General features: G+C 50.7%; 4 protein-coding genes and 4 long non-coding RNA genes across 10 annotated transcripts in view; 3 read left to right on the top strand and 5 right to left on the bottom strand.

Moving 5' to 3' along the window:
• Positions 1-2,744, bottom strand: part of LOC127556930 (uncharacterized) — a 9,224-nt gene extending 6,480 nt beyond the window's left edge. For both annotated transcript variants that reach the window (XR_007952566.1, XR_007952567.1), the window contains exon 1: positions 2,667-2,744. This is a non-coding gene — a long non-coding RNA (uncharacterized LOC127556930). The remainder of the gene's footprint in view (positions 1-2,666) is intronic.
• A 16,951-nt stretch (positions 2,745-19,695) lies between these two features.
• On the bottom strand, positions 19,696-26,344 carry ZBTB45 (zinc finger and BTB domain containing 45). The gene is made up of 3 exons (XM_051990403.1): positions 24,011-26,344; positions 21,676-23,225; positions 19,696-21,039 (listed from the first exon to the last, which is right to left on the bottom strand). The coding sequence occupies exons 2-3, from the start codon at positions 23,213-23,215 to the stop codon at positions 20,783-20,785; spliced, it is 1,797 nt and encodes a 598-aa protein (XP_051846363.1). The 5' UTR covers positions 23,216-23,225; positions 24,011-26,344; the 3' UTR covers positions 19,696-20,782.
• An 11,648-nt stretch (positions 26,345-37,992) lies between these two features.
• On the bottom strand, positions 37,993-42,707 carry LOC127556932 (uncharacterized). Its single transcript, XR_007952568.1, has 2 exons — positions 42,216-42,707; positions 37,993-38,426 (listed from the first exon to the last, which is right to left on the bottom strand). It is a non-coding gene; the product is annotated as an uncharacterized LOC127556932 (long non-coding RNA).
• An 89-nt stretch (positions 42,708-42,796) lies between these two features.
• On the top strand, positions 42,797-47,649 carry TRIM28 (tripartite motif containing 28). Its single transcript, XM_051990377.1, has 15 exons — positions 42,797-43,292; positions 43,428-43,540; positions 44,038-44,170; positions 44,273-44,408; positions 44,527-44,643; positions 44,722-44,983; positions 45,061-45,175; positions 45,261-45,337; positions 45,424-45,463; positions 45,543-45,585; positions 45,669-45,888; positions 45,975-46,303; positions 46,404-46,539; positions 46,630-46,851; positions 46,932-47,649. Exons 1-15 carry the CDS (start codon positions 42,812-42,814, stop codon positions 47,106-47,108), a joined length of 2,601 nt encoding a protein of 866 aa, XP_051846337.1. The 5' UTR covers positions 42,797-42,811; the 3' UTR covers positions 47,109-47,649.
• A 139-nt stretch (positions 47,650-47,788) lies between these two features.
• On the bottom strand, positions 47,789-49,854 carry CHMP2A (charged multivesicular body protein 2A). 2 transcript variants are annotated; one of them, XM_051990436.1, is made up of 6 exons: positions 49,756-49,854; positions 48,759-48,938; positions 48,467-48,646; positions 48,203-48,333; positions 48,049-48,110; positions 47,789-47,966 (listed from the first exon to the last, which is right to left on the bottom strand). In XM_051990436.1, exons 2-6 carry the CDS (start codon positions 48,924-48,926, stop codon positions 47,842-47,844), a joined length of 666 nt encoding a protein of 221 aa, XP_051846396.1. In that variant the 5' UTR covers positions 48,927-48,938; positions 49,756-49,854; the 3' UTR covers positions 47,789-47,841. The 2 variants fall into 2 exon arrangements, with proteins under 2 accessions (XP_051846396.1, XP_051846397.1); XM_051990437.1 differs by having other exon boundaries at positions 48,759-48,933; positions 49,756-49,848.
• Positions 49,855-50,152: 298 nt separating this feature from the next.
• UBE2M (ubiquitin conjugating enzyme E2 M) lies at positions 50,153-52,675 on the bottom strand. Its single transcript, XM_051990439.1, has 6 exons — positions 52,496-52,675; positions 51,866-51,960; positions 51,646-51,684; positions 51,423-51,526; positions 51,037-51,100; positions 50,153-50,666 (listed from the first exon to the last, which is right to left on the bottom strand). Exons 1-6 carry the CDS (start codon positions 52,602-52,604, stop codon positions 50,526-50,528), a joined length of 552 nt encoding a protein of 183 aa, XP_051846399.1. The 5' UTR covers positions 52,605-52,675; the 3' UTR covers positions 50,153-50,525.
• A 94-nt stretch (positions 52,676-52,769) lies between these two features.
• On the top strand, positions 52,770-62,424 carry LOC127556929 (uncharacterized). The gene is made up of 2 exons (XR_007952565.1): positions 52,770-53,680; positions 59,186-62,424. It is a non-coding gene; the product is annotated as an uncharacterized LOC127556929 (long non-coding RNA).
• On the top strand, positions 53,687-55,543 carry LOC127556935 (uncharacterized). Its single transcript, XR_007952571.1, has 2 exons — positions 53,687-53,994; positions 55,233-55,543. It is a non-coding gene; the product is annotated as an uncharacterized LOC127556935 (long non-coding RNA).
• Positions 62,425-67,806: the final 5,382 nt, after the last annotated feature.

The following is a 67,806-nucleotide window of genomic DNA, read 5'->3' as shown; positions in this document are numbered from 1 at the left end:
CTCCTTCATACCTACACACATGATAGTGAATGAAGGTGGGGAAAATCACAGGGCCCATGACAAGTTTATTTAAGCTCCCTCATCAACTCACTCACCAGAAGTTCTTCTAAACTTTTCCCTCACCTCACTCCTTCAGCTGAGACTGCCTATTTTATTTTTTCTTTTATGAAGCTTTTTATTTTCCAAACATTGAAGAGAGTTTTCAACATCCACCTTTGCAAAACCTTGTGTTCCAAATTTTTTTCTCCCTCCCTTCCCCCATCGCTTCCCCTAGATAACAAGTAATCGAATATATGTTAAACATATGCAATTCTTCCATATTTCCACAATTATCTTGCTGCACAAGAAAAGATCCCAAAAGGGAGAAAGAAAAGGAAAAGCAGGCAAACAAGAACAAAAAAAAGTGAAAATACTATGTAGGGCTCCACAATCAGTCCCAACAGACCTCTGAGTGCAGATGGCTCTCTCCATCACAAGACCATTGGAACTGGCCTGAATCACCTCAGTGTTGGAAAGATCCATGTCCATCAGAAGTGATCATCATACATTGTTGGTGGAGTTGTGAACGAATCCAGCCATTCTGGAGAGCAATCTGGAATTATGCCCAAAAAGTTATCAAACTGTGCATACCCTTTGATCCAGCAGTGTTTCTATTGGGCTTATACCCCAAAGAGATACTAAAAAAGGGAAGGGGACCTGTATGTGCCAAAATGTTTGTAGCAGCCCTGTTTGTAGTGGCTAGAAACTGGAAAATGAATGGATGCCCATCAATTGGAGAATGGCTGGGTAAATTGTGGTATATGAATGTTATGGAATATTATTGCTCTGTAAGGAATGACCAGCAGGATGAATACAGAGAGGCTTGGAGAGACCTACATGGACTGATGCTAAGTGAGATGAGCAGAACCAGGAGATCATTATACACTTCGACAATGATATTGTATGAGGATGTATTCTGATGGAAGTGGATTTCTCTGACAAAGAGACTTAACTGAGTTTCATTGGAGAAATGATGGACAGAAACAGCTACACCCAAAGAAGGAATACTGGGAAATGAATGTGAACTATTTGCATTTTTGATTTTCTTCCCGAGTTATTTTTACCTTCTGAATCCAATTCTCCCTGTGCAACAAGAGAACTGTTCGGTTCTGCAAATATGTATTGTATCTAGGATATACTGCAACATATTTAACATATATAGGACTGCTTGCCATCCTGGGGGGGGGGGGGGGGAGGGAGGGGAGGAGGGAGGGAGGGGAAAAAACGAAACATAAGTGATTGCAAGGGATAATGTCGTGTAAAAATTATCCTGGCATGGATTCTGTCAATACAAAGTTATTATTAAATAAAATAAAATTTAAAAAAAAAAAAAAAAAAAAAGAAGTGATCATCATATAATCTTCCTGTTGCCATGTACAATGTTCTCTTTCTTATTAAAAAAAAAAATTGAGGCCATTTGCCATGAGCTTCCTCTTCTCCCCTCTTCCTCCCTTCCCATCACTGAGGAGCTAACCCTAACTGTGACCAAAGTTGACCCCTACCTGCTGCCCAACAGCGGCTAATCTGCTAATTACCTAGATGGACAACCAGTGCCTCCACTTCTTTCTCGATTCTTAACACTTTATAATCCAGCTTCTGACCTCACCACTCCATCAAAACTGTCCTCTCCAAAGCGACCACTGGTCACCTAGGGACCAGATCCAAAGGTCTTTTCTCAGTTCCTGGACCTCTCGGCAACCTTGAAGAGGCTGCCCGTCACTCTCCTCCCCCGGACACTCTCTTCTCTCTTGGTTCTGAGAAAACCCCTCTCCTGATTCTCCTCCTAGCTCTCTGCCCCCTTTTATTCTGATTTTTCTTTCCCAACATGACTCATATGGAAATGTTAGAAAATGATTGTACATTCAATGCCCAATTAGGAAGAAAGGAAGGGAGGAACAATCCTGGCTCTGCAGGATCCTTTCCATCGGGAAGCAGACTGGGTGAGAGCACAGATGGTTCATGGGAGACGGAAACGCCCCCCTCTCACTCACCTGCAGAGAACTGGCTGAGGGAAGCACCGGAGCCATCCCTGCTCCCCACAGGGTCACTGCGTCCGGACACTGGGAAGTCAGCCCCGGGCAGCGAAAGCAGAGCATGAGGGAGACCTCGGGCTCCGTAGTGCCCTCCCCCTCCTGAACCTAGGCAGGCTCCCCACGAATGCTTCGCCACCACTCACTTAGGTGCCCCCAAGTGCACGCACACAGGTGAACATACACGCCACGCTTCCTCACACATGCACACGCAGGTGGACACGCCCGCTCACGTGCACAGGAAGCTTGTTCTCCATCTCACACACAAAACCAGACTGGAAAATAGGAGGGTGGAGACAAGGGAAACTTGCCCCCAGGGGCCAGGCCTCCCCCCTTTTCCCCTTCCCTCCCCCTTTCTCCCCTTTCCTCCCCCTTTCTCCCCCTTCCCCCCCCCCCCCCCCGTGCTCCTCAACCCACTCCTGCGCATCCCTGAGGACACAGTAGCGCGGTCTTGGAGTTGAAAAAAAGAGGACTGGATGGATGGAGCACAAAGAGGAGAGGAAGAATGGGAGGAAGGAAAGAAGAGAGGGAGGAAGGAGAGGGAGAGGAGCCAGCGGCACAATGCCCGCTCGCCCCCTCTCCCCATCCCTGACTGACCTAGCTCAAGCAGGAGAGAGCCCAGGAAGTGACAGCCTTCAAAAGCCTTGGTGGAAGCAGCAAGGAAGCGAAAATGACATCACACGGCCCCACCCCCTCTCCAACCTTTGGCTGATCTGGGAAATGTAGTTCAGGAACCTGGCCACAAGGATGCGCATACCCAGAGAGCAAGGAGCAAGGTAGAGGCCCGCAGGGGGCGTGATGGTCTTCCCTCACCTCCCCACCTCCCCACCTCCCCTCCATCCCCTCCTGTCCAAAGACAAGGGTTTAGGAAGGAATGAGCATTTATGCCGTGCCTACAGGGTGCCAGCTATGAAGCCTTTCTCATCTAGGGCCGCATTGATTAAAAGCCAGCTGTTTACACAGGTCTTACACTGGCACAAAGTGCAGCATTAGGGTTAGCAGAAATGATGGGCCCCAGGGAGAACCTGCCAGGCCAGCGGGCATTTATTCAGTATCGTGGAGTGGTCTGGAATCAGGAGGCTGGCACTAAGGATAGCCGGGGAGCCCCTGCCAGTTTTCTCACCCAACCATGGTAGGAAACGGGAAGGAGAGAGAAGAGGGCAGCACCAGGAGGAAGTCCAAGCAGGGAAGGGAGGAGTGGGAGGAAATGGTCTGGCTCCTAGGAGCCATGGAGCCCAAGAGGGAACAGAGGCAGCCGAGAGAAGTTGAGTGCAGCAGAGTAGGAAGAAGACCCTTGCTCTGAGTCCCTGCCTTTCCTGCTGTGGCCAACATCCTTGCATGACATTCAACAGGCTCTCCCTTCAATATGAGTCACCTGATGTCAAGGGGAGAAAAGAGTCTCCCCAACATTCAAACAGCTCCTGTCTAGTGTGAACCCTGAGTCGGAAATAAGGGAGCAGCTGGGAGTAGGAATCCTGAGCTGGGAAATAAGGGAGGAGATGGGAGTGTGAACCCTGAGCCAGGAAAATAAGGGAGGAGCTGGGAGTATGAATCCTAAGCTGGGAAATAGGGGAGGAGCTGGGAGTATGAACCCTGAGCCAAGGAAATAAGGGAGGAGCTGGGAGTATGAACCCTGAGCCAAGGAAATAAGGGAGGAGCTGGGAGTGTGAACCCTGAGCTGGGAAATAAGGGAGGAGCTGGGAGTATGAACCCTGAGCCAAGGAAATAAGGGAGGAGCTGGGCCTTCCCACATTCAAATGGTTTCTCTCCAAGGTGAATGCTCCAGGTTCGAGTGAGCTCACCCTCAGGCCAAAGCTTGTCCCCATTCAAGACATGCATACGGGGTCTCTCTCTGAGGTGAATTCTGGATGATACATTAGTTCTCCAGCTAAACGCTCCGCCATATTCATTACATTCATAAGGTCTCTCTCCAGTATGGATCCTATGATGGGAATAGGATCCAGGGAATAAGGGAAGAGTTGCAAGTAAAAGCCTTTCTACATTCACTACATACATAAGGTTTCTCTCCAGAATGAATTGTCTGGTGTCCAGTAAGCTGTTTTCTCAAGCAGAAATCCTTTCCGCATGACACTCAAGGTTTCTCTCTCCTCTCTCTGACTTGTCTGATGGGAAAGAAGAGATGAACTTCGGTGAAGGCCTTACCCCATTCATTACACGTATATGGTTTTTCTCTAGCATGAATACTCCCATGTTGAGTAAGTTCTGTAGTCTGGAGAAAGGTCTTCCCATTCATAAGGCTTCTTCTCCCCAGTAGGAATAGTCTGATGTCTAACAAACTGTTTGTTAAGGCAAAATGCCTTCCCAGAGTCACCACATCCAAATGGTTTCTCTTCAGAATGAATCCAAAGATGGAAAGTAAGGGATGAACTTCGAGTGAAAGCTTTCCCACGATCATTGTGTAATGCCAGAGAAACTGAGGCAGGAGAGAGATTAGAGTTTTTAATATTTTATTAATGGGAGAGTAAGATTGACTGGACAGGACTCTCGTCTCAGATTATCCAGTCAGACAGAGATAAGTATACTGGGACCAAGGAATCCATATTGGTCCCAGGGCTGGAGGACCCAAAGAATCCAGCGTCCAGCATACAGCTGCCAGACGCCATTCTCCAGCAATGAATGGAGGAACCCCAACTTCTTAAATACCTTTTTGGAGACAAAGAGAAAGGGAGGGAAAGTTTTTATCAGGGAGGGGAAACCATAAAACCCTAAAAAATCCGGAGACAATGAAGTAAAGATATGGGGGGGGGGGGTTATCTTGGAATATTTTAAGGGATATTGTAAATCCCTAAAAGAGTCAGGAGATCTACTCTTTTATCTTGCTAATTCATAACCCGGGAGCGAATAATCCTTAGTTTTACTAGGTCAGAGATAGAACAGTTAAGGAAACTGAGACAGGGAAACTGAGTCAGGACAGTTAAAGAGAACTGTGGCATAACATTCCACACTCTTTCTCCTAAATATTCAAATCTTTGAATCTTAGCACCTTCCTCTTAGTATCCAGGAGGTCTTTGACCCACCCTATGTAAAGCAAAGGAGCAAAAATAAAACTAGAAAAAATGTAAAGACTCATTGGCAAGAGCAAGTCTCTCCCTGATAACCCCAGAGTTAACAGCTGTACAAAGGCTCCCTTGTTGCAAGCATGTCAGGCCCTCTCCAGTTCTGGAGCACCACCTCAGCCAGAGAATCCAGTTTGAGATGGACAGTTAGGTCTGTGGTCATTTGTGCACTTAACTCAGTCTCTGCTTACAAAGCAGCAGGGTCCAAGGCCCAGTCAGAGAGGCAGCCCTCTCCATGGGGGAAGGATGAGGCTTGTAGTAGCTCCACCCGTCCCCACCCAGAGAAACAGGGCTGCTATTAGAATACAGATTTCTGAGCAGATTATGCAGTTAGACCATCAAGGCAGGCAAACTCCAAACTTTTTAGGTGCCTCAAGCCAAACTTCAAGGTCCTTTGAAATGCTGAAATACTTAATGAACTGGGGTTACAGGAATGGAAAAACAGATCAGAGAGACTGCCAGTGTCACAACAGGTGTCTGATTTCTAAAACTTTTCTAAAAAAAATAATCCCCCAAAACTTGAGTCTGCCAGGGAAATTTTAACAAAATAAGGGATTCCAAAGCTAAAACATCCAAATTCAATCTGAACTAGTGAGACAGGGGGTGGGGCAAAAGTGCTTAAGGCAAAGTGAATTAGGAGCTAAGGGTTCCCATTCTTTCAGGTATTTTGAAAAAAATATACCAGTTTCCCCTATGTTCTACCAGGTTCCCCAATGTTCTATCTCTACCTCCCCCCCTTTTTTTTTCTCACAGAAAGGAATTATCAAATGACCATTCCCCATATAAATCCCAAGAGCAAATCAAAATCCCTATACATAACAGACTAATACAGTAGCATTTCCTAAAAAGGCCTAAAAAGCCCTCAAACATAACAGCAATAATTACACAGTTTTAACAAATCCCATCCCAAATTTTAAAACACACAGTAATAGATGATCCAGGTAAGGTTTAACAGCCAGTCATCAACCATTCCCAAAGTCCCTCATATCAGTCCAAAGTACACTCGATGCAGGGTCCAGTCCATGGTCTCATTTTTAAAACTGCTGCTTCAGGCTATGAAGTAATAGGAGGCTCTCATTCCTTGCAGAGTGGGTGCGTCATGCTGGCAATCAAAGCTGATCAAAGCTGATCCAGGTTCCAGAGGCAAGTCAATATCTGTAATTTGACCAAAATCTAGAACAAAAACACAAATCTAACACATAAAGATTAGATCAGTCTCAGATAGAAAGACTCAGTTCAGACTGTTGCAAAACATGAAGAGGCCAAAATAAATTGGCCAGCAGTTTCCTATGTGATGAGACGAGTTTGTTTTACAGGCCAAGCAAATGGCTGCAGTCTTACAGATCCCTGTTAAATGTCCACTTATCATATAGAAACCTTAAAGAAACAAAACACAAATATCCAGTAACAGACAGATGACCAGGCGAAATAGTTGCCCAAGCATTTAGGATACAATGATTACATATAACCAGACTGAAAATAGCAAGGCATGACATAATTGAATTGCATTAACAGTTCTATTGACCATTGCTCTGATCAGAGAGAGATCAGTTACAGAAGGAAAAATTCAAGAACATAACTATAACATAACATAAGCAGTTGAGTTTTAACAGCTTATCAATCAATTGTCCCAGTAACTGTCACAGGGTGGAGCTTTAAAACTCCCAAATAGCATTAGCTAATTAACTCTAAGCCCAAACACTTTTACCTCCAATAACAAATGTCATTAATCAATTTTCTGATAAATCTTAAACAAAGAGTTACCATAACCTTACAGTAATAACAAAGAAATTTCGTCTCAGTAAGTTCACAACTTAGAACAATTATCATATCTAGGTAGATGTTACATGAGTGAACATTATACATACAAATCAGTTTGCTTTTAAAATACCCAATATATAGAAAAACATCCCAAATTGCATATTGTCCATAACAGAAACATTTTCAAAAGGACAAAGAAAAAAAAACTATTATGTTCAGAGGCCCTTTAAATAACCTCAGCATGACACAATACAATCAATTTAAATGTATACAAAAAACCCAATTCCACATAAAAGAATTCAAGAAGGTTTTTTTTTTTTTTTTAACATAGCAATTAAACTAGAAATACTCGGACCAAAGTATGGATCACATTTATGACCATATTCCTCAACCAAGAAAATTTTTATCTATCAAAAAAAAACAAGTATTCAATCAATTTAACCTAAAAGTAAGCATGTCCTTAAAAATCAACAGTTTGCTGCACTGCCGCAATCAGATAAGAGAAAAAAACAGCAGGAACATACTTAGGGGGGTGAGGGAAGGAGAGGATTCCACGTGGCCACCCTTCCTCCAATCCTGACCCCCTAGAAAAAAACTTCCCTCAGGTTCCCCACTCAATTTCCTACATGGGGATCCTTTTCAAGATTTAACCCATCAGTTTCCCAATATCAGGTTTCTTCCCAAATCCACCCATTTCCAACTTTCTCTTTCCCCCTGACTACATACTTAAACAATCTCCTTAAAGAACTTTCCTTCCCAGATGCTCCTTTGGTAAAGTAGCAGAAGGCAGTGGGGGTGGGTGGCTCCCTCCCCCATCTCTTTACCTACTCCCAAAAGTCTTTCTTTCACCTTCCTAAAACCATGCAAACCTCTAATTTCCCTACAAATCAGTCCTTCCTAAATCACCTGCATTCCTCTTTCCTTTTCCCTTCAAAAACCTGTAAGATTCACACTATAGTCAATAACCCAAACCTCCACAAAACCCACACTGTCCAGCAGAACTGGAATTTAAAGTATAACTTATGTTAACAAATAACTCAATATATTTCAGAAGGTAACAAACTGAATCAAACTAATACAGCTGTTTTTAAAAGTTTTTTTTTTTCTTTTCCACCACATTTCTTCTAACAGCTATTAGCATCTTATCTCCAGAGCTTTTTATTGCCCAGGCCAGGCTAAGCTTGAATTTTATTGCTCTTTACTCTGGTAGGCTTTTCCTTAAAAAAAAAAAAAAAAAAATTTAAAATCACAAGCAAATTTTCCTTAATCATTGTTCTTAAAACTTAACAAAGCTCTTAAATCAGCAAACAGACTAGGGGCTGTTTCCAGGACCTCCACCCCCAGAGAGAGGTATGTTTCACCTTGAATTCCCTTTTCCCATTCTAGAATCCAAAGGGGCTTCTGTGAACTTCCAAGCCCATTTAGTGCTTTACTCTGCCTTCACAGAGAATGCCTAGATATTCCATTCAAACGTCTTTCCTTTAAATGTTAGTACCTGCTCTTCTATATATATATTTTAACTTTCCGAACTTTCAAATCCCTTTCAATCTATTTTTTTTCTTTTCCTTTTTTTCTTCCTTTCTCTCCCTTTTCTCCCTTTTTCTCACAGGCTGCTGCAGTCAGCCAGAGACATAGAGAGAAAGATTTTTCAAACTTCTTGATATTTTCTAAGCCTGCAACACAGAGGCTGAATCCTTATCTCTTACAAGCTTACTAACTTTTAACACAGACACACACAGATAAACATGGAGCTCCAATTTACTATGCACAGTTGCAATGTTGTTTTCCAACCAACAACATAACAGACAAACCACACAGAACATAGAACATATATCACACAGACTACACAGTTACAACATTAAGCAAACATATAACATATACCCAGAGGATATTTTCCAGCGTCCCAGAAAATACCCGCCTCAGAATTTTTAAACCCGTCGGTATTTATTCTGAGACCACAGGTTGCTAGCAACAGAACAGACCAGAACCAGAACCAGATGGTACCCCAAAAGGTACCCAGACAGACTTACTCTCCCGAATGCCGAATCAAATGCCGAATCGATTTAGTTGTCCGCTGTAGGCCGGACTGAGGCTGAAGAACTGCTTCCTTTTCCTAGGAAGCTCTGGGGTAGCCAGAGTGCTGGTCTTTTCTCAAGGAACAGATCCAGGTCCTGAGCCCCCCTCAGGCCTAGGTGGAGAAAGAGAGGTCTCTAATCTCTAATCCAGTTCTCAGTTTCTATTATCTCGGTGGAACCTCCAAATTGTAATGCCAGAGAAACTGAGGCAGGAGAGAGATTAGAGAGTTTTTAATATTTTATTAATGGGAGAGTAAGATTGACTGGACAGGACTCTCGTCTCAGATTATCCAGTCAGACAGAGATAAGTATACTGGGACCAAGGAATCCATATTGGTCCCAGGGCTGGAGGACCCAAAGAATCCAGCGTCCAGCATACAGCTGCCAGACGCCATTCTCCAGCAATGAATGGAGGAACCCCAACTTCTTAAATACCTTTTTGGAGACAAAGAAGAGAAAGGGAGGGAAAGTTTTTATCAGGGAGGGGAAGCCATAAAACCCTAAAAAATCCAGAGACAATGAAGTATTTTAAGGGATATTGTAAATCCCTAAAAGAGTCAGGAGATCTACTCTTTTATCTTGCTAATTCATAACCCAAGAGCGAATAATCCTTAGTTTTACTGGGTCAGAGATAGAACAGTTAAGGAAACTGAGACAGGGAAACTGAGTCAGGACAGTTAAAGAGAACTGTGGCATAACAATTGCATTCATATAGCTTTGTGCTAGTGTGAATCCTGTAATAAGGATAAGAGATGAGCCATAGTTGCAGACCTTCCCGTGCTTATGTTCACATAATTTCTCTCCTGCATGGCTTCCCAGACGTTCAGTAAGTAGCATGATCTGGGAAATAGATTTAGCTCCAGTGTGTCCTGGCTGAGGGTTACTAATGGTTAATTATGGATAAGAGCTTTCCCACATTCATTAAACTGAGAAAGGATCTTCTTGAAACAGCTTCTATTCCAGAGACCGGGTTTAGAATACAGACTGAAGCTCTTTCTCTGTGCATTACATGCACTCTGCTATGGAAAAAGGAAAGGCCCTAGACTAGCCCTTCTCTCATTTTTTCCTACATTCATACCCATCCACTTGATCAGAATTTCTGAGAATGTTTGTCCTCCTTGATATGCAGCTTCTCTAAGTCAACACCACATATTCCCAGGCTTCTCTTAGGTTAGAGACAAATCACTCCATGAGTGGATCTCCAGGCGTGACTGCTCCATAGAAGTGTCCTGCTTGGGAAATGGCTCCTTGCTTTCAGGGCTAGTAACCCAATCTGAAAAAAAAAAAAAAAAAAAAAAAAAAACTTTTTAAAAATATGAAGAGTTCCTGTAGCTTCCCGCTATAGACTTTAAAGGATGGGGAGAGGGGAAGAAAGGACAGAGGGTAAGCGAGACGGAGCAAACATTAGAAATACAAAATGGAACAAGCACTCAGTATCTGTATCACCCTCCCACATTGGAGATACACATTCAAGCAAACTTTCCTTGACTACAAACACAACCACATCAGCACCACCCACCCAAAAATCTGGTTTTATGCATGCAGCCCACCAGTTATTTTCCTGTATCTCTCCTCCCTTTTACAGCTAAGCTCCTGGAGAATGCTTTCTTTCCTGTTGCTAGATAGATTCCTAGATATTCCTCCTATTTCTCTCCTAACTTTTGTGACTCAAGCTCCAGAAGGCTATCTACAATGCAGATTAGTTACTGATGACTTTTTCTCAAGTTCTTCATTCTTCTGGACCTCTCTGCAGCCTCAGACATGTGATCACCCTTTCCTCCTTAATGTTCTCTTCTCTCCAGGTTGTTGGGACATTCCTCTTGAAGTGGGAGTGAAACTGTTTCCTTTACTGAAGTTGTGTTCCCTTTAAGAAACTGTATTTCCTTTGGATCTGTGATCCCTTTAGGAGTTTGAGCCCCTCCTGGGAAAGGCATATCCCCCCAGATAAGTTATCTTTCTGGGATGCCAGAGCAATGATTCAATTAGAAATCCTGGTCAAAAAGCATTCTGAAGTGTTAATTCCAATAGGAGATCTGGGCTGAAAACTGATAAGCACCTAAGCCTTTGAACCTTGATTCCTGAAGCCCCAAGACACCTTTAAAAGGGCAGTATCTGGACTCATTTTTTGCAGAAGGCCCAAGCACTTTGCTGGGACCCTTTTTGCCCACTGAGAAAGCATTCCCTTCTCAGCACAAAATTCCTTTTCCCAATAGGGCTCTGCCACTATAAAAGTCAGTCTCTTAGCAAACTGGTTTCTATCCAACAATAAACTTTCATTTTGCAATTAATAATTTGGGAATAAGTGAATTCTTTCACTTTAAATCTGTAGCCAATTAGAAGGGGATTTTTAACAATGTCTCATTGCCACTAACCTCATCACCACCAGGAATTGGGGGATTCAAACCTCATCACTCTCTTGGTTCTTCTACTTGTCTAACTGTTCCTGAGTCTTCAATGCAAGATCTTCATCCAGATGATACTCTGTAACTATGAGTATCTCCCAAGCTACTCTCTAGAGTTCTTTGTTCCTCTCTTTCATTTAACCTGGGGATTCGATTCTCAAGATGATGGTCAGATGTTTGTCCAACTCTAACGGTCTCTCGCCTATCTCAGACATCTTAAATATCATCTTTCCCCCAGACCTACACTTCTTCCTAACTTCCCTCTTACTATAGAGGATGCCCCCATACTTCCAGCCATCTAGGCTCTAATTGTAGGGTCATCATCAACTCCTCACTTTCTCTCATCTTGCATACTCAATTAATTGACAAGTTCTATTGTTTCTACTTGATAGCAATTCAGGTATATGTTCCAGTCTCTTCTCTGGCACTGCTGCCACTTCGATGCAAGCCTTCATCTCCTCATATCTGGACTATTGCAAATAAACTCCAGTGTCTCCTTATCACCTCCAGTATTAAATATAAAATCCTCTCCTGACTCTGGGCATTGTCTCTGGCTGTCCACCATGCCTGGGAAGCTTTCACTCCTCCACTTTGAACATTGACCTCCCTGGTTTCCTTCAAGTCCCTGCTAAAATTCCATTTCTACAGGAAGTGTTCCCTAACCCCTCTTAGTTCTAGTTCCTTTCCTCTGTTGATAATCTGGTTAATTTTATCTATAGTTTGTTCATACAAGCGATCTTCATGTTATTTCCTCCATTAGGCTGTCAGATACTTAAATGCAAGGACTGTCTTTTGGCTTTGCATCCCCAGCACTTAACACAGTGTCTGACACATGGCAAGTACTTAATAAAAGTTTGGTGACTTAAACTTCAAGGAGCTGGAATTTAAATGAGGGAGAGTGAAGCTAGAAGGGAGTTGAGGAAACAAATAAAAATTGCATCCCACCTGATATTGTAGAGTAACTTACACTTCATGAAAAAACTTTCACAATAATTTCACAAAGTTGATTATTCCACTTCCCAAATGAGGAACTAAGGCTCACACTTGTCCAAGGATACATATCCAAAAGATAAAAGCAGAACTTGAACTTGGCCTTCTTAAATACTAGCTAAATGACCTTTTGGTCACAGTATGTGACTTCCCTTTCTTTGTGACCATCTTGTGGATCTAGATGAGACGATACCTACACTGAATGAGCATTTCGTCTGATCTGCTCCTAAGAGAACAAAGACATGATAATGGGCTAAGGTGCCCTGTCTTTTCCATATACATTCATGTCTGCTCTCTTCTGTCTGCTCTCAAGATTCTAAGGAAATGTCATAGTAAATGGAGTGCTAGATGTGGAGTCAAAAAGACCTCTGTTAAGAATAGAAAAAAATGTTCTCAAGGAGATGACCTATTTTGAGGCAGGGAAAGGGAGGTGTAACATACTCAAATATAAGCATACACAAGGTTATTGGGGGGCACTAGAGCCTGGGGAACAATCAGGGATGATTTGTATAAGAGGAGATAGTGCTTGAGCTAAATTCTGAAGGGGAAAAAAAAAAAAAAAACTAAGCAGCAGAGTCGAGAAGGAAATACATTTTAAGCATGGGAGAAATGCAGGGCCCTGTAGTCAGAAGGTTAATCTGACTGGGCTTAAAATCCATGAATATACAAGAAGGCTGTGAAACATAGGATGGAGACAAGTTGTGAAAGGTTTAAAATGTCAGACAGAAGTATTGCTAATCAATCCTAGAGGTAAGTAACAGGTGCCAACAATAATATAGAGTAGAAAGGAGTCTGCCCCAGGGAAGTGTTTAGTGTCAGAGAAGAGAATTAAAAAAGTCATCATGAAGATAAACTCTATAAGAGAAGATGTCAGAGTAAAACTGCTGAGAGATGTGGAAGTGAAATCTATGAGAGAAGATGTCAGGCTGAAATCAACAAGAGATGTTAGAGGTGAAATCTATGAGAAATGATGTAATAATGAAATTAATGAGAGATGTTGTAGAGGTGAACTGTGTGAGAGAAGATAAAAAGGGAAAGTGAGGCGATATTGTGGAGATGACACAAAAGGGAAAGGTCTTGGCACACTATTGAGTCTGGGAAAGGGGAAAGACAGTGAGGAAGAAATCCAGTTTGACTTCTAGACTGTAAGCTTGAGAGACAGAGGAAGGTAGGGCCCAAAAAATAGAAATGTGGTCATGAGATGGGGAGAGCTTTAGGAGGTAAAATGATGAGCTCATAGCCTAAAATAATAATATCGATCATGAAATCAATGAGGGACAGAAGAACGAGGGCCCTTGGTGGGGGTGGGGTGGGGGGGTCCCATCACAAAGAAAGACTATTCAGAAGAAGAGAAAGAAGAGACTATTCAGGACATGAGGGTGGCAGACAATGTTTAAGGCTGCAGAAAGACCATGAAGGTTGAGAAAATGTGAATAAACTAGAGAAGAGACCACTAGTCACTTTGAAGAGGCTAATGAATGTGGCTATAGGCACAAAAGCTCAGGCAGCCCCTGCCTCTCAGAAGCTTCCACTCTTAACAGGGGGAGACAATCTACATGGGCAGTAGTGACCAAGGAAGGGTCAGGATAGAGGAAATGGCGGAGAAGGTAAGTGGAAGAAGAGGCTGAAGCAATATAAGTTATGATTTGATTAGGGTTCCAAAATTTGAAATTGGGGGGGGGGGAGGAAGGAAAGGGGGAGAGAGAACAAGAAGAGAGGGAATAGTTAAGAAATATAGCTGAGAAAAGTAGGAAAGATCCAATCTAGCCAAGATTGGTAGGGTCTTATTTCTTGAGGCTGAAGAGATGTGGGGGCCATGTTGGAAGGAAACTAAGGAATGGTATGGAATAAGCATTAAGTACCTTATGTGCCCAACAGGCTTAGCACTTTACAAATATCTCAAATGGTCCAAATAACAATGCCGGGAATGAAGTGCTGCAATGGGCCAGAACTCTGGAGAAATAAACTTGAGGCAAGGATTCTTACAACAAGTTGTTAACTCAGTGGAACTGATAAGACAATGGTTATCTAGTTCAATATGATTGATTCAATCTTAGAACAGATAATGACTGTGATATAATGATTGGCTTATACGCAGTATGATGAATTGATTTAATTGTAATAGAGTACCTAAACTGGGCACAAACTCAGCCAGAGAAGATGTGACTAGCTTCATGGTGGCTCTCCTGCCTCTATCACTTCTCCACTAAGACCAAGGACTCAGGCTGGTCCAGAGATCCTCCCGAGAGCTAGTCTGGACATTTTATTTTAATTCACCCGGGTGTGGGGGCTCTAGAAAGCAGGACATTACATTTGGATGTGCAGACTGCTGTCTGGCTTACTAGATAAGAGCAGAGACTGACTGAGACTGCTGGCGAAGACTGGGAGACTGAAGGAGACAATAAAGACTTTGGACTTTATCCCTGATTATTCTCATGGTGATTATTCTGCTGAGACCAAGGCTGGTCCGAAGGCCCTCCAGAAAGCTAGCCCGGACATTACAGGGTATCCTTATGATCCCCATTTCACAACTGAAGAAACTTAGGCACACAGAAATTAAATGACTTGTCCAGCCTTATATAGTTGGTGGACATACTAACAGCGCCCTGCCCTACTGCCATCTCACACAGGGAAGGACCCAGTTGACAAGGAGACTGTAGACTGGGATTGGGGGAGGGGAGATATCTGAAGGTACAATCTCCTGGACAAGATGAGAGGGGATGAGACAGAGAGAGGGGGCTGACTTTGGCAAGAAAAGTCTCCATTAAAGAGCCCAAGGGGTGGGGTTTGTCATGAAAACAGCCTCCCTCAGCAGGCTCCTGCACTTCCTATTTGGTGGAACCCCCCAACCCTCCCACCTAGGGGAGAGGCCCACTAACTCAGCCACAGGGGCACCAGCCCAGCTTCTTCCCAGGTGGGGACCCAAATCCAGGATAACCCATCATGTGGAGAAGGGCCCTTTGGGCCTTCCTGAAGGCCCCTTTGGAGCTGCACTGCTGGAGAACTTGGCAGGCCTTGATGCAACTTGACCCTTGCAATCACCCCGAGAGGGAGATGCTATGATTATCTCCATTTAAAAAAGAAGGAAACTGAGTCCTGGATGCGACAGCTCCAAGTGTCTGAAGCATAATTCCATCTCAAGCCTTCCTGACTGGACCCACTGGGCCCCAAGCTGGATCTACCCTCGAGGGCCAAGCAGAACGAGGCTGACCCTGCTAGCCCAGGAACCTATGTCCCCTGACCCTAGTCTTCTGAACCAACCTAGTTCTTTGCATGTAGTAGGTGCCAAGTAGAGGTATTTGCAAGAAAATGAAGCAGGAAGCAAGATCAGTAAATCCTCAGGTCAAGGCCTTGAAAAACTAGTGAAGATTCTGTTCCCTCCATGACGCCTCAGTGCCTCAGCTGCCTTTCTGTGGTCACTCTGCAGCTGACCCATGGTCTTCTGGGTCTTCCCTCCAGTGCTGAGCCGCATTACTTTTTGGGCCCCTGAATCCCCAAACAAGAACAGTGGTTGTCTGCCTCCCACATCTATATGTCTTTATTCACGTACCATGGAATTGGTCAACAGGGCTGAGCCCAGCTCTCCCCTGTTGGAATCTTTACAAACTGCTAACTAATTAGAGTTGATCTGATCTTACAAGAAGATATTTTGGGCCAGAACCTGAAACAAGGTATATAAGGCCAGTGAAGAGAGATCTATTCCAGAATATATTTTCCATTTGGTGGCAGAAAACCCATAATCCCATTCTCTCAGAAGAGTCAGATATAAAGCCAGTGAAGAGAGAGATCTATTCAAGAATATTTTCCACTTGGCTGGCTGGTCGCAGAAGAGAGTTCAGCTGGATTGGAGAGGAGCACTCTGGTGCAGACACAGAGCACTTTGGGAGATTTCAGCGGAATTACGCCAGAAGCCCTCTCTCCGAGGCAAGGCAGATTCAACTTGGTGCTGGCTCTGGAGGCTGAAGAAAGCAGAGGCAGAAGCAAAGGACAAAGCGGCAAGAGCTCTTGGAACCAAGCAGAGAGAGTTAGGCCTCTAAGCTAATTGGGCTATATTAGAGACAATAAAAGATCTGAACTTTTATCACTTGGCTGCGTTTTGAGAAGAACAAGATCATCACATTTTTGGTGCCCAAAAACTCTCCCCAACTCCTCAGCCATCCATCTCTTCCCTCATCTCCTGGCTTAATCTGCCCACCTGTTCCGTTCAGGAGGCTTGCCCAGAACCAGTGAGAAATAACTCCCCAAATATTAAACGGCACACATTTATAATGCACTCTGCAAAGTGTCCCAAGGACATGTCTTTCCAGATCCTCACAGCCCCTCTGGGAGGCAGGGGCTGCTTTGATGCCCATTTTACAGGTTAGAGAACTGAGACAGATGAGACAGGTCAATAGCTACTAAAGCTAAGGCTAGATAGGAGTTCGCATGACAAAATAAAAAGGAAAGGAGGAAGGAACAGAGCCACCACTATTTCTACCAACAACTGAGCTGTCCCTGCTGATTCGAAGGTGCCATCCAAAGAACAGACCCAAGTTTTTCTAGCCTAAGGACTGACTCCAGGACCACTAAACATCCTTTCTCCAGGGAACAAAAGGTTGGGGAGGGGGAAAAAGGAAGGGGGACACACACAGCAGGACATCCCCATCCTTTGGCAAGGGAACCAACTTTCCCTCTGCCTCACCAAGGAGGGGGGGGAAGACTGTTGTCGTGACCTTCAATTGCAGGGGGACAGCTTAGGCTACACACTCACTCACTTTGGCCACAGGCCAGGAAGCTGCCCACCTAGCTGAGGGGCTGACTCCTTGTCCATCATAGGGATGCCGGGTCTCCCTCATCTGCCCACGGCACCTTCGCTCACACTCACCCCCCCCCCCCAGCTGACCCGGGGGAACCTTCTCCCCCTGGAATCCAAGGGGTTTCCCCTCATTCCAACTGATCGTCACGTTGGGTTGTAATACCACAAAACCTGGGGATGGAAAATGGGGGAATACTGGGGATGGGGAGTCCCCTCCAGTCCAGTACCCACCAGGTTGAGGGGGGATGGGAAACCCAAAGGAATAGAGCAAGGGAGTCCTCCCTCCAAAGAGCAGGGTTTGGGTTATGTTCCTATAATTCTCCAGCATCATCTCCCTGTAGAAAGCCTTCTGGGAAGGGTCCAGCTGGCCCTACGCCCCCATGATGAAGGTCATAGCCACATCCTTGAAGGTCACTGCCCCCCCGAACACCAAATGCTTTTGTCTGAACTGCCTGACCGGCTAGTCCAAGGTACAGAGAGGGGAAGGGGTCCTTGCGGATGACCAGTCCAGTCTTATTTGAAAGAACTAAGTGCCCCATTCAGTCTAAAACACACGAGAAATGAGCAGAGACCCCAAGACAGGAGCTTCTCCTACCCCCAGTCCTGATTCCTGATCTGGGTCCCCACCCCAATTCCCTTCTGGGCCAATAAGGCAGGGCCCTTTATTAGGGGGCAGAGCCCAGACTCCCCTCACTCTTCAAGAACATCTGCAAGGGGCGCTGACCAAGGCTCATCTAGAGTTAGGGAACAGACAAGCACGGGAAAGTAAGGGAAAACCTCTGGGGGATGGGGGATTAGGGGAGACACTCAGGTACCCGGAAAATCCCACTCACCTGAAAGGGCCTAGGAGTCAAGCTCCAAGGGGGCACAGAGGTTGCAGAGAGGGTCCAGCAGGAGGGGGGAGAGGAGGAGAAGGAAGGAGAGGAGGGGGAGGAAGCAGAGGGGCTAGAGAAGCCAAAACTGGGGGGGGGTGAACACGGGCTGAGATTGGGGGTGCCGGGAAGGGAAGAAAGATTGGGTCCAGAAATCCCTGGGTTTTGCGGGGAAGACCTAGGACGAAGACAGCAGGTGTGGACATCCTACTATATACTAGGTGGGACCCCGGACACTGGGAGACAGACACGGCAGAGAATTCACCGGGGAAAGTGAGGAAGGGGCCACAGGTCAAAAGCCACAGCAGCTCTTCCAGCTCCGGGACCTCTCACCTTCCGAGAGGCAGCTCCTGTGAGAGCTGGAAGCGAAGTCTGTCCATGGAGAAAGTGACATCTGCCCTCCCCCAAAACCCGCCCTTCGGTCTCGCTCCGCCCAGGACTTGCCCCTCAGATTTCCGTCACCTATGGCCTGCTCTCTTTGCCATGGAAACGAGGGAGGGGTAATGCCCATGCTGGATATCGGGTTGGGAAGACTAGAGGAAGTGGGTCCGCATTTATTAAGCATCTAATGTGTGCCAGCCACGATCTAAGGGCTTTACAATCATCTCATTTGATCTTTACAACCCTGGGCGGGAGGTAGTGCTCTGACCCCCATTATTCAGATGAGTAAACTGAGGCGCATGGGAAGTGACTTGCCTCGGGTCACACCGGCTGGATTGAACTCAGGTCTTGCAGACCGCAGGTCCTGCTCTCCTCCTAGTGCTGGCCCGGAGGATGCTTGGCCCTTGACTTCCTCCTCTCTTCCCCAGGGGCTCATGACATCACCGGCGGTGGTTCCCCTCCCTCTTGGCAGATCCCTGGGTCCACCTCACTCCTCTTCCCCTCTGCCTGGGCTTGCCCGCCACCCACCATCAGTATTCAGGGTTCCCTCCCTATGTCTGCTCCTCCCTTTCCTCCCCCCACCTCCAAAGGCTCAGGACAAACCCCATCGTCACCCCCTTTCCGCCTCTTGCCCTCCCGGGCTACCTGTGAGAACAGAATGGGAGCCAAGGTATAGATGGCCTTTTCTCCCTGACAAGGGGCCTCCATCTTGAGCTTAAAGGCCTCCAGAGAGAGCTGTGAATGGGCAGCTTAGCTGGGTGCCGAATCTTCCCCCTCCCCTCGCCCCACTCCTCTCCTAGTCAGGCAGGATGCTGAACGAGCAGTGCTGGGGAGGTGGAGAGGAGGGCAGACTGGCATCTGAACTTCCCCCAATGAGGGCCAGATTTGGGTCTGCCTTTGGGGGGTTGCTGTGCTGGGGTCCTGGCTTTTCCAGGACCCCCAAATCTGCTTTCTTCTGGTTCAAGCACTGCTCCTCGGGAATCACTTTGGCCAGATGTACCTTCCACACCCCGGTGGCCCTCCCCTGGGCTCCCTAGCTTCCCAGTGTCCTTCCTGAATGCAGTGCCTGAACTGAAAGCGGCTGCGGAGAACCCACGATCTCCCTGAGGCCTGGGAGTTTGGCGGCTCCTAAGGGTGAGTGGCTTGGGGGTTCACGCTCCCGGGGAGTTTGCGGTGCACTAACACCCTCCTCTCCCCCACCTTTCCAGAGAGCTCCCTTTTCTTGGAAGTCTTCAAGCAGAGGCCGTTCCACCATTTGTCGGTCAGTCAGTCAGTCAGTCAACAAGCATTTATTAAATTGCCTCCTAGGTTCCAGGCACTACTACGCACTGGGTTTACAAATACAAGCAAAAAGACAATTTCTGCCCTCGAGCTCACATTCTAGCGGAAGGAGAACCAAAAGCAGGGAGGGATGAGAGAGGGGTGGATGGGAGAAAGGGCCATGGCTGCGTGGCTCCCTGCCCAGAGCAGAGCTTCAGCAGGGCCCTTCCTTAGGGTTGGGGCGATGCTGCTCTTCCTCCTTGCAAATCCTTGACCCCTCCAGAACGTCATCCTATTCCATTCAGCCCAACCTGGGAAGATCCTTTCGGATACTTCCTCCAAGTTGGATAAGGGTAAATCCCCAGATCGAAAAAGACCAAAACCCTCTCCACCACTGCCCATCATTCACCAAGGAAAAATCCAAATCCTCGAGCCAGGCCTTCCAAGCCCACCGAAGCCCCTCCCCCACCCTTGTCTCCCTATAGTCCCATCACCCCCACCCTCCAGCGCCACCCTCTTGTGGCCCGAAGGTCTCGCGGGAGTGGGGGGAGAGGAGGGGAGAGAAGGCAGCATTGCCTACCCCCACAGGAACACCCCGCAGCCACCACTTGGGTCCTTTGACTTTGGAAGTCCACAGGTGAGGAAGGGGCTAGAGATGCATTGCTATCCAGCCGGGACTTTTCAATATAACTTTATGAATGCACCACTTTGTTTTCTTTCACCAAAAAAAATAAAAATAAAAATCCGGAATCACAGGGAAGGCTCCAAACGCCAAAAAAAAAAAAAAAAAAAGGGCTCATACAGCGGCACAGACAAGGCCAGTCTGGGTGGCTCCCCCCAACCAATAGGCCGCCCCACCCCCACACTTCCCCTGGCAGCGAGTCCAAGGCTCAGCAAGAAGAGTGATGGAGGGAGCTGAGGTCGAAGGCAGGCTAGAGCCTCCCCGGAGCTTTAGATCGCCAGAGGCCAGCCGGCCACTTCACCCCTTCCACTAGAAGAGTCCAAGGTTCCAGGGCTTGAGGGGAAGGGAGAGCACAAGAGTCCCTTGGGGCCAGCTTGGGAACAGGGTGGCTGGAGGAGAGCTGGGGGCTGGGCAGGGGTCAGGGGGCAGGGTGGGAACTGAGGTGCCGTTCCAGGAGCGTACGGTGGGAGAAGACCTTGGCACATAGAGGGCAGGGGACGCGCTCGGGCCGGTGCGTGCGCATGTGCACGTTGAGCGAACTCTTCTGAGTGAAGCGCTTGCAGCAGACGGAACACTGGAAGGCCCGGACCCCCGTGTGGGTGACCATGTGCTTGAGGAGGTAATCTCGGAGCGAGAAGGAGCGCCAGCACACCGAGCACTGGTGGGGCTTCTCCCCTGGGGACACGAGAGACGCGGGATCAGAGGCGCTCCAGGCCCTCCCCAACTCTCCCCACGCCATCGCCCCCCAGAGAAGTTAGGGCTGGCCTCCTGTCTGCTTTGCTGTCTCGGCCCCATCACCGCTTGGCCGGCTACTTCCAAGGCAATGTTGCCAGCCCTGACTTCGCGTCCCCTCCTCCCTCTCCCCGGGCCGTCCGCCTTTCCGGTCCTCTCCCTCCCAGCTATAAATCTGGGATGGAGCCAAATCCTCACTTCCCAGACTCAGGACTGCAAGTCTCCTCAACACTACCTAGTCTAGCCTATAAGGGATATCCCGGCTTAAGAGAGGGGGGCCGGGCGCCTTCCACATCTGGGATTCCATTCCCTCTGGAAATGGAAGAGCGGCCCACGGAAGCAGGGGGCCCCGGGACATTCCTCCACCAGAAGTCTCAGCCGGCTTTTTTTCTCCTCCCGCTCCAGGATTAGACTCTCTACTTTCTCCGCAGGCGCCGGCTATTTTTCCCTCCTCTCACTCCAGGTTTAGGCTCCCCACTTTTTCCCTCCTCCCAGCCTCAGGCCAGGTAACTCCCCAGCTGCCCCACCTAGCAGCCCCGCCCCCGGCTCCCTCCCAGCTCCAGCTGTGCGGTCTCTTACCTGAGTGAATAAACATGTGCTTCGTGTAGTTCTTGCGTGAGCTGAAAGTTTTCTGACAGTGACTGCACTCGTAGGAAGGCAGCTCTGGGGGCCGGGGCCCCGTGCCGGGGGGCGCGGGTGGACCAGGACCTTCATTATGCTGGATCTGAATGGGGCCCAATCCCCCCAGTCCAGCAGCTGCCGAAGCGGAGGCGGCGGAGACTCCCCCGCCTCCCCCTGCAGAGCCTTCTGCCTGGAGGGGACTGAAGAAGGGCGGAGGCTGGGGAGGTCCCGGGGGTGGAGCTGGCAGGTGAAAGGGAAAGAGACCAGGAGCCCCCGCCCCCTTCACGGCAGAGGCTGTGGGCCCGGGAAAGCCCAGGGTTCGGGGCTCAGGAGGTCGAGGTCCGAAGCCTGAATTAGGAGGAGGCCCCAGGCTGCAGTCGGGCCGGGCAGGAGCCTGGGATGGGCTCTCTAGAGCCGCAGGAGCCGCATCCCGGGGTCCCCCCTCAGCCACCTCCTCGTTGGGCCACACGGGGATAAAGCTCTCTGGGAACACCTCTTCCGAGGCCGCGCCAAAATAGTCTCTCCCCCCAGGGGTTTCCGAGGGGGGCAAATCTGGCACCGCGGCTGGGGGGTCTTTCCGGGGCTCTTTGAGACCCTCGCTGAAGAAGCCTCCCCCACACTGGCTAAAGCAGCCCCCCCCGCCGGCCTCCTCTTCCTCGGCCCCATCCTCGTCCTCGTCCTCGTCGTCATCCTCTTCCTCCTCCGCCCCATCTCCCGGGCCCGAGCCTTCTCGGACCCCTTCCGGACCTCCCAACCCCGCAGAGGCCACGCGCGTGGGCGAGGTTTCTCCCTCTTCGTCCTTGATCACCACGGCCAGAGGCTCCAGCAGCTGCAGGCGAACGGGCTGCCTCTGCTTGCGGCTGTGACAGCCGTGGGGCCCGGCGTCCGTGGCCGTGGCCGTGGCCGCCACCGCCCGCTGCTGCTGCGCGGAGAGCAGGTCTCGGAGCTTGTAGCGGACCTCAGCCCCCCCGGGCCCCGGCCCCCCCGACCCCGGCCCGGGCGCGCAGAGCTCGGCTGAGGCGGCAGCAGCAGGCCCCGGGGCCCCATCCTCCGGCCCCCGCGAGCCGGCTCCGCGTGCCTGCGAAATGATCTGGGTGCACTCGTCGATGACGGTCTTGATCTGCAGGATGGAGGCCGCCGTGAGCACCTGCAGCGCCTCGCTCTGCGCCACCACGAGGGAGCCGCTGTACAGGAACTCGACCAGCTGGCGCACGGTCTGCGCCGGCACCACGGGCGGCACCAGGATCTCCGAGTGGCCCAGCAGCAGCTTGTCCTGGAAGAAGGGAGAGCCGGCCGCCAGCACGCAGCGGTGCGCCCGCAGCGAGGCCTCCCGGATGCGCACAGTCACGTCGCAGAAGTGCCCACCTAGCCGCTGCCCGTTCAGGGTCTCCAACAGGGAGCGCGAGAAGTTCTGCAGGTGGATGTAGTGTACTGCCTCTGCCGCCGCCGCCGAGGCCGAGGCCGACGCTGTGGCCGTGGCCGCCGCCGAGGCTGCCATGGCTCTCCCCCTGTGCCGCGGAAGGACAGGGTGAGGGGGCAGCCCGCCGCCTCTCCTCCCAACGGCCCTGTTCCCAGAACTTCCCTCGGTCCCTTCCCCAGCCTGGTCACCCCGGCTCCTCCAAAGGGCACAGACCAGGTCCCACGCACCAAAATGCTTAGGAAACAGCTGTTGGATCAAGTGCACCCAGCCATCCCACTACATGCACGCCCCACCCTGCACCGCCACCTGCCCCATGATGATCCCTGAATCGTCCCAGGTGTCTCCTGCTCCCCCCCCACACACACTCCCATTTGCCTGTGGTGGCCTTCATGCCATCTCCACCCTCATAACGCCTCGAACCACTCCCACGCCTTCCCACCTGTCATCCCCACCTGCTCCAAAGTGTCCCTGTATCGCCCCTGAACCCTTCCCACCTGCCCCAGGGTTTCTCTCTTCACCCTTACACCCCCACCTGCCCCTAGAGTGAACCCTGTGTCGGACACACGATCTCCCCTTGGTCAGTGCCCTCTATGTCTCTTTCCTGGTCAAATCACCACCCCAGGGGTCCAGCCCCTCTTCAGAACTGCTCGTGCCCCACCCTTTAGATTCCCCCGAGTCCACAGCGCCCCCTCTGGTCCGTTCCCTCCTCAGAGTCGCCCTTGTGTCCCACCCTTTAGGTTCCCCGGGCTCCATAGCGCCCCTTCTGGTCCGGCCCCTTCACAGAGCTGCCCTTGTGTCCCATCCTTTAGGTTCCCCAGTCCCCACAGCGTCCCCTCTGGTCCCGCCCTCCTCAAAGTTACCAATGTGTCTCACCCTTTAGGTTCCCCTGGCCCCACAGCGCCCCCTCTGGTCGGGCAGCCGCCGCCCTGATCCTGCTACCTCTTTTCTGTAGCTTTGCTCTCTTCGTATCCGGCACCCACTTCCGGCCTCAATTTTGAGAGGTGGGTCTGAGGAGGCAACCAGCGGGAAATGACGTCAAGGACACACAAACCCCACCTCCCAACCCCTACCATACACACTACCACCATGGAGATAAGATCAGAGAGACTAGGACTTTCCCTCCAGCTTGGATGACCGGAAGCACAGAGGACTCGGAAATCCCTCAGGGAGTCCCGCCCTGACTATAGAGATGAGGGCGGTCTCTGGGGCTAGGAGGGCTCTGTAGCAGAAAGCATAATAGAGAAAGGCCTTTCTCTCTTCCTGGAGGACCGAAGAAGGCGGGGCGGCCAGCCTACCCTGGTCTGGGAGCCAGCGGGTGAATGGGCATCTGGAAAGGGGGAAGGGAAGGAACAACTGAAAGAAGGAAAGAAGCCCCGAACTAGGGAATGCAAAACCTCTCTAGAGCCAAGGCGGGAAGCCCAAGGGGGCGGGGCGGGGTGAACACGCCCCGGCCAGGGACAATGGGCGAGGGGACGACTGGAGTGGACAGGAGCGGTCACGTGGGGTAGGCCGATTCCCTCCTCCCGCCGCGGCCTCCTTTTGTGTCGGACGGAACGGTCCCGGGCCGGGCCGGCCCACCTGAGTCTGAAGCTTCTCGCGCAGGCCGGCTCCGGGGGACAGACCCGCGCGCCTGGCCGGTCACGGGCTTCCCTCTGTTTGGGCGCTCAGCCCGGAGTACTCCCCGATTCTCCCTGGTGCCCAAACTGAGCCTGACTGGGAGAAACGCCCCCTACTCTGCGTTGGTTTAAGCACTCCCGAGCGTAGGCCCCGCCCTCGAGGAGCTGACAGCGCGCAAACCCTCGGGATACAGGATACGCAGGGCATAAGTGGGGAGCCCCAGAACTTAGTGGCGCTGAGGTTGCGGGGGTGAGATTTTCGTTGGGACTGAGGGGTCTGTGGGGAGCGTAAAAGCACTGAAGGGGGACGAGGCGGTAAGGACACTGGGAAGATCCGGAAAGGGACGTTAGGAAGGACCCTGGAGGCGACAACTACTGGAGCTGGGGGGAGGGAGCAAGAGGGGCAGAACCTGGATGGGTCTTAAAACCAGTTTGTGGATGAATGGAAGATGGACAGCGGTGGAGAGTGCAGGCCCCTCCCCACCTCCAGCTACTGCAATAATCCCGGCAGGAGGCGAGGCCGTTCTGCACCGGAAGAGCGCCCCATCAGATCAGAGAAGGGACGTGTTTGAGAGAGATGCTAGGCAACATGTTAAATGTTGGGGGGATGGGGGTACCCTCAACAGTGACAGGGAAACGGGGGGGGGGCGGTTTATGGGCAAAGATCATGAGCTCGGTATTGGATGCGCCGGGTTTAAGATGCCAACTGGACATCCAGTTGGAAAGGCCAATGGAAACAGGAATTGGAAGTCAGAATTTGAGGCAGAAAGTTTGGCCCATGACACACACACACACACACACACACACACACACACCTCTGCATGGCGGTTTACTAATGGGCCAATTTCTAATTGCTTACACAGGACTCTAGATGTTATGCCACAGTTCTCTTTTATTGTCCTGACTCAGTTTCCTAATTATCCTGACTCAGTCATGCCTCGGTTTCCCTGCTTCTCAGTTCTTCAAAACCTCCTCTCCCTCTTTATCAGAATACTGCTAGAACATCAGAATGCTTCTCCCCATCCCAAACAATCAGGAATGTCAGATACTGTCTTATCAAGATGCCTCTCCCCATGTCCAGAGTGCCTCCCCCTGATTATGTCATTCCCATCTCCAGTGGCTCACCCCACCCTGTCAATCGCTTTCCTGCTCTCAGCACCCTGCCGCCACCCCTGCCTCAGTCTACCCTCTGTGTCTGAGCCACATGTATATATGTCATTGAGAACTCTGCTGGATTTTTGGAAACCATAGTCTGATTCAGCCCTGAGACCAAACTATGTATCCAATTTGATCCCATTATATCTCTCCATTTAATAAATTATTAAAAAATAAATAAAATTTTTTAAAATGAATTATTAAATACTCTCTAATCTCTATCTTGCTCAGTTTCTCCGGAATTACATAGGCAGTTTTCTGATACTCTCCTGCCCTCTCCTCCACAGCCCCCAAAAAGCCTTGGACAGTCCAAGATGGCACCAGGCACCAAGCAGGGGCGTTCTGCCCTTTTGCACCTCCTGTGCCAACCCAGAGAGGTATTGTTTCCCTGGCTTGTCCCCCAAATAGCCTTTCCATAATCGGCTCCCAAATGTCGTCTTACAGGATTTGTCTCTTAAACTTCTCTGGATCTAGGCCAGGGGAGGGAGGAAACAAAAGATAAATGGGAAAGGGCAAAGAGAAAAGGAAGATAAGGGAATGAGGGAGGGAGGCAAAGAATGAGCTTCAGGGTCCTCCCCTGCAGTTTCCTCTGTGATTCTCTCCTTGGCACACTGGGAAAAGGAGCTGGCAGGGATCCTGTGATTGGCATCCAAAATAGTCAAGGAGGACTGGGGGGGCGGGGGGAGGGGGAGTAGGACAGTCTGGGAAGCAGGCCTCCCTCTCTGTCCCGCCTCCAGGAGGCGCTACTTCTCCCACACACACACCAGCCTCTGCTGGGGAAGGCAGCAGGCCATGATCACGTTGGTCCTCAGTTCCCAGGAGCAGACACTGCTCTCTGTCCATCATTACAGTTCAGGAGCTGTTGCCTGAAAGCTGCAAAGCCGGAACAATCCTCTTCTGGTTGTAGTGACCTGATCCTCCATTTAGGGTTTTCTTGGCAAAGACACTGAAGTGGTCAGTATATTTTCCATATAAGGAAACTGAGGCACACAGGGTGAAGTGGCCTTGCAGATTCTAGCTCGGGAAGGTGGGTTCTCTCCATGGCCTCCCACTAGCTACCCTCTTAGAAGCCTTCGCAGCAGAGACCCAAAGCATACTACTCTATCTCAAGCCGACTGGCTTATTGGCGCAGGGTCAAGATGGACAGAATGGAGTTCTCCTTTTGGAGAGAGGCAGAGTTGTTCTGTGCAGACTCCAGTCCTCCATTTCTTCCCCCAAAGCAAGCATTGTACAAGACATGGTGTCTCCTAAATGTACAAGACATTGTACAAGACATTTGTCTCAAAGGCAGCTGGGTGGTGTAGTAGGTAGAGCACATTGGGCCTGGAGTCAGGAGGACCCGAATGCAAATCCAGCCTAAAACAATTATCTGTGATCCTGGACTAGTTATTTGGGCTCTGCCTCAGTTTCCCCATCTGTAAAAACTGGGATTATCATAACCCGCCACCTTCCTTCTTTCCTCTCCCACTGCTGCTCGCATACTCTTGGGGATGGGATCATGGCAAAGACTCCCATTTAATGAGAGAGGACATTGTTCCCTTTCCCTAAGACTCTGGTCACCCAAGGGCCTCCAGGAAGAGACTGGCCATCATCACTCAGAGCAGAGCCCCAGTAGAATGCCCCAAGCCAAGATACCCTTGGGCATTTGGAGGGATGCCCCCAAGAGCCCAGGGGACCTGCAGGGTTCTGGGCCATGAACACCTCTCCCCACTCTGGCAGGAGACCTCAGGATTACGGGGTTTTAATACACTAAATATGGTCAGAGATGACAAAAGAAACCAGTCACCCTGAAATGAGTCTGCATTCTCTGTTCACATAAACAGGTTGAGAAGTTCTGTGTCCAAGGACAGATATGGGTGCCATCATTTATACAGATGGGGAAACTGAGGCCGGCAGGTTCTGCAAGTCTGAGACCGACTCCAGGCTCAGCGCTTCTTGGTGCCCCTTTGCTGCCTCTGGAGGCGTGAGTCCAGCTGGCGTGAACATCAATAACAAGGGTGGGATTCCCTTTCAGTCCCCGACAACTCGTCGTGACCCATTCAGGCCTTTCTTGGCAAAGACACTAGGCTGGTAGTCCGTTTCCTCCTCGGCTCCTTGCACTCTGCACTATGGCACCCACTGGCTGCCCAGGATGCCTTGTACATAACCCCAAGTTTCTCGTGAAAGGTCCGCAGGCTGCTCCCTTAGCCATGGGATATGACCAGGCTGCATCTGACTTCTGCTCACCATGTCATTTCTGAGGTGAAGAAAGGGATACCCCAAGCTTTCTGTCCAAGGCTTGACCCCTCACTCCCTGCCAAAAAAACTGGTTTCACAGGGAACACACATAGAGAATAGCGAAGGAGCCCATTGATCCAAATCAAACTGAACAGATCAGGGTGGGGGGAGGTCCCCCACAGAACGTAGAGCAGACAACACAGAGGGGCCTAGGCCTGGCCCAAAGGAAGCTCCCCGAGGATCTAGAGCAGACAACAGAGACACGCCTGGGATGGAGACTTCTTCCCAGACGTCCTTCTGGAAGCTGGATGCCAGATGTTCCTGCGGGTGCAGACGCTCTAAGACTCGAAGTTTGCCCACTGAGCAGAGTCCTCGGCTCTGCAGGAGAGTCCCAAGCTTTGGGTGCCGGGTACATTCCTCCCCTGGGCTAGAAGTCCTTGCAGTCCCTTGCACAGATCAGCAGGGAACAAGGATCATCCCAGGTCACCAACCTTCAGCTGAAACACAATAAAACAAATGCAGAGAGTATTTGCAGCAAGCGCAGGAAGCACTGACATTTATATACTATGTGCCAAACCCCGGGCTAACCATTCAGCAATTGCTGGCTCATCTGAGCCTCACAACAGTCCTGTCAGGGAAGAGCTATTGTTACCCCCATTTTACTGATGGGAAAAAAGGAAAAGAGCCAAATTAACAGCCCAAACAAGGTCACATTTGAAATGGGTCTTACTCTGGGGACCTGGAGCCCTGTGCCCTGAGCAGCCCTTATACAAGTTAGCTGTCTATTGATCATTTCCCTTTTTAGTCACTTGAATGAGAAAAGTATCTTGGTCTTCCTCAAACCTAGAACCCTGTTAGTATCCACACTGCAAATCCAGGACTGAAGACCAGGGGCTGCCTAAGAGAGAAGCCTGGGCATCTGGCCTCCCCTTGAGGGCAGCACATGCAGGCTGCTGGTTCTGGGATGCAGCATCAGCCAGTGAGGGGTTCCCGAGACTCTTAAAGAGTCCGTAGACTCCCTTGATGTCCTTTTTCTTTTGTTCTTCCAGATGAATTCTGTGACTTATTTTTCATAGGTCCATAAAATAATTTTTTGGCAGTTTGGTATAGCACTGAATAAATAAATTAACATAGAAGAGCCCTCCTAGCTCTGTCTCGGAATGGTCAGGAATCAGGGGACCGCCACTGATCCATACATGGAGGACACAACAGTCCTTTTGCTGAGTTCCAGCTTCTCCTCCCACTGTCCCGCAGCCCGGAGCTGAGCTCACTGGAGTCCCTGCCTTTGGGCTCTGCACAGTCTGTATGGAGGGTCCCGGGGGCAGATATGGGTCCCAGCTTGTGTCTGCTAGAGTGCTGAAATGCTCCTTCCAGTCAGTGCTGCCTCTCCGGACAGAGTAGAGCCACCGTGTCCTTTTTTCTGTTGACATGGACAACTAAAAGGTCACCTGGTATACCTCAGACAAGTCTAAGCCAATGGTTTTAAAGATGTTACCTGGTGTAAAAAAAAAGGCTGGGAAGTGCTGCCAAAAGGAACCACTGTCCAGGACTTTGGGTCTCAGTTTCTACTATGTCCTCTGCGGGAGTTTCTATGGAACACGCCTACAGGGAAATGAGGCGGGGGTCAGTGTGACTGTCCTTGGGGTTCCAGAGTGGACTCCTTTCTGGCCTTGCTCCGTTCCTGAAGCTGGATCAGAAGATTTCATTTCTTCCTGACCAAGGCTGCATCCTCTTTGCCAGTCCGACCAACATAAGTCCACCTGAGGAGGGCTGCCTCCTAGGGAGGGGGCAGCGATATCTGAGAGCCCCGGCCCAGGGGGGCCACAAAAGATGCTGGGAATGAGTTCTGGGTCTGTGGGCCTGGAGAGCTCGGGGCTCTCAGGTCTGGAAGCTGCTCCACCTTATTCAATACTCTCCAAAAAGCCTTAGAATTCGGTGATGGCTGCCCCCCACCCCCACCCCTACCACTCCTCAATGGTACCTCTCAGCCATAAAATTAGCATATCAGTGCCTTAAACTTGATCTCTTGCTCTTTTTTATATGCTAATTTTATGGCTGAGAGATACAACTTAAATGCTTCTGACTCATTCCCTAGGCATTTAGTCAGCTGACAGCATAATAAATCTTTGCCCCTTAAACTGGAGACAAATGGAGTTTGCCAATTCTTTCTCCATACTGTCGATACTGATCTGGGGACCCTAATATTGTTGGGGCATCTTCTACTTCAATATGTCCGCCTAATCCGCAACTATCACAGAAGCGTAGGTGTTAGTCTTATGGAAGAGACCTTGTGTCAGCTTTGGTGGTCTCCATGCCCTGGGCCCCCCCCCCCAAGAACATGTGGTAGTCCCCGAGAACTTGGGGTTGCGCAGAATGGCCCTCCCCGTCACTTGGGGGATCAGGTATCATCACCCCCTTGGCCCTTTAGCCTCCCCGAGAACATGGGGTTGTGCAGAATGGCCCTCCCTGTCACTTGGGGGATCAAGTACCATCACTCCCTTGGCTCTGGTAGTGAGGTTCTTAACTTGGCAGCCGGGAAGTGGTTCCTGTGTCTGTATCACTTGGATGCCATCATCTGCGCATGGGGCAAGTCCCAAGCCCGGGACCACCGAAGTAGAGGGCTGCCCATATCCTCTGGGGCCCCAGTCCCCTCTGCATTAGTCGCTGCACACCTTGCTCCACTCTGAGGAACTCAGGAGGCCCCTTTCCTTGCTGCATAATCCCCTGATCCACCATCACTCCCCAAAAAAAGAAATCTGAGATAAAGGCTGTAGATAGCACCCCCCCCCAGTCAGGCATCAGCTCTCCTGGCCCCTGAGGGCATTCACTGGCTCCCTGGGGTCACTGCTCATTTGTCCCTCTAAGATGGTCTCCCCTATGGGAGCCATCCTCCAGGGATTGTTCCGCTGGGAGGCCAGGGTTCATATCCAGGGAAAGGCCCCGCTTTCTCCTAGGTAGCGGGATGCTGGGGCAGAATCCTGTCGGTCTCTCTGCAGGATGGCCTCCTGGGACTGGGGGAATGGAGGCTCCAGCCCTTAAAGCAGTTGCTCATCCTCAGACAGACAAGTCTGCACACTTCCTGCCCAGGTGTACCTCCATGGTCAGAATTCTCTGGCAGGATCAAAACTTCCTGAACTGCCTCACAGCATCACTGACCCGAATTGTAGACCCTTTTGACTATAATACCCAGCATCCTCAAGATCTCACAAGGTCTGGTGTAATGTTCTCTGTTGGGGTTTTCTTGGGGTCTCTGGGAGCAGCCTTCGTTTCAGTTCAGTAATCACCCAAATGCAGCCAGGTGTCTCTTTCCAAGTGTTGTCTCCTTTCCTGGGGCCCGTTTAGCTTTCTTAGAGTCCAGATCCTTTATTATTTCCTTCCTGGGGCTGGGCAGCTTTCTGGAGAGCCTTTCAGTCTGGCTTTGGTCTTGTGGGAGAAGTGCAGGAGGCCAAGCCAGGCACCAGGAAGATTGAAGATCGAATTGAATTTCTCCCCTTGGTTCTGAGAGCTTAAGCTCCTGTGGCCAGTCCTTTGCCTTCTCTCCAAATTAATCCTGATGGAGGCTAGTTTATATTCTCCATACTGAGTATACACCAATCATTATATCATTAGGAAACCATTATTTGTTGGATTAAATCAATGCTAAACTAGATTTAACCATTGTCTCCTCAATTCCACTTAGTACCTTGTTTAAGTTCTGGCCCATAACATCTCCTTGTAGGATTAAATCATTCATACTGAACCCTGCTAAATTAGACAACTATTGTCTCTATTGATTCCACTGACTTAGTACCTTGTAAGAAGTCTTTGTTTCAAGTTCAGAGTTCTGGGTCTACTCCTGTTAGGAGACTTTTTCCAGAGATTGCTGCATGTGTGCCCACCTGAGCACACAAATATCAATGCAATTAATGAAGAGTATTGCAGCAACAATGCCTAATATACTATATATATACTACACACACACATATATAAAATATATTAAGCAATACAGTAGTACATGAATGTGAAATTGTTATGGGAGAAAAGCTCCCCTTTGGTTTGTGTGGTAAATTGCTTCTGAAACAAAGTTACTACAATGCAGAAGTCGTGGAGATAAAACCTCAGATTTTCTTATTCTGAACCAAGAATGAGAGTTTCTAGGAAAACTTAATCAAGAAAATCATATCGGTGGACAGAGAAATAGTTTTGGGTTTTATTTTTTAAACATATAACAATATCCATAAATTAATCAATTAAAGTTGGACAAACTAAATTAGAATAATCCCATACATTCCCCAAGGAAAAAACCAGACTTTATGGGTAAACAGAGTCAGGTTACAGATTAACAAGAGAGTTTGCAAAATGCTACACTTACAAATCCACAAGGCTATATTTTAAAAGTCACACTGGGCTAATTGAGAAGAAGAGTTTTACATGACGTGAGGAGAGTTGTCAAAGCAAGGAAATCTGTCCACAAATAAAATCTTTTGGGAAGGTTATATAGATGCTGTGGCCCCTCCTCTAGCTGATTGGATTGCTTATCTCAGAAACGTCAACTTCCCTTAGTACCAACATGCCATAAATTAGCTTTGTTTTGCTTTGGGGGGCAGGAGAGGTTAATATTAACAGGAAACAGGTTTCAGGCGCCAGCCAGATATTCAGGAGAAAGAGCATAATGAGAATGAAATTAAAAATTAAATAAAAGGAAAAGGAAAAAGTCATCACAAAGTCATGAAAACAATATCAATGTGCTTTTCATGTATCATCATTTGGCAAGTAATTACCCATTCAGTAGCATTCAGACTTTGAAGAAATTCACCCTACCAATAAATGCAGCAATTGGACCATAGCAGGATGTAGCCAAGCCAGAAAGGGTTATTACATCTCCAAAATGAAAAGCCCCAAACCCATTAAAACAAAATTTAAACTAAATTAAAATTTCAACATATAACCAGGACTAAACAAAATTGTGACTGAAAAATAAATTCCACTTCCTATGAAGAGATTTTTTTTAATTAAAACAAAAATGTTCCCAGAATGACAAAATCCTCCTTCAGAAATACCACTGGCCACAGGGAAATGTCAAAAATTTGCTTTAAATCTAGGATTATCCTTCCCTAGGCCTTAGTTCGCTTGCCTGAGGCAAGGGAGGAAAAGTCCTCCCAGTCTGGTTAGCTCTCACAAACCTGTACAAAGGGCAGAGCAGAGCAGGCCCTCATCTTTTTAAAATAGCTTGTGGAAATTTCATTAGGAGACTTGGCTCCTTTTCACATTTGGGCCCTTCCATGAGTTTTTGACTAAATGATGAGCTCAGAGAGCAGGGAGGCTTTTCCCTTTCTTAGTCCGATACTTAATGCTTATTAACTTGAAGTATGTCTTTTGTGGGAGAAAATAGTTGCTCTATTTTGTACCTAGAGAACCTCTCCAGGAAGAACTCTCTGATCTCTTTTATAACCTTGGCTGTGGCCCCTCCCAACAGGCAATCCGGAACCCTGAGGTGGATTCTCAGAAGCTGCTGCCAGCTCCGAGGAGTGAATATTCGCCCCTGGTGGTCCAGAAGACAGGGACCAACTGGGCATCACCTAAAGAACCACAGGAGAAGAACCACTGGGCCCCAGCTCAGAGGGCCAGACTCTGAGGGGCTGCATGGACCCTGAGGGGCTTCATGCATGGAGCCCTGGCTCAGAAGGCTGGACCCTGAGGTGCTTCATGCATGGAGCCCTATGTAATGACTTTCTGGACCCAGAAGTCTTCCATTCAAGGGGAACAGCTTTCTTATGAGTCCTTAAGGACGGGCAAGTTCCTCATGAGCTGAGGGGAAGGTCTAAGACCCTCAAGGACTGGTATCTGTAACTTGGCCTCCTAACTGTGTAGGCAATCAAGGAGGGAACAAACACAAGAGCTCCCTTGGATGACTAAGGCCCACTTAAGGACCAGATAATCCTGTCAATGACATCACCTCAGAGTGCCCTTCTCTGGGGCCCACTGAGTTGCCAAGGCTCTTCTCTCACTCTCCCTGGGACAGGGAGGGGATCCTTAGCAGGTGGTGAGGTGAGGCAGGGACCTCATGCTGGCCATCCAGTGAAGACTGTTTTGACATTTCTCTCTCTGGAAGCAGTTGGAATTAAATGACTTGCCCGAGGTCATTGTGAGATTGGATTCCTACTCAGGTCCTCAGGATGCCAGGGTTCAGCATTTAGAGTTAGCAATCAGCTAGCGCATCCAAAAAATGCATCCCTGGAGCGCGCTGCCTTGGATGGGCTGGAAGGTACACACTGCTGCATGGGTGGTAAGGCAAGGGTGGTACAACCACAGATATAGTCCCCCCTGAATGATGACTTGAAGACTGGGCAGGGCAGATTCTGGGAAGATGGCAGAGTAGGTTGGTAAATCTCAAGACTGGGCTGTGGAAGTAGAACCAGTAAAATAAAAGAGATGGGAACCCTAGTTCAAATAGTGGGTTCCCCCAAAGTAAGTGGAAACACACAGAATTAAATTAGTTCCACAAAAAATATAAGGGGAAATTTAAAATTTGAAAAAACGGAAGAAAATAGAAAGTATCTTATTAAGTAAAACAGACCCTGAAAACAGATTGAAAAGAAGTAATGAAAGAATCATCATGATCATGTGAGCAGCGCGATTCCCAAAATCATTAAAATTGCTCCAAAATAAATGTTATATACCAGCTGTCTCCATAGTTTGGGATGCTCTGAGTCCAAAAGAAGGTTAAAAATTAAAAACTTTTTGAATTGATGCTCACTCAGCACTCCTTCCCCACCTCCAATGTCACTAGCAACAAGGTCAAGGACCCAATGTGGGCTTGCAACAAAACCCAACCCCTATCCCCCTCCCTCTTCCCAGAGCTGTGGAAATGCCATGGAGACACATGCGAGGACTATAATACATAGCCAGTACAAATGCAGCCCTTTAAGATCCTGCCAGGGGCTCTGATGGGGACGGTGGGAGGGGGTAGTGTTAGTACTCCATTAAGTCTAAGAATCGTCTAGCCAGTTGTGACCACCCAAAAGTCACTTGGGTCAGAGACTTAGGCTGGTGAGCCATTAATTGCCCAGTGTGGGTGGACATCCAACCCCAAAGGAAACCATTACAAGAGAGGAAGAAGTCAGAAAGTGAGTAATAGGGGAAAGTAAAGAGGAACAGAATACTGAAATTACCAAAGATTTCAGGAAGAAGAAAATTCAAAATCCCTGAACATAACAAGATGAATCAGAAGGGAAATTATCAGCAGAAGGAAATATGGTTTCTAGATTTAGCAAACAAGTTCAGTCATTTATGAATAAATGCTGCAAAATGAAAGAAAATGATCCAACATACAAAGACACAGAGGGCTTTATGGAATATAAGCAGACAATGGAGCCACAACACATTGTTCCTAAGTGGTTTAAAAGACAAATGAGAATTATGAGAGCAGAAATTATGGCCTGCACAGCAAAAATAATGTACAGAATAGAAAAACTTGAATCTATGAAGGCAAATCTCACCAAAAAAGTAAAAGAGAATAAAATAGATTGGGAATGCAAATACACAAAAGTCAAGAATGTTTTAGAAAAAGAAAAGCATTGAAAATATGCTCACTATGCAAGCAAAAATTATTGATTACAATATAGACAACTTAAGGATCAAAGGCATCCAAAAATACAAGAGAACTACCCAAAACTTCTGAACACAAAAAATAAAATATTAATTGAATGAATAAATAGATTGTCTCTAGGAAAAACAAACAAACAAACAAATCTAAAAACCCAAACCAAATCAGGGCATCCATTTTAGCTATTCAGCTCAGAAACAAAGCTTTAGGAGAAAAGACTTTTAAATGCATAGAAAAAGAGATTTGAATAACAACACTTTCTGTGTCTACCAAAATACATAGAAGGGAATGGAACAAAGTGTTCTGAAGAGCAATGGCATTCAGGATGCCCCCAAGATAACCTGCCCTGCAAATCTGAACATAACTATAAATGAAAAAAAAGATGAATGTTCAATTATAAAGAAGAGTTTGAAACATTTTTAGAAAGAAAAACATCCCTGAAGAAATTAACTGCTTCTCCAATACCCCAGATAAACAGAAATACAGTAGCCAAGGACAGTAACAGCAACAGAGACACAGCAGAAATGACTACAAGCCAATAAAAATAGTAATTGGTTCAAGGACGACAAACAAGATAGACAAACAAATGGAGACTTAACAAGGAAATCTTAAATAATGAGGGGGGTTGATAAACAAAGCATAGAAATGATAAGCATGTAAAAAAAATTATAATCATGAAACAGCATGCCAAAATTTCTAGAATGCTGCTAACGTAGTCCTTATAGGAAAAATCATAACCTTTCAAACATATACTGCCAGATAAGAAAAAGAAAGGATAAATGAACTAAATGTGTATTATTTTAAAATCCAAATACCAAGAAATAATTTAGTGTAAAATAATCAAAGAGAAGATATTAAAAATTAGAGGGGAAATAAAAGTGGAAACAAAAAACAGAAATGATCAATAAAAATAAAAGCTGTTTCTCTGGGAAGAGGAACCTCATAAAATTGAAAAATCCTTAACTAATCTTATTAAAAAGAAGAGAAAATCAAATCAATAGAATAGCAAATAACCAAGGTAAAATCACAGCAAAATTGGAGGAACACAAAAGAATAATCTGAACATTATTCACAGTTCTATGTTAACCAAACTAAGAATACAAAAGAAATAGGGAAATAACTTCAAAAATATAAAATGCCCAAACGGTCAAAAAAACAAAACAAACAAACAAACAAACAACAACAACAAAAAAAAACAAACAGAGAGATCCTAAATAACTAGGTTTCAGAAAAAATAAATAGATCTGGGTACAAAAGAAATATCAAAGTGGGAGGGGGAGCTCCTCATCCTGATGAGCCTAGAAGATTTTATCAATATTTAAAAAATATTAAGCAAATTCTCAAACATTGAAAAAGAAAGCACTCTACCAGAATCCTTTATGTGATAAATACAGTTTTCATACTTAAACTGGGGAAGGATAAAACATAAAAGGAAAACTATGGGCCAGAATCATTCACGAATATTGGCTAAAAAATTCTAACATACTACAACAATTTACAAAAGAAATTATTCACTATGAACAAAGAGGTTATATACCAAGGATACAGGAATGGTTCAAAATTTGAAAAACAATCAACATTATTATCATGTTAATAACAATCAATATTCCAAACCACATGAGTGTCTCAATAGAAGTAAAAAAGACCTTTGATGAAGTTGTTCAACAATCTTGTGCACCAAAAACCCTCCAATATATGGATACAGAAGGACCTTCTATTATATCATAAAAAAGCATCTATCTAAAACCAAAAGCAAGTCTCATACACAATGAAGATACTTGGGAACCTTTTCAAATAAATGCAAGAATGAAGCAAGGATCCCACTCTCCTCATTTGATTATTTGATAAGATTCTGGAAATGCTAGCAGCACCAATGACATAACAATAAAGAACAACTGGAATAAATAAGACTATTCCTATGTGTTGATCATAGGATGGTTTACTTTGAAAACCCTAAGGAATCAGCAAAGACAACAAGTAAAATATTTAAAAGCTTTAGTAAAGTTGCAAGCTACCAAAAATACCCCTCAAAATCAATAAATAGCATTTCTAGAAAATAATCAACCACAAGGAACATACTGGAAGAAATCCTACTCCAAATAAGTGACAAAATACATGAAATATATGGGGATCAACCTCCTAAAGTGCTCCAAAAACTTGTCTAGATTCAGTTACAATATATTGTCTAAGGTAAAGAAACAAGAAATCACCTGAGAACTGGAGAATATTCTGTGCTCAGGCTAGGTCATATCAACATAATGAAAACAATATTACCGCTTAAATTAATTTATATTTTTAATGCAATACTAACCAAAGTAGCAAGGGGATGCTTTATAAATTTGCTCAACAAATTTTAAGTGAAAAACAAAAGATACAGAACATCAAGGAAAGTGATGGTAAAAAGGATGAAGGGGTGGACATATGAGGAAGTGACCTCAAAGCCACCTTTAACTAAAGATTAGAGGGCTATCAATGGAGCAGCCAGGCAAGGTACAAGAATGTAACTCAATGAAAAAGTCCTAAGTGACTTCAGGGAAAATTTATTTGGCTGAAGGGAAAAGGGGAAAGCTTAGAGGCAGTCCTCACACCAGCTCTTGCAGTGTTGTTCAGGCAGAAGTTAGACCTGGGTCCCTCTGACACGGGGAGAAGAATCCTGGAGGGGGAGATCCATCTGCAGGCACATTCTATCCATTTTGCTCAGAAACTGCATTTGGCACTAAGCAACGCAAAGAAAAGAGGTTCAGGCAGACTCCTCCCCCTCTCCCTACCCTATGTCGTCTTGGACACGAAGGAGCTGTGTGACCCTGGACAAGTCATTTCACCCTTAACTCCTTCAGAAAAAGAGGAGAAAGAGGCTCTGGAAGGTCCCAGGGCTTGGACCTTTGGGAAGGCTGGATGTGAGATATTCTGGCACGGGGGGGATGGGGGTAGCCAGGTTCCCCCTAAGTAATGCCTGGGTGCCTGGGTGTTTGGAGGTGAGTGAAGGGGCTGGCCCTCAGTTGGGCCTTCATGGATGCTTCTTGATTGGTTGCTGCAGCTGTCTGAGCTAGGGGCTCCAGGAAGATCTTGGAATCTCTGCCCAAAGTCCAGTGGGAAGCAGAGGCCAGACAGGGAGCAGGGACCTTTTCCAGGCTGCCCCAAGGGGAGACAGATGAAAAGAGAGAAGAAGGGGGTGTGTCAAGACCCTTCCCATCAGGAACAGGCACTGGGACCTTTAAAAGGCAGTGAGGTTCCAACCTAGCTGGCTCGTGGGCCAGGCCACTCACTGCGGGCCTTAGTTTTGAGAAACTGGGAATGGATGTTCTACTTGGTTGTGTCTTACTGAGAATTTCATCTGATTGCAGGAATCCACACTTAGGGGTTTAACCCCCTTTCTCTGGGCTGCAGCCTACACTCAATCTGTGGAAATCAGAGGGCAACGGGGAGACCACTCTGGTTGAAGCAGGGTCTGACCACAAGGACTCCAACGGAGAATCTGAGACTTTCCCTGTTGTAACAGGTCCTGGAAAACCCCTTTCCAGATTGCCTGCCCTTTCCCTAGACCAGCAGCTGCTCTGATTGCCTGGTTCATGGCCCCTTGATTGGCCATGGCTTGCCCTGCTAATAACTGTGCCTCAGGCTCTGTGGGGGAAGATTTTTGTCCCAGTTTCCTCTTCCATCCACAGATTCTGGCCCCCATGCCCACACACTGAGCTCAGTCCTGAGGGGTTGGCTCTAAAATCAGATTCTCTCTTGGCTCCCTCCCCAATCTTCTCTGGGGTCTTGCCTCTCTCTTGGAAACAAACGTGCTTCACATCTTGACAAGAAAAGGCAAAACTTCTCTGCACGCATCCAGACTGGCAGTGCTCCTACCAGAAGATGGGTATTATTTAGCCTGGTGGTCTGTTCCCCCTCTGGGCTAGGGACTCCAAGTTTCCAAAGGAATATGTAGCCTCTCCCTGCCCAAAGGCTGGCCCAGATCAGGCCCACTTCATTCTCCCAGGTCCCTTCCCGTTTTTTCAGTGATCTCTTGACTTTCCTCCAGGGTCAGCACTCCCTGCAAGGACACCGTATGCCTGGGGTCCCTTAAAAGGGGTTGTCTTGGCCGGAAGTCACCTTGGACTGTTCCAGTGGATGAAATAGAAAGCCCTGGGCCCAATTCACATATCTAGAAAGAAGGGGGTGCTCTCCCCCAAAGACACTTTCCCAAGGATCACAAAGCTGGAAGGTTACATGGGCCCTTCAGGGTCTAGGCTTGTGGAAGTGGCCCTTGTGGCTCCCTTGGAACCAGAGGACCCCCTGCCTGGCCAGCTCAGCCTTCCCACCTCAATCCTGGACCACGACAAAGGGCCAGTTCCAAAATTACAGCTGCAGCTTGAGCCTCAAGTGGACAGGATGCAGAAGAGAGTGCCAAGCATGGGGCGCCCATTGCCATGAATGGGAGTCTGCTCAGGCCTCCTAAAATATGCATGTCAACTTCCTCCTTCTCTGGCTTACTCCCACTTCTCTGCCCCTCTCTCCCATCTCTCCGATTTCTGTCTCTGCCTCTCTCCATTTGTCTGCTTCTGCCCCATTTCTCTGCCCCTCTCTCCCATTTCTCCCTTTCCCCCATTTGTCTCTGCCTCTCTCTCCCATTTCTGTCTGCCTCTCTCCATGTCTGCTTCTGCCTCATTTCTTTGCTCCTCTCTCCATTTCTCTGCCTCTCTTCCATTTCTCTTTGCCCCATTTCTGTCTCTGCCTCTCTTCCATTTCTTTGCCTTTCTCAGTTTCTGTCTCTCTCCTCCCTGTCTCCCTCTGACATTTCTGCATTTTTCTCTTCCCTTTTGCTCCCCCACCCCATTTCTTTCATCCCTCTTCCTAAGTTTTGCTGTATCAGTCTGCAGTTTAAGGTGCGGCATTTTGCCCCAAGTCTGAGCTGGAGGACCAGGCCTATATTTCTTGGCCTTGGTCCCTTTTGCCCTTCACTGCCCCAGGATTCCTAAGTCCAAGGGTGGCCTCTGACCAGATGCTGGGGGTGAGGAGGTCTTGGCACCCCAAGGATGAGCTCCATCTCTCAGCAATGGCCTGGGGCTCAGGATACTCCAGCTGAGAGCAGCACAGCCACAGGGCCTCGGTAGATGGGATCCACATGTCTGTCCTGGATATTGTTGCCCTTCTCTCTTCTTCAAGACTTGGAAAGCATTCGCTGCTCAAAGGTCCAGAGCCAGGACTTTCAAAGTCTCCCTACTAGGAAGTGGGACATGCTAGCCTTTGTGATCAGATGGTCTCTCCCAAGGAAAGAGGGGGAAGGGGAGAGACGGTGAGAGTATGGAGACCCGGTGGAATTACTGGCCAGATTTCCCAAAGGACCAGATGGAGGGGACGAGGGAAAGCATAGGACTCAACTCTCTTCTTTTATGGGTGGAAAGGTGCTAGCTGACAATGAGAGACGTTTGGGAAGGGGGTTTCAGGGCTGTTTATCTTAATGGTCAACAATCAGCTGGTGATGTGGGAAAGAGATAGAGGATGGAGGGAAGATGCTTGAAATTCTGAGTGATGATGAATGGAGACCCAGATCGACAGAGAGGAAGGAGGAAGGAAAGAAAGACACAGTGGGGGGTGGGGAAAGGAAAGGTAAACAGAGGAAGGATAAAAGGGATGAGGAAGAGAGGTGGGAGGAAAAGGGAGAAGAGGGACACAGCGGGGGAGAGAGGAGAGGGAGAAAAGAAGAGGAAGTGAGAGGGGGGCAAAGGGGAACAGGAGGGAAAGGCGGAGAGGAGGCAGGAGAAAGAGAAAGGAAAGTCTGAGAGGGAGGCAGATACAGAGGGAGGGAAGAAGCCTGCTGCAGTGGGGTGGGGAGCGGGGGAAGGGGAGGAGACTGCTTTGGGGGGCGGGGAGGGGGGAAAGGAAAGCTGCTCTTCTGCTGAGTTTTCCTCTCTGAGCAATGGGCCCAAGGAGACGAAAGCAGGTGTCTCGGGACACCGGATCTGGAGTCCAGAAGCCTCGAGTTCCAACCCAGCCTTGCACCCGTAGGAAGTGGGTGACCCCAAGTCTGTCCCAGCTGTCCAGGGCAGTTGCGGGGTAACATTTAGGAAGGCGATGCTTAGTAAACTGTAAGACGCAAAAGTAGAAGAGCTGCTATCAGCACCTGCATCTGCATCTGCAACTGCATCAACTACTCCATAGAAGCAGTCTCAAGATAATGCATCCCGCCGGCTCCTCCTCCCGGCTTGCGGGCCGTCCCCTTGGCCACGCCCCCGGGGCCTTGTCCTACGCTTGCGCCGAGAACGGGGTTGGGGGGAGGGGGGAGACCAGGTATAGGAGCTTCCAAAAGGAACGTCCCCGAAACCCGAGTCTGGCGCCCCGAGCACTCCGTCTCCTTCTGTTCCCGCCTCTGACGTCCTCCCCAAAACCCTCAGCTACCCACACCCCTCCTGCCGTGTCCTGGGCCGCCCAGCAGCAGTGCGCAAGCGCCACCTCCATCTCCGCCCCTAGCGCCTTTCTTCAGGATCCCGGGCCCCGGGTCCCGCCCTCGTGCGGGACGTACTGTCGTCAAGGCGTAGCAGCGCGCGGGGGCCCGAAGGAAGGCGGTTGGCGGGGAGCGTGGTGACGTCGGTTATTTAGCCCCGCCCCCCCGGCGTGCGCTCTCTTTTGCCCCTCCTCCGTCTTCTGCTCCTGCTCTAGCGTCTGCTCTTCGCGCTCCTCCCGCTCCCACTCGTGCTCCCGCTCCCGTTCGCCTCGGCGCGGCCCGGCCGCGATCCCATCGCCTGCGTCGGGCAACGCAGCAGCAAGCCCAGCAACCGCGTTCTTCCGTCCCGTCGGACGCGGGCTCCGAGGCGGCGCGTGGCGCGGGCCTGGGCCGTTGGCGAGCCGAGCGGAGCCGAGCGGAGCCGAGCAGCGGCGGCGGCGGCGCGCACCGCGGTGCGCCTGCGCGAGGCGGGAGCGCCGGCCGGCCCCTCCCCTCCCCGTTCGTGGCACGCGCGTCCCGACGCGCACGCGCAAAGGCCCGTGACCGAGGCCGCGCCCGCGCCCGCCGTGCCCGTGCGAACCCCCAGGGCCTCAGCCTCGGCGGCAGCGGGAGCGCGAGCAGAGTCGCGTGAGGCCCGGGCCGAGCCCCGGCGGAGAGCGCGCCAGCAGCGCGGGATGGCGGCGTCTGTGGCGGCAGGCGCGGGCAGCCCCGGGTCCGGGGATGGGCCCGCGGGTGCCGACAAGCGTGGGCCCGGGGGGCCCGCAGGGGCGGCCTCGGCCGCGTCCGGAGGGCCCTCGGCGCCAGGGCCCGCCGCCTCGTCCGCGGCCTCCGCCGCCTCGTCCGCCGCAGCCTCGTCGTCAGCCGGGGCACCTTCGGGGCCCGCCGCCGCCGCCTCCTCGGCTTCGGGCGCCTCCGGGCCCGCCGCCGCCGCCTCGGGCGCCGCCTCGGGCGGAGGGCCGAGTGAGGCAGCCGAGCTGCTGGAGCACTGCGGCGTGTGCCGCGAGCGGCTGCGGCCCGAAAGGGAGCCGCGATTGCTGCCCTGCCTGCACTCGGTATGCGGTCAGTGCCTGCTACTCGGGCCCGCCTCCGCGCCTGGCGCCGCCGCCGGCACCACCGCCGGGCCCGCCGCCGCCAACAACGGGGGCGATGGCGCGGGTAAGCGCGGGGAGGGGCCGGGCGGGGGAGGGGCGCCGCGTGCCGCCCGAGGCCTTTGTTCGGGGCCCGGAGGGGGGAGGGGAGCGAGGGGGGGCCTCCACGAACTCCCGTCTGCCCCTTCCCCCCACCCCGCAGTAGTGGACTGCCCCGTGTGCAAACAGCAGTGCTTCGCCAAGGACATCGTGGAAAACTACTTCATGCGGGACAGCGGCGCCAAGACGGCCCCGGACCCCAAGGATGCCAACCAGGTGCGTCCCCTCCCCCTGCCGGCCAGCCAGGTGTGCCCTCTCCCCCTGCGGGCCCAGCCTGCCGGGGAAACCCTAGGCCCAGCCAGGGGAGCCACGCCCCTTTCCTAGCCAGGTGAGCCCTCTCCTCCGCGGGGAGCCACACCCCCTCACCAGCCAGGTGTTCCATACCCCTCTCCAGCCCGCCCCAGCAACCAGTGCTCCTCCCCTTTCTGCCTGTGAGCCCCCCCACACACCTGTTGGGGAGTTCCCAGCCTGTCAAGGGTACCAGGTTCCCCCTGCACTCTTCCTTACAGGGAACCACGCCCCCAAAGCCACACCCCCTTTACTAGCCACTCCCATTCCCATAGGTGTGGTACCCCCATCTTGGGGTGTTCTCTCTACTCCAGCCCCGCAGAGGAGAGCCCCAGTGGTCAGAGCCTTCCTGACAGCTGCCCTGGGGTGGGTAAGGGGGGGGTGGCAGAGGGCAGGCCCTTCATGCTGGTCCCTTCTACCTGCAGTGCTGCACCAGCTGTGAGGATAACGCCCCAGCCACCAGCTACTGCGTGGAGTGCTCGGAGCCCCTGTGTGAGACCTGCGTGGAGGCCCACCAGCGGGTCAAGTACACCAAGGACCACACGGTCCGCTCCACAGGTGTGGGGGCAGGTGTGGGCGGGCACGGGTGAGGGGGTGGGGCACTGGTGGAGGGGTGGTCAGTGACCAGGGTTTACCTCCCTGGGCTGGGCGCTCACACAGGCCCCGCCAAGTCCCGCGACGGTGAACGCACTGTCTACTGCTCGGTCCACAAGCACGAGCCCCTGGTGCTGTTCTGCGAGAGCTGCGATACTCTCACCTGTCGGGACTGCCAGCTCAATGCCCACAAGGACCATCAGTGAGTGGGGCCCCAGGCGGGCTGGCGGTGATGGGGCCCTGGGAGGTTGACCCTGCTGTGTGGGCAGGGCCTGGGGTGGGGAGGCGGACTGCCCGCCAAGGATTGGCTGTGCCTGCAGGTACCAGTTCCTGGAGGATGCAGTCAGAAACCAGAGGAAGGTCCTGGCCTCCTTGGTCAAACGCCTGGGGGACAAGCACGCCACCCTGCAGAAGAACACCAAGGAAGTGCGCACCTCGTGAGTGACCACCCGGGTTTGGGGGTGGGAGTGGCCACCCCGAGCAGGGCAGGAGCTGAAGCCCCTCCTTCTCTCCAGCATTCGCCAAGTGACAGATGTGCAGAAGCGGGTGCAGGTGGACGTGAAGATGGCCATCCTGCAGATTATGAAGGAGCTCAACAAGCGGGGCCGCGTGCTGGTCAACGACGCCCAGAAGGTGACGGAGGGTCAGCAGGAGCGGCTGGAGCGCCAGCACTGGACGATGACCAAGATTCAGCGGCATCAGGAGCACATCCTGCGCTTCGCTTCCTGGGCCCTGGAGAGTGACAACAACACTGCCCTGCTGCTGTCCAAGAAGCTGGTGAGGGGCGGGGTGTGGGGGGGGGCGGGGAGGACATTGGGGGGCGGGGCCCTGCCTCATGCTGGCCCCGTCCCTAGATTTACTTCCAGCTGCACCGAGCTCTCAAGATGATCGTGGACCCTGTGGAGCCTCAGGGCGACATGAAGTTCCAGTGGGACCTCAACGCCTGGACCAAAAGCGCCGAGGCCTTCGGTGGGTATCCCTCTGCCCCAGGGAAAAGAGGGGAAAGTAGGGAGGGGCTGAAGACCCCAAAGCCAGCCCCCTTCTCTGTCCACAGGCAAGATTGTTTCTGAGAGAAGTGGTCCTGGTTCCATGGCCCCGCCCCGGGCCCCTGGAAAGCCTGGAGGGAATCAGGTAAGTCCCCCTGAGGTGGCTGGGGGTTTTGGGGGTGGGGCTGGGATCTGGCCACTGACCCCTGACTCCCATTCTCTGTTCCCTAGGCCATGGACCTGCAGGAGGGCTATGGGAGTTATGGCCCAGGTGAGGGAGTGGGAAGAGAGGGGGTGGGGGCTGGGCATGGCAAGGCTGCAGGTCCTGACTGTTGCTTTCTATCTCCCAGATGACCCCTACAGCGCGGAACCCAACGTGTCCGGAATGAAAAGGTGAGTGGAGCAAGCCTGAGGGCCGGGGCTGGCAGACTCTTGACTGGCTGGTGGCTGGCCCCCCTCACTCTTGCCCTCCTCAGGTCCCGGTCCGGTGAGGGGGAGGTGAGCGGCCTCATGCGGAAGGTGCCCAGGGTGAGCCTGGAACGCCTCGATCTGGACCTGACTGCGGACAGCCAGCCCCCCGTCTTCAAAGTCTTCCCGGGGACCACTAATGAGGACTATAACCTCATTGTCATCGAGAGGGGGGGCCAGCCTGGGGCCCCAGGGGGTCCTCCTATGCCTCCCATGGCCATGGTCAAGGTGAGGAAACGGGAACCCTGCCCAGAGGTGGGGAGGGGGACATAGTGCAGGTCTCTGCTCTCACAGACCCCACTTGTGCTCTCCAGGAGGAAGAGACAGAAGCTGCCATTGGAGCCCCCCCTGGGGTGGAGGGGCTGGAAACAAAACCACTGCTGCTGCCTCCCCTGGAGGCCTCGGGCCCTGAAGGCCCCCACCTGGCCTCCCCCAGCGGCAGTACCAGCTCTGGCCTGGAAGTGTTGGGAGGCTCCGAGGCGGCCGCGGCGGCCACCGCAGCCTCCGGGGGTCCCGGGGCTGTGGATGACAGCGCCACTGTCTGCCGTGTCTGCCAGAAGCCGGGTGACCTGGTGATGTGTAGCCAGTGCGAATTCTGCTTCCATTTGGAGTGTCACCTGCCTGCCCTGCAGGAGGTGCCAGGGTAGGTGGGCTTCTGCCAGGGAGCAGGGAAAGGGGTGTGAGTCTGGGAGTTGGTGTCGACCGGTTCCCCTGATGGCCATGCCCTCCTTTCTCCCACACAGGGAGGAGTGGAGCTGTTCCCTCTGCCAGGAAGTGGTGGACTGTAAAGACGAGGTCCCTCTTCCCGGCCCCGAGAGCGTGGCCTTGACCCCCGATGGGGACACCTGCCCTGCCAAGCTGTCGCCCACTAACCAGCAGGTATCCATGGGCACTGGGGATGAGGACGGGCGAGGAAGGGGGTGGGAAGAGGGCGCCTGGGCTGCATCTGAGCTCCGTGCCTCTCTGCAGAAATGCGAGCGTGTGCTGCTGGCCCTGCTCTGCCACGAGCCATGCCGCCCCCTGCACCGACTGGCAACAGACCCCACGCCCTCGGCGGAGCAGCCTGGGACCCTGGACCTCACTCTGATCCGGGCACGCCTCCAGGAGAAGCTGTCGCCCCCCTACAGCTCCCCCCAGGAGTTTGCCCAGGATGTGGGCCGCATGTTCAAGCAATTCAATAAGCTTACAGAGGTGAGGAGGGTGGGTGTTGGGGGGCGGGAGGGGGCGACCCCGGGCATAGCAGGCACCTGACTCCCCTGCCCCACCAACAGGACAAAGCTGACGTGCAGTCCATCATCGGGCTCCAGCGCTTCTTTGAGACTCGCATGAACGAGGCTTTCGGGGACACCAAGTTCTCGGCTATTCTGGTGGAGCCCCTTCCTCCGCCCATCCCAGGCCCCGGCCTGGCACCTCCAGAGCTGGTGGGGGGCCCCAGTGACGGTAACTGAGCCCCCGCCTGCTCCCAGAACGGCTCCGGCGTCCCCTCACTCATTCCCTCCTTCACCTGTTGGCCCCTCTGTCCCCCCTCCCAGATACGGTTTTTACTTCTTGATTAAATAAAAACGTAACCCAGGAGACAAGGTCCCACAAGTCACACAGACCCAGAGCGAGTGGGGTGTCCTGGGGGTCCCCAATATGGGGCTGGCTGGTGGGCATGGCTGCCTTCTGGGCCCCTCCCCTGCGAGGGGTGCAGCCTGGCTGGGGAGAGCGCAGGAGGCCTTGGGTGGTGGGCCCCTCCCCCTCCCCCTTAGACTAGACCGACTTTCCTCTTAGGGCCCCCCAACCCCCCCAGGTCTGACTTCCCTAGAAGTCGGGTTGGTTTTTCCTGACAATCTCTCCCTGGAGAAGCTAGGGATTGGAAGGGGCTTTGGGGGGCTACCCTTTCGGGGGGTCCAGGGGCTGCCTTTATTTTTCTTGTCATCTGCTTCTTGTACTGAGCTTGGAGTTCACCGACATACCCAATAAACTTGCCAGCCATGCCTCTCCCCACCTTCCCTTGTCCAGCTTCTTCTTTTGGGATGGCGCCAACGGGCACAAGGGCCTTGGGAAGGGGGAGGTGGCCAGACACCCGTGGGACCCAGCCTTTGGCACCTGCCCTCCTTTGTCAATCACAAGCAAGACACACTGCCAGCTTTAAAAACTTTATTCTCATCGTGGTGGGCTGGTGGCCATCCTGCTGCCTCAGTCCCTCCTCAGGTTCTTGAGGCGCTCCTCCAGGTCAGCATCGGCGTCGGCCAGGGCCGCAGAAGGCTCAGCCTTCTTGCCCCCGGCCGCTACCGAGAGGGAGCCACCGGTGGAGGGGAGGTCTGTGGGAGGAAAAGGCACAGGCCCTTAGCCATATATCCAGGGCAGGGGGGGAGTGGGGGCATTTGGGGCAAAGGCACTCACTGGAGAGTTCGTCGGTCAGGCTCAGTCCCAGCTCGTCCAGCACTTGGGACACCACGGCATCACTGAAGGGGCAGAGAGCGGGAGGTGAGGGGGGGGGGAAGGGATGCAGGTAGTGCCCCCTCTCCCCCCCCCCCAGCCCAGAGACTCTCAGCACCTCTCCTCCTCGTCCTCCTCATCCCCCATGGCGTCGTCGATGGCGTCATTCATCATCTCCTCCTTCATGTCCATGATCTCTGCCTGGCGCTCAAACTCCATCATGATCTTCTGGATCTGGGGCAGCTTCAGCTGGGGGGGCAGATGGGCTGGGAACTGAGGGGTCCCCCCAGCCTCCCCAGCAGTGAGGGTTGCCCCAAGGCCCCCTGCCTCCCCAGGCCCCCCAGCTCCCCGGCAGTGAGGGGCGCTCCAGACCCCGCCGCACCTGCCTGTTCATGGTGCCCATGGCCTTGGTGACGCCCTTCATGGCCTGTGCCATGGAGTTGTTGGACTTGAGCGTCTGGATCTTGAGGGACACGGCCTGGATGTTGGCCCGCATCATCACAAACTTGCTGACGTAGCGCCGCGTGCGCACCAGGTCCCGGGCCATGATCTTCACGGCGTCCTGGGGGGGGGAGAGCCTGGCTCGGAGCGGGCCCCCGGTGCGGCTCCCGGCCCCTCTGGCCCCTGGCCCTCCCCAGCCCCCCTGGGAAGCGTGGGCCCCGGGGGCCAGTCACCATCTGGCCCTGCTTGGCCATCTTCTTGATGTCGGCGATGATCTTCTTCTCCTGGGCCTCCAGCTTCTGCCGCTCGCGGTCCAGCTCGCGCATGGCGCGGTTCAGGGCGCGCTGGTTCTGCCGCAGCAGCTCCTCGGGGGTCTTGCGTCGCCCAAACAGCAGGTCCATGGTGAAGCTGAGCTGGCCGACAGGGAGCAGTCGTGAGGCCCTCTCGGGTGCCGGCGGCCCCGCCCCCCTTTCTCCTTCCGGGACACTGCTGGGGGCCGCGGGGGCCACGGCCGGGAAGAGCTCTGAAGGCCAAGGGGCCCCGAGGGCAGACCTGGACGTGACGGGATGGGGGCACCCTCTCCTATGTTGTTCTGATTGGGGTCCCCGAGGACTAGACACGGGGGGGCACAAATGTGGAGATGCCAGACGGAGGGAGTGTCCCCCAAGTGAAAGGGCCCCCCAGGAGCTACCCCTTGGTCACTTTGGACAGGGCAGTTTGCGGGCAAAGAACGGAAGGCAAACAACAGTGGGGATGGGAGGGTCTCCGGGACCCCAGTGTCCCCCTTCCCCGCCCCTGCCTGTCCACCTCCTCTGGCCCCTGGCTACGGAAAAGAGACTCCTTGTGCTCACTTGGACCCCAAACCCAGGATCCTCAGGCCCGGATCCCCCGCCATCACCAAGGTCTGGCTCCCAATTCCGCCCCACTGCCCGAGCTGGCCCCTTGTACAGTGGAGGCTAAGGCCGCCGCCCCCCACCCTTCGGGAGATGGGATGAGGAGCGGGGCGGGGCTGGAAGGGTAGAATGGGGAGGGGGCTTCCCTGGGCGGGGCCGCGACGGCAGGATGGGGAGGGGGCTTCCCTGGGCGGGGACGGACTAGTAGGACCAAGGGGCTCCGCGGGGTGCCGCGGTCCCAGCTGGGCGGACAGACAGGGCCACGATCCAGGGGCTCTGGTGCGGGGTAGGGGGGAGGAACCGGGTTCCCTCAGCGGAGGCCGCGCCCCACACTCACCGGCCCCGAACAGGAGGCACAACCGCTGCCTCCGGGAAGCCCCCTAGGTCACCCTGCCCTCCGCTGGACGCCGGCCCACCGACCCCGCGCTGCCGCCGCCGCCCGGGGTCTCCTCGCCGCCTGCTTTCTCCCAGAACCCGCCTCTGCTTCCGGATTCTGGCGCCGTGGCGTCACTATCGCGCGCCCCGTCCGGACACCAAGAGCCACAATGCGCAGGCGCATGGGGGTCGAACCGATCGAAGAATGCGCTTGCGTAAAGGCCGGCACTTCACCCCCCCTCACCCCCCCCCTCCACTCTCGGAGCCGTGGGTTCGGGTCCACAGACCCCTTCCCCCACCGCCGGACGGACAGACGGAATGACGTTCGCACGCACGGACACAAGGCCAAGAGGCAAAGGCACTGCATCAACATTCCCCTTTAATAACCTGACACAAACTCGAGTGGGACTGGGGGCGGGGTCCGGGGACAATCCAATTCATTTCCCTTCTCTGATCCGGACGACGGGGGCGGGGGAGGGCGGCGCCCATCAATCACGTGGTTGAAAAAAAAACTAAACCCAAAATAAGAACTGGGGGCAGGGTGCAACCGGAGACCCCTCCTCATTCCCACTCCGGCGCGAGGCCCCGGCCCCCAATAAATATGTGGCCCAGGGGCCGGGGGCGTCCCGCCCCGCCCCCCACCCCGCCCGGGGGGAGGGGGCCCGGAGGAGGAGGAGGGCCGGCCCAGGAGGCGGGGCTGTCCGTCCGTCCGTCCGTCCGTCCGTCCGCCCCCTATTTGAGGCAGCGCTCGAAGTATGTGGAGCCGATGTAGCCGCCGCGCATGGAGCGCTGCACATTCTGCTCGAAGAGGCGCCGGTTGTTCTGCAGGACCTCGGCTGCCTCCTTATTCAGGGGGTCCTCGGGGTTGGGCTCCTGTGGAAGGGTGGGCGGTCAGGAAGGCAGGGCCTTCCCAATCATCCCTCCATCTCTCCTTCCATTCCTTTATTTGTCCATCAGTTTCTCCCTCTATGCATTCATCCATGTATGCACCCCTCCATCAATTTCTCCTTGTCTGTCCCTCCCTCTCTCCTTCCTTCCACCCATCCATCAGTCCATCCTTCCTTCCATTCCTCCACTAGTCTTTCTACACATCTGTCCCTCCCTCTATCCACCCATCAGTCTATCCCTTCCTTCCATTCCTCCACTAGTGTTTGCACTCATTTGTCCCTCCATCTGTCCATCCATCAGTCAATCCTGCCATTCTTTCTTCCACCCCTCTATCCGTCTCTTCCTTTAGACTCACCAAAAACAGGTACTGCAGCCCGTAGATGATGGAGTTTATCGTTAGCACTGGTTTCCAGTCCTCTCTGTAGAAGGAGAAGGCCCGCCCCTAGGCTGAAGAGCTGGCCCCCCTCCTCACCTGTCAGCTGACTCACCACCTTCTCCCTGGGGGGCGGAGTCCCACGCATGCAGCCTTGGCTGTCTCAGAGTTTCCTCCCTCTATTTCTGCTGTGCCTTAGGGGGACCCCAGGCCCTCTCCTCTCCCAGGCCACTGCCCTGATCATGCAGGGGCTGCCCCAGCCACTGGCAGTGTCAGGCTGATCACAAGCTCACTCTCTGGCTGCCCCTCACAGCCCTCCTTCGGCCTGGGAGGCAGACTTGCACTCCCAGTTGGGGGCTGCCACTCACCTGAGGATGTTAAGGCAGACATTGCCCTCGAGGTCGATGTTAGGATGATAAACCATGGTCTCACACTTCACCTTGGGTGGGTCGTGGGGATACCCCTGGCCAACCTAGAGGCAGGTGGGTGCAGTCAGAGGTCCACTTGGAGCCTGAGGCCCTTTCCCCCTTTTTTCTTCCCCCTCCTCCCCGCAGGACATGGTTTACATCCTTGCCCTTTGGGAAGACTTACCTTAAAACTAAACACAAACTTGCCAGCCTTGTAGAAGCCCTAGGAAAAGAAGGGAAGGGGAAGGAGGAGAGGCTGATTGCCAGCCTTCCAGCCCTCCTGCAGGCCCTCCCTCAATACAGGCCCGGCCCCTGGGAATGGCTTGGAGAGGGACAGAAAGCAGGAGAGTTCCATGGTAGAGGCCCAGGGAGGCAGCAGATCTGGGGGGGAAGGGGGGTGTCACCTCATCGGGGCAGATGACCAGCTTGAAGTTGAGGAGATCGTCCTGGTCAGAAAAGTCAATCTCGCAGGTCTTGGGCAAGTTGAGCTCATTAATGTCTGGAAAGGAGGGGAAGTTAGCTGGGAACCACTGTCTACACCTTCCCTTCCTAGGGACCGGGGGAGGGGGGGAGCTAATGCCCCAAGTTGTCTGTTTGTGGGGGGGAGGGGTACTAGGGCTCCACGAGGCCCCTCCCACTCAGGGGCTGAGTGGGGGGTGGCTGGGGCGGATGCCCCTTGTTGTTGGTGGGGGGACTGTCCCTGGGGAGAGTATATATGCACCTAGTCATGATGGGGGGTGGTGTCCCTGGGGAGAAGGGGGACAGATGCCCTTAGTTGTCGGTGGGATGTGGCTCTGTGCCCGGGGAAACAGGCGCTCCCCGTAATAGCTGGGGAGGTGTCCCTGGGGGGGAGGCAGATGCCCCTAGCTGGTCGGTGGAGGGTGTCTCTGGGTCCCGGGGGGAGGAGGGGGGGAGAACACGTCCCTAGTTATCGTTGGGGGGTGTCCCTGGGCCCGGAATAGCAGAAGCCTCCCGTAATCGGTGGGGGGGTGTCCCGGGGCACCCCTGTACCCCTCGCCCCCCAGCCGGAGCACCTTTCTGGATGCGGAGCTGCGCGGCCGAGGCCTTCTTGCTGCTGCCCTTGGTGCCGCCCGCCGACTCCTCCTCCTTCTTCTGCTGCTTCAGCGAGAACAGCTTGATCATCCTGCCGCCGCCGCCGCCTCCTCGGGGCCCTGGCCGGCCGGCCGCCCCCGCCCACTGTCCGCCGCCGCCTGCCGCCTGCCCGCCCCGGCCCCGGCTCCGGCCCCGGCCCGGCTCCTCTGCGTTCCGGCCCCGGCTGCTCCGCTCAGCGCCGCGCCGCGCGGCCCGTCTCGGCTCCCGTAGCTCGATCGGCCCGTTTCGGAAGGCCTCGGCTGCCCCCGGAAGCGTTCGGCTCCGCTCGGGTGCCTTCGGAAGTGGGGTTCGGCTCCGCCCCGCCCCCTGCCCGGCGGCCGCTCTCGGTCCCGCCCCTTCCTCGTCCTCTGCCCCAGATCGGGTTCCGGGCTGCCTTCTCTTTCTTACTCTATCTCTCTCTCTCTCCCTCTTTCTCTCTCGCTTATAAGACTACCTGTCGGCCTCGATCTGGGCCAGGCCCTCAACCTGGGCGGTCGCGGAGGGCCTCGACAACGGTCTCGGGGCGCCCCGCCGCTTCGGTGATTTCCGCCGTCACCTCCCCCGCTTCGGCTCTGGCCGCAGTCGGCCCCGCGGCGCGCATGCGCAGACGCGGCGCGCAGCCCGGGGCCGCGCTCGGCCATTTCCGGGCGGGGGCTTCGGGCTCTTCCGGAGGAGATTGTCCTGAGAGCTGCTGACCGAGCTTGCTGGGGGAGGGGTGTAAAGGGAGGCTGTTGGACGGCGTGGGGCAGTGCTTCAGAGGCCAACAGTGCCTTAGGAAGACGTAAAAGGCAGTTACAAGTCTCCAGAGAGCCCGGAGTGCGCACACACAGTGGGGGGAGGGGAGAAGGGCGCGATGGGGGGGGATGGACAGTCAGCTGTCTGTTTAAGCCAGCTCCGCCAACGCGGGAGCTGCACGCGAGAGACTGTGCCCGCCTATTGGAAAAGACCCGGAGAAACTGCACGCCCAGCCAATAGTTGTTGGGCACTAGTCAGCGGGGGCGGGGTCAAGTAGCTAACCTTCTAATAATCATCCGGAAATGCGGAGTAAGAGGGGAAGGACAGAATCTTAGCGGTAGCTTCCTGCCTTTCAGTCTCTATGACAACCGCAGACCGGGGAGGAGATGCAGGTGAGGTGCCGCAATTGCTCTGGACTCTCGGCTTAAACCATGGCAACACGCCAGGCTATAGGCCGCGAGAATAACGCGCGCCGCCCCAGAAGCGGTTAGCGCCGGGACCGAGACTAAAGGGGAGAAGGCCACGAGCTGGGAAAGAGAGGAGGGCCGTCTCTATAGCAACCCCGCCTCTCCTGTGCTTAAGAGCAAAACCACCGAGCACTGTGGGAAATGGCAAGGAGTCTGCGCGCAGACTACTGGGTAGCGTAGTCCAGGGATGGGCGCGTGATGAGGGCGGAGCGATGGAGCGCTTGTACCTAGAGTAGGAGGTGGGTCTTAGGCGCGGTGTTCCAGCGCCTTGCCCAGGTCGGGAGAGGGCCCCTCACTTTTGGGCATTTGTGCGACTGGGGAAGACTCTTCTCTCCACGGAGAGTCTGGCTGCAGGGGAGGACTGGCGGTGATAGGTGCGCACGTGTCCAGCACACAGTCGGTCCCTATTAGGTGCTTGTAGATAAACTTGCACTGCCAGACCAAGGAAGTGCATTGGATCGGGACCTCAGAAATTGGGGAAAGCGGGAGAAGGGCTGTAACCCTGCCTGCCTGCCTCACTTTCCTCATCTGACAGAGTCAAGAAGATCCACAACCAAAATGTGCCTTCTGAGGGCGGGCTGACAGGGGAGCCCCTCCCCCCATTTGGGGTGGGGGGGAGCAGGACACAGCAGGGGTGAAGGGGAACCTGTGCCAGGAAGTGGGGGGATCTCTGGTCCTGTCAGGAGAGCCACGTGAGATGGGAGGGCAAGCAGAGAGGGAGAGGAAACTACCACAATGAGAGGTCTCTGGGCAAGGGAGCCCCTCGGGGGACGTGGGAGGGGCATGGCAGGCCTTCTCAAAACTACTCCCTAAGGAGCTTCCTCTTCCCGGTACCCCAAGGCTTCCACTGCCCCTGGCCAAATCTCACTTCTAATGGGGAAGCCCCCAGGTGTAGTTCTACTACTGTCTCTATAGCCCCTAGGGCACCCTGCAGGGCTAGACGGGTCCAGGTCTCTGCAGCCCAAATCACACCCCCCTAAGGGAAACCCAACAGAGAGAGAGAGAGAGAACACTATTTCCCCTCCAGCCCCTCAGGCCTAAATCCAGACCCCAGTTTCCTGGCGACTCCTTTATCTCCTGGTCCTAGGAGGTGGCTCCCCCCAAAAAAAACTCCCCCCATACCTAGGACTTAATAGAGAAGAGGATATCCTCATCTTGGGGATACCTCCCAACTCCCCCACTTGTGGCCTGGGTTCCCCTGGGTCGCAGGATGACCACGCCCCCACTCTGTGACCCCTGTTTGGGGTGGGCAGGGAACTGGGTAGGGGTGTGGGTCAAGGATGGGACAGGGATGAGATGGGGGGCCGGGTGGAAGAAAGGGACAGTGGGAGAAGGCCGGCAGCCCTGATACCTCCAGGAGGTCTAGTCCCCGCCCCAAGGGGGGCCACCGGCCGGTTGCCACCTTGGGGTTTGACCGTCTCCTCTGCCCTGCCCCAGTCCCCTTCCCCATCTGGAATCTGCCCTCTCGCCTTGGCAGCTTCCCGGAGGACGAGTCCACCCAGAGAGAGCTTTGGCCTGGATCCTCCCCTGGACGGTCAAGCAGGACAGGTGGAAAAGCAGGACTTGCTGATGGGTGGTTCCCAGGCCGGGCATCCAAGAAAGGGCGGAGCTCTGCGTGACGTCAGGTCACCTTGGCAGCCGAGGAGCCCCGCCCCCTCCTCCTGGTGGGGGACTTGAGTCACTGCGGGGGATGAGCTCCCAATGGTCATGGGAGGGGTCTCCATTTTGAAGACCTGGGAGCGTCACGGACCCACCTGAGTAAAGCTCCAGACCGGACAGAGTCGCTTCCCTGAGACTGAGGGAGTCTTGTGTCTGGGGGGGGAGGGCTGAGCATGATTCCTATTTCAGAACTGAGGAAACTGAGGCTGCCCTGCATAAGGAGAGGAGTTAGCCTAAGTCTGGAGTGGGGTGGAGGGGAAGGAGGGACTAGGACTCTTGAATGATGGAAGGAAGGAGGAGGGAGGGGCAGGGCTCCTGAGTGATGGGAGGGAGGAGAAGGAGGGAGGGCCGGGGCTCTTGAGTGAGGGCAGGGGAGGGAGCTCAGGGTGAATGGCTTCACAGGGGATGCATGAGGGGTCTCCGCCGCGGAAGGTCATGGAAATTGTCCCCCAGTATCCCCTTGTCCATGGACTCTCCCAGCCCTGGAATTGCGGAAGCGCCCTTTTGGCATCTTTCCGGCCCTATAGGCTAGAGAGGTGAAAATGAACGCTCCTCCTGGTCACACTCAATTCCCCCATTTATATAGGGAGCTCTCTGGTCTCACGGGTCACTGCGGTGAGCTGAGACGATCTGAACAGCCCTAAGTCTTGAACCAAGGCCAAGGGGCTCCTGGTGGGGAGGGGTCTGAGCAGCTGGTAAAGGAGATGGGAGTGTGTGCGCATGGGAATGTGTGCACGCGCATAGGAGTGTGTGCACGCTCATGGAGGCACGATTTTATTGGCCATCCCAAACCTGCAAAGGTTGAGGAACTTAGACCCTAAAGCATGACTCAGAAAGGGATAAGAAATGATGCTGTCCCTGGCTAGCCTTGTGTCCCCGCCCTGGGTCAGATACAGGTGGGAGGAGGGAGGTTGGCTAACTCTGTCCCCAGCATGGAGGCTCCAGGACCACCTTACCTACCGGTGAAGGAGACCAGCCGTCCAAGGGCACCAGGAGGAGTTCTCCAGTGGCAGAAGGAACTTTTAACTTAATTTCTTTTTAAATTTTATTTTTCTCAATGAACAAACCTTTTCTTTGCCGCTTCTCATCTCCCACTAGCCAGTCTACCTCTGGAGTCCGGGCCTCTTGGCAGGAGATGGGTAGCATGTTTTGCTTCCTCTGAGGGATTAGGGCTGTTGGGGTGTTGATCAGTGTTCTGCCAGGATCCTTCTCTGCCTTCTTTCCTTGGTCGGGATCTGCCTTCTTACTTCCCTGGTCTGGTGACCCTTTGTGAACAGGCCCCTGCCCCCCAGTCTGCTCTTTTTGAAACCCCGCCTAGAGTGTCCCCTGTGCTTGTTTGTGCGAGCTACCAAGCCGTGTGTCTCCTCACTGCAGTGAGGTAATCGTGCTGTTTCTCCCTAACCAGTTCTTGAATCCACTCCCCACAGTGGAGATCCCCAACCTCACCTCTCTTCAAGCTTCCCTCACGCTCTCATCTAAGCAGCTGGCCCCCCTGTCTTACATGATCCAGTGGGCTTCTCTTCCCCAAAAGTTTGTCCCGGTCATCCCTCTTCTCCCTCACATTCAGTCTCTCCCGCTCTCCTGCCCACTGCCCTGCAGACAACACTCTCCACTCTCCCCCATTCCCAATATCGTCCTGTGCCTGTCTTGCCTTTTGTGGCCAATCTCCCCCAGAAGGCCGAATATGGTGAGAACCTTCCATTTCTTTCCCTCCACTGTCTCCTGACCTCCCCATTCCACTCAGATGGCTCTCTCCAGAGGAGCTGATGACCTCTTGGTGGCCATTCCAACGGCCTTTTCTTAATCTCTCTCTGGCCTTGGATTCCTTTGGTCAGTCTCTCTTGATTCTCTCTTAAATTTTCAGGACCTGAAAACCTGGTCCTGAAAACTACCTCCCTCCTCTTCTTTTTTTCCTCCTCCCTGCTTTCTTTTTCTCTCCTCTTTCTCCATCCCTTGGTGTCTCCTTCCCCTCCCTCTCCACTTTTCTCCCTCCCCCTTTCCCCTCTCCCCTCCCTCCCATGAGTTCAACAACCATCTCTATGCTGATGATCCCTAATCTTTCTGCCGCTCTCTAGTCGTGCATCTTTTTGGTCCAGCATGTTGAAAACTGGTTTCATTCCACCCAAAATCTTATTGCTGTCCAGGGTACTCCCATGCTCCCCATCCCCCAGGCTCATCCTATCTCTCATCCCCCCCCCCCCGCAGCCCTGCCACCTCCAAATTGCTACCACCGTGTACCAGTTTTACCTTCATAGCATCTCCTGACATGTCCCTTCCTCCCCAGCCTGGCACAGACCCTCATCGCCTGGCCATCACTTAGCTGCTCCAGGTCTTTCTCCACTTGGCCACCAAAGGGATTTTCCAACCCTGTCACCTCTCTGGGAACAAATACAGAACCCTGGGCAAGCTTTCCTCGATGCTCCTGCCTTTCCCATCTTCTTGTACCTTACTCTCATTTCCCACGCAGCTCCCCTGGATTTCACGATATCCAGAAACTCGCTCTGGGAGATGAAACCAGCTCTGTAACTCAGATCTGAAAATCATTTCCTATCTGCCTGGAGTGGTAAGCTCCTCGAACTCAGAAACAGTCTTGTGTCTTTCTGTGGCTTCCCCAGTACTTAGCACACATGGTGTGTGCAACCAGTAGGCACTTAATAAATGCTTAGTCATCACACCACGTTTTTCCGTGTACTTTCCGACCCAGCGACACTGGCCTCTTTGAAGTTCTCTGGGCTCCAGATGGTTTCTCTGGCTGTTCCTCATGCCTGGAACCCTCTTCCTCTTCCACTGAAATTCCTGAGCTCCCCGACTTCCTGTAAGTCCCCGCCCCTCTATATTTCCTCAGCTTCCTCCTCTTTGTAGCTTGTTTGCTTGTTTCCCACTAACAAGCAGGAGCTCCTTGTGGGCAGGGCCTAGCTTTTGCCTTTTTTTTTGAGCACGTAGCATAGTGGCACATGTTAAAACGACCATTAATAGTAATAATAATGGGGGCAGTTGGATGGCACAGTGGATGGAGCGCCAGCCCTGGAGTCAGAAGGGCCCAAGTTCAAATCCATCCTCAGGTACATCATTAGCTGTATGACCCTGGACAAGTCACCTAATCCCAACTGCCTAGCCAAAAAAGAAATTACTATCTTTTATTTAGCGTTAGAGTTTTGGGAAGCTCTCGTTTGAACCTTACAACAACCGTGCAAGGTAGGTGCTATCATCCCCATTTTACAAATGAGGAGACTGAGGCAGTTGGAGGCCCAGTTTAAGTAAGTGTTTAGGTCCAGCGATTTGTGCATTTTGAAATGGATTGACTGGCTGAGGTGCCTGAAATGTTTGGTGGAGTGTGGTGCAAGAGGAGCTCGGGTGAGTCCGGGACTTTGTGTCTGTGTCTGGGAATCATTGGCCTGAAGGAAAATGGAATCCCTGGGATCTGAGGAGGTTCCCCAGTGAAGCAGAGGAGAGGGAGAAGTCCTAAGACAGAGCCTTGAGGGACACCCACGTGCATCAGAGCCGACAAAGCAGCCAGAGGGAGGGCTGTACGGGGAGGGGGAGAGGGGTGGCGTGGGCGCCTTGAGAGGACAGGGACTTCCCAGGGTTCCAGAGAAGAAGTCCTGACCACTAGGCGTTGTCGGGGACGGCTGAGGACAGAGGCAGGGGAGGAGAGCCCGTGCCTGGTTGGGACAGCCTTCTGGCCAACGATGGTTTGGGGAGCTGCTGCTGAGAGGGAGTGCCTGCTTTGGGGATTTTCTCCTCTGTTCATCACCACGAATTCCATTCCAGGGACTGGTCCTGGGCTTGATTCTGGCAAAGGGTAATCTGCAAGAAGACAAGGGAGCCAGAGATCCGACGTGGAGGGTGGCAGAGGGGTCAGCTGCTACACCAGGGCCGAGAGGGAAGCACGGGGAGGCCAGTGGCCCGGGAGCCAATCTCCTGGGGAGGTCCACACAGGGAAGAGCGCCTCTCAAGTCTGCGGTGAGGATCGAGAACTCTCATAAGTTCTTAGCCCAGTGCCTGGCACATCCCTCCCTGCCCTGCAAAGAGCAGCCATGGCAGCGACGTCCAGAGGAAGGGTGCAGTGCATGGAAGGTGGAAGTGAGATGAGGGGGAGCTTGTGAATTATGCAGCAAGCCTTCCAGAAGGCACAAGGAAAAGGCCAGCAGAGCTAGTGGGGAGCAAGGGAGTGAACAATTATAATTGTTTATTAAAAGCCACTTATTTTCCAAACATGCATGGATGATTTTCAACATTCATCCTTGCAAAACCTTGGGTTCCACAATTTTTTCTCTCTTCTCCCGCTCCCCCAGACAGCAAGTTGTTATGGGCCAGAACTCTGTACTTGAAATAAGGATTCTTACAAGGTGTTAAGTCAGTGGAATTGATAAGACAATGGTTATCTTGGTGCGTAACAGTTCTCTAGTTCAGTATGATTGATTTAATCTTATAGCAAATAATGATTCCCTAGTGATGTGATTGATTTATATTCCGTATACTGCATATAAACTGGGACAAACTCAGCCAGAGACAGACTCAGAAGGGCTGGAAGACAGACTCAGAGAAGACAGAGGACTGGAGGTGGAGGCTGGAGCACAAACTCTCAGACTGAGACTTCAAGACAGAAACCATCGTAGTGGTCCTCCTGCTTCCTCCACAGAAACCAAGACACATTCTGGAGGACTTCCAGAAAGCTGGCCTGGGCCCCAGGCAAGGAGACGAGACTGTGAAGGAGATAATAAAGAATTTGGACTTTATCCCTGGCTGTTCTTGTGGTGATTACTCTGCTGAAACGAAGGCTGGTCCAGAGACCTCCAGAAAACTACTAGCAAGTCATCCAATATATGTAAAAATGGGCAATTCTTCTACACATATTTCTATAATTCTCTTGTTACACAAGAAAACTAAAATCAAAAAGGGAAGAAAAAAAGAAAAGACAAAATACAAACAAAAAGAGTGAAAATGCTATGTGGTGAGCCACACTCAGTCCCGACAGACCTCTCTGGGGACAGATGACTCTCTCCATCACAAGACCATTGGAGCTGGCCTGAATTATCTTGCTGGTGAAAAGAGCCATGTCCATCAGAATTGATCTTCGTATAATCTTGTTGTTGCCATGTACAATGATCTCCTGGTTCTGCTCATTTCATTTAACATCAGTTCTGTAAGTCTCTCCAGGCCTCTCTTGTTGGCGTTCTTGTTCTTCTTTATAATAATAATATGAGATGGTTTTCTTTGGGGGAGAAGGTTTCTCGAGGAGGTTTTCTTAGAAGCAGCCTTAGTATCAGTTCAGATCAATAATTACCCCAAATGCAGCCAGCTGGTAAAAATACAAACGTTTATTTTCTCCTTCCAAAGTAGCCTGGTTAGTTGAGGCCTCTCTCTCTGCTTGATTCCAAGAGCTCCCTCCGAATGTCTCCAAATCCAAAGATTTTGTCCTTCAGCCTCTGCCTCTGCTTTCTTCAGCCTCCAGAGCCAGCACTTAGTTGAATCTGTCTTGCCTCTGAGAGAGCCAATTTCCTGCTCAACTCTCTACTCGTAGCTTCTTCCTCTGAAAACTCTTCTTCCACCACCAGCCAGCCAAGTGGAAAATATTGAAATGAATTACTCTTCATTGGCTTATATATGACTCTTCTGAGAGAATGGGATTATGTAGTGCTCTCTGGCCGTAAGAGCTTCAAGGGAGGTGTGAATTCAGATATCTCATACTAAACCCTGAAATTTCCCAAACGTGTGAACTCCAGTGAGTAAAGGTGCAAACACAAGCATTGTATCAATTAATTTTACTTAGTACTTTGTTTCAGGTTCTGGCCCAAAACATCTTGTAAGATCAGATCAATAATCAACTCTAATGAGTTAGCAGTTTGTAAAGATTCCAACATCTCCCCCTTTCTTTTGTTTTAGAACATAGGGTGGTCATGACCTCCCTGACTTTTCAAGGAGGTGAGAACCCCCCAAAAAAGATGATCACGCCTTCCCTGATACCTCAGGAAGGGAGATGAAAACATCAAAGGAAATAGGAAGTCAAATCAGATTAGCAGGTTTCTGAAGGGACTCACTTGAAACAAGTACACATAAATCCATCAATATGGCCCAGAACTTTGAAACAGATATACATGGTATACATAAATCCATCAATATAGGAGGCACAATACATAATTTACATAAGCACATAGCAATATAACACAGGCTAGTAGTAATGTAACAAATAACATGAATCAACATGAAAATTTAAGTACTGCAATAGCCTCATCAACAATCTTTCATCTCAAGAAATCCAATGATTCTTGCAATTACATAAAACACATAAGCAACACAGCCTAGTAGTGATGTAACAAATAACATGAATCATCCTGAAAATTTACACATGTCCATAAGTCCTAGAAATAGTCCAAAAGGATTCCATTGTCCATTAGTTCATGTGCCAGGAATCCAATAGTTCCTGCAAGCTCTGAAGTACTGCAAAAGTCTCATCAACAATTTTTCATCTTAAGGAATCCAGTGATTCTTGCTGGTTTTTCAAGAACTAAAACAGTTTCATCTTGTGTTAGGAAATTCAATGATTCCTGAAGATTTTAAACTAACAGTCTCATTGTCAGCCAAGCTCTTTCAATGGTGAGCACAATCAGCAACAGAACCACCCGATATTTCTTGGATCTTCTCCTCTGTTTCAAGGGTCTGCTCTGTCTCTCTGCAATGGACAAGGCGAATGCAACTCGTTGGCACCCATCTGATTCCTTCTCCACATATAGAGATGCAAGCAAACCCTCTCCCCCAAGTAGTTAGCCTATCTGGTCCCTTCCATTCACCACTTTCTGGATCTCTCCACATCACCTGGCGATTATCTAAAGATAGTGGAGCTGCTTGCACTGGACACTGCTGTTCTGATGGGTTATAAAACCTGTCTGCCGGAGCCAATGCATCTTTATCAAAGATTAAAAAATTAATGTTATAGAGAACTAAATTTAGAAGTTCTCTAGAGTTACCTGTGGCTCCTCCTTTTGTTTTTGGAGGAGTGTCCTTTTTTTTTTTAAATTTTTATTTAATAATTACTTTATATTGACAGAATCCATGCCAGGGTAAATTTTTTTTTTTACAACATTATCTTTTGCACTCGTTTCTGTTCTAATTTTTTTCCCCTCTCTCCCTCCACTCCCTCCCCTAGATGGCAAGCAGTCCTTTATATGTTTGATATGTTGCAGTATATCCTAGATACAATATATGTTTGCAGAACCGAACAGTTCTCTTGTTGCATAGGAAGAATTGGATTCAGAAGGTATAAATAACCCGGGAAGAAAAACAAAAATGCAGATAGTTCACATTCGTTTCCCAGTGTTCTTTCTTTGGGTGTAGCTGCTTTTGTCCGTCATTTATCAATTGAAACTCAGTTAGGTCTCTTTGTCAAAGAAATCCACTTCCATCAAAATATGTCCTCATACAATATCGTTGTCGAAGTGTATAATGATCTCCTGGTTCTGCTCATTTCACTTAGCATCAGTTCATGTAAGTCTCGCCAGTACTCTCTGTATTCCTCCTGCTGGTCATTTCTTACATAACAATAATATTCCATAACATTCATATACCACAATTTACCCAGCCATTCTCCAATTGATGGGCATCCATTCATTTTCCAGTTTCTAGCCACTACAAACAGGGCTGCCACAAACATTTTGGCACATACAGGTCCCTTTCCCTTCTTTAGTATTTCTTTGGGATATAAGCCCAATAGAAACACTGCTGGATCAAAGGGTATGCACAATTTGATAATTTTTTGGGCATAATTCCAGATTGCTCTGGAGGAGTGTCTTAATGTCCCTATTTCTTCTTTCTATGATTGCCTGACCTTGATTAAAGGGTATGCCACGGATAACCCTAGAGAACTTCTAAATTTAGTTCTCTATACCATTAATTTTTTATTATAGAATTGACAAAGATCCTCTCCTACCAATTTCCATTCATTTAGATCTAATTCCTTTTCCAGAGAGAAACAAGGACATATGTGCTTTACAGTTTGTAAAAGTTCAGTGATCTGCTATAAAATTATTATTAAACCTTGGCTTTCCATAACTTTGACAATGCTCTCTAAACATTTTCCTTGAACAGGAACAGAAGGCTGTTTTCTAAACATCTGTCCCATCTTAGCTGAAATTCTACTTGAACTCTTTTAACAATATTTCTTTGTTGTACTCACTCTAATTTCTGGGTGGAGGAGTCTTTTCCACTGGATCAGGATCAGAGGCTTTTCCACTAGAATCAGGATTTCGTCAGTCCCTGTTCGGGGCGCCAAAATGTTGGAGTTCTTGTTCTTTATAATAATAATATAAGATGAGATGGTTTTCTTTGGGGGAGAAGGTTTCTCGAGGAGGTTTTCTTGGTGGCAGCCTTAGTATCAGTTCAGATCAATAATTACCCCAAATGCAGCCAGCTGGTAAAAATACAAATGTTTATTTTCTCCTTCCAAAGTACCCTGGTTAGTTGAGGCCTCTCTCTCTGCTTGGTTCTAAGAGCTCCCTCCGAATGTCTCCAAATCCAAAGATTTTGTCCTTCAGTCTCTGCCTCTGCTTTCTTCAGCCTCCAGAGCCAGCACCAAGTTGAATCTGTCTTACCTCTGAGAGCCTTCTCAGTCTCCTGCTCAACTCTCTACTTGTAGCTTCTTCCTCTGAAAACTCTTCTTCCACCACCAGCTAGCCAAGTGGAAAATATTGGAATGAATTACTCTTCATTGGCTTATATATGACTCTTTTGAGAGAATGGGATTATGGGTTTTCTCCCATAGTGCTCTCTGGCCCTAAGAGCTTCAAGGGAGGTGTGAATTCAGATATCTCATACTAAACCCTGAAATTTCCCAAACATGTGAACTCCAATGAGTAAAGGTGCAAACACAAGCATTGTATCAATTAATTCTGCTTAGTACCTTGTTTCAGGTTCTGGCCCAAACATCATCTTGTAAGATCAGATCAATAATCTATCAACTCTAATGAGTTAGCAGTTTGTAAAGATTCCAATGCTCTCTGATATGATCTTGATGGTCATTTCTTACAGAACAAAAATATTCCATAACATTCACATACCATAACTTGTTCAGCCATTCTCCAATTGATGAGCTTCCCCTCAGTTTCCAGTTTTTTGTCTCTTCAAAAAGGGCTGCCACAAACATTTTTGCACATGTGAGTCCCTTTCCCTCCTTTAAGATTTCTTTGGGATGTAAGCCCAGTAGAAATACTACTGGGTCAAAGGCTTTGGAGAGTTTGATGGCCTTTTGGGCATAGTATTGAAACAGACAATTGAAGTGAGGCTCAGAGATGGGAGCCCAAAGGAACAAAGGAGAGAGGGTCGGTGAAGGAGGTGCACATTTTCAGGGTGTATATCTGCAAGTTTTTAAAGTTTTGAGTTCCAAATTCTCCCTGAGACAGTGAGCAATTAAATATAGGTTAGAATGTGCAGTTATGTAAAACATTTCCATATTCATCATTTTGTACAAGATTCTTCAAAAGAAAAGTGAAAAATAGCATGCTTCAGTCTGTATTCAGTCAGTTATCAGTTCTCTGGAGGTGAATAGTATGCTTCCTCACAAGTACCTTGGAGTTGTTTTGAATCATTTTGTTGGTGAGAGTGAAGTCATTCACATTGCATCAAACAATATCGCTGGTACTGTATCTGACATTCTCCTAGTTCCGTTCACTTCCCTCCGCATTGGTTTATAGTAGTAAGTCTCCAGGTTTTTCCAAAAGCTTTTTCATTTTTTACAGTAGTATTCCATTAAAATTGTGTACCACAACTAGCTGTTCCCCAATTGACGGGCATGCCCTCCCTTTCTAATTCTTAGAGCTACTTTCAATAGTTTTGTCCACATAGGTCCTTTCTCTTTTTGGGGGGTGTTTGGAGCCAAATTCTGTATTTGAAAACTTCCCCCTGACCCTAACTGCCAATCAGTTCCCCGTGCTATTTGGCCCACTGGCTTTGGTGAGATAAAGCTTTGAGAAAATGCTCTCCTATAGCATCCTTTATTCTTCCTTCTTTGATAACAAGTGTTGCTATAACTATCCTCATACATACAAGATGGGTACTTACTGGGCCAGAAAGCGCACACAATTCAGTTACTTATAGTATCAAATGGCTTTCCAGAACAGTGAGACAAATTGTCAGTTCCATCAATAACGCATTAGCGTATGTCCTTCCTTTCACAACCTTTTAAAAGAGTTTCTGCTTTCCTCTTTTATCATGCTTGGCAATCGGATGAGTGTGAGGGCATTTATTTGTCAGCAGAAGTATGTTTCCTATAACTTTTGTCATTTGTAGGGAATCTATAAATTTTCTTTGACCAGCCACTTATCTACTAGATAATGATTTTGAATCTTTTTTGGGAAATAGTTTATTTCCCCTCCAATTACATGTAAAAAGAGTTTTTGACATTTTTTTTAAATTTTGATTTCCAGATTTTATCCTTTCCTCCCCTCCCATCTCTTCGAGATAGTGATTTGATCTGGGTTAAATAAGTACAATCATGCTCAACATTATTAGACCTTTGTCAGGTAAAGTGGCCATGAATTTTGACTTTACTCATTTCCCTTCTTATTCTTAATATATTTTATTTGTACACGTGACTCAAGATCATTCATTTCATCTCTTATTACAAGCATTAATCTACTTTAATTATATTGCCACAACCCACTCAGGGAATGGAAGAGTTCAATAATTGGACTCTTCCGTTATTTCTATAAAGAGTGACTTGCTATTTTATTGACTTCTCTTAAGTCTTGACTATATCTTAGGAGGGGGAATTCCCAGAAATCTCATGTATTTTGTCGTTATTTTGAATTGACTTTCTATTTCTTCCTGCTGCGGTTTAGAAATGCTGATGATTTTTTCATCCAGGTCCATGTTATGTTCTGCTTCACCGAGTTTTTCATTGTAGTTTTTTAAAAGTTAAATCTCTAGGGTTTTCTAAATAACCAATATGTCATCTATATATTTCCTCTTTGCCGTTGTTTTGCCTGCCAATGGTTAAATTAGTTAAATATTTACTATGTAACAAGGAAACAACAAACATCTATCAAGAGCTTAATATGTGCCAGATGCTGTGCTAAGTGCATACATGTCAAAAGAAAGAGGAAGAAAGCATGGCCACCTGGGTCAATCCCCAAAATGGAGGCCCTGGGAAGGAATTCATCAATGGGAGAAGGGGCCAACTTATTTTCAAATTAAACAGTAGTAGTGAAAATGGATATCTTTGCTTTTACCCCACATCACTGAAGCCCACCTCTGGCATTTTGTTATTGTGTGAAACTGAAATTTCATACCCCATTTTTTGCATTAATTATTGATTGAATTGATCAAGGATTTTTTAAAAAGAATTTTATTTAATCACTAGAATTGGTATTTATTGATCAGTCTTAGACTTTATTGTATAGGCTTCAGTGGTACAATTGGTAAATTGGTAACTTCCCAAACCCAAGAGCTACAATCTGACCACAAAGAATCTTTTTAAATTCTTGCTCACTAAGAAAGGGAGGGGGGAAAAGGAAAATCTGTTAACCTGGTCTACCATGGCATTTTTCAGAGACTGTTACTCAGCCGAATGTTTTTTCCATTGCCATGAGTTGAAATGAAAACCCATCTAGTCTTTTTTTTTCCTGTTTTTATTTTTATTTTATTTTATTTTTAATTTAATTCCATTTAATAATAACTTTGTATTGACAGAATCCATGCCAGGATAATTTTTACACAGCATTATCCCTTGCAATCACTTATGTTTCGTTTTTTCCCCTCCCTCCCTCCCCCCTCCCCCCAAGATGGCAAGCAGTCCTATATATGTTAAATATGTTGCAGTATATCCTAGATACAATACATATTTGCAGAACCAAACAGTTCTCCCGCTGCACAGGGAGAATTGGATTCAGAAGGTAAAAATAACTCAGGAAGAAAATCAAAAATCAAATAGTTCACAATCATTTCCCAGTATTCCTTCTTTGGGTGTAGCTGTTTCTGTCCATCATTTATCCAATGAAACTCAGTTAAGTCTCTTTGTCAGAGAAATCCACTTCCATCAGAATACATCCTCATATAATATCGTTGTCGAAGTGTATAATGATCTCTTGGTTCTGCTCATCTCACTTAGCATCAGTCCATGTAGGTCTCTCCAAGCCTCTCTGTATTCATCCTGCTGGTCATTCCTTACAGAGCAATAATATTCCATAACATTCATATACCACAATTTACCCAGCCATTCTCCAATTGATGGGCATCCTTTCATTTTCCAGTTTCTAGCCACTACAAACAGGGCTGCTACAAACATTTTGGCACATACAGGTCCCTTTCCCTTCTTTAGTATCTCTTTGGGGTATAAGCCCAGTAGATCAAAGGGGATGCACAATTTGATGACTTTTTGGGCATAATTCCAGATTGCTCTC

The sequence above is a fragment of the Antechinus flavipes genome, chromosome 3 (genome assembly GCF_016432865.1).
Source record: "Antechinus flavipes isolate AdamAnt ecotype Samford, QLD, Australia chromosome 3, AdamAnt_v2, whole genome shotgun sequence".
Taxonomy (NCBI): domain Eukaryota; kingdom Metazoa; phylum Chordata; class Mammalia; order Dasyuromorphia; family Dasyuridae; genus Antechinus; species Antechinus flavipes.
The sequence above is the reverse complement of the archived record's forward strand: the minus strand, read 5'-3'. Positions and strand labels throughout refer to the sequence as shown.

What these genes read in the sequence shown, in the direction of transcription:
- CHMP2A (XM_051990436.1), bottom strand. Translation starts at nt 48,926, where the DNA reads ATGGACCTGCTGTTTGGGCGACGCAAGACCCCCGAGGAGCTGCTGCGG. An exon ending in TGGCCAAGCAGGGCCAGATG is followed by an intron (nt 48,647 to 48,758) that starts GTGACTGGCCCC and finishes TCCCCCCCCCAG; the next exon opens with GACGCCGTGAAGATCATGGC. An exon ending in GAGGAGGACGAGGAGGAGAG is followed by an intron (nt 48,111 to 48,202) that starts GTGCTGAGAGTC and finishes CTGCCCCTTCAG; the next exon opens with TGATGCCGTGGTGTCCCAAG.
- ZBTB45 (XM_051990403.1), bottom strand. Translation starts at nt 23,215, where the DNA reads ATGGCAGCCTCGGCGGCGGCCACGGCCACAGCGTCGGCCTCGGCCTCG. An exon ending in GCACATGTTTATTCACTCAG is followed by an intron (nt 21,040 to 21,675) that starts GTAAGAGACCGC and finishes TCGTGTCCCCAG; the next exon opens with GGGAGAAGCCCCACCAGTGC.
- UBE2M (XM_051990439.1), bottom strand. Translation starts at nt 52,604, where the DNA reads ATGATCAAGCTGTTCTCGCTGAAGCAGCAGAAGAAGGAGGAGGAGTCG. An exon ending in GCAGCTCCGCATCCAGAAAG is followed by an intron (nt 51,961 to 52,495) that starts GTGCTCCGGCTG and finishes CCTCCTTTCCAG; the next exon opens with ACATTAATGAGCTCAACTTG. An exon ending in GGCTGCAGTACCTGTTTTTG is followed by an intron (nt 50,667 to 51,036) that starts GTGAGTCTAAAG and finishes ACCCTTCCACAG; the next exon opens with GAGCCCAACCCCGAGGACCC.
- TRIM28 (XM_051990377.1), top strand. Translation starts at nt 42,812, where the DNA reads ATGGCGGCGTCTGTGGCGGCAGGCGCGGGCAGCCCCGGGTCCGGGGAT. An exon ending in CAACGGGGGCGATGGCGCGG is followed by an intron (nt 43,293 to 43,427) that starts GTAAGCGCGGGG and finishes CCCACCCCGCAG; the next exon opens with TAGTGGACTGCCCCGTGTGC. An exon ending in AATGCCCACAAGGACCATCA is followed by an intron (nt 44,409 to 44,526) that starts GTGAGTGGGGCC and finishes CTGTGCCTGCAG; the next exon opens with GTACCAGTTCCTGGAGGATG.